The 67,798-nt window shown below is 59.9% G+C and overlaps 3 protein-coding genes and 1 pseudogene across 4 annotated transcripts in view; 3 read left to right on the forward strand and 1 right to left on the reverse strand.

Annotated features, from left to right (window-relative positions):
- Positions 1 to 20,305, forward strand: part of ACSF3 (acyl-CoA synthetase family member 3) — a 54,389-nt gene extending 34,084 nt beyond the window's left edge. Inside the window, exons 8-10 of one of the 2 annotated variants that reach the window (XM_078439136.2) lie at positions 5,510 to 5,644; positions 6,206 to 6,317; positions 20,073 to 20,305. In XM_078439136.2, the coding sequence (XP_078295262.2) occupies positions 5,510 to 5,644; positions 6,206 to 6,317; positions 20,073 to 20,178 (353 nt within the window). In that variant the 3' untranslated portion in view covers positions 20,179 to 20,305. Of the gene's footprint in view, positions 1 to 5,509; positions 5,645 to 6,205; positions 6,318 to 10,183; positions 10,579 to 20,072 lie in introns of those variants that run through there. The other variant, XM_078439135.2, reaches the window with a different exon arrangement.
- A 5,336-nt stretch (positions 20,306 to 25,641) lies between these two features.
- CDH15 (cadherin 15) lies at positions 25,642 to 44,796 on the forward strand. The gene is made up of 14 exons (XM_060649936.3): positions 25,642 to 26,175; positions 32,401 to 32,559; positions 32,756 to 32,911; positions 34,013 to 34,157; positions 38,027 to 38,187; positions 39,095 to 39,223; positions 39,707 to 39,892; positions 40,719 to 40,972; positions 41,561 to 41,703; positions 41,860 to 42,096; positions 42,368 to 42,607; positions 42,798 to 42,934; positions 43,173 to 43,340; positions 44,281 to 44,796. The coding sequence occupies exons 1-14, from the start codon at positions 26,020 to 26,022 to the stop codon at positions 44,479 to 44,481; spliced, it is 2,472 nt and encodes an 823-aa protein (XP_060505919.2). The 5' UTR covers positions 25,642 to 26,019; the 3' UTR covers positions 44,482 to 44,796.
- Positions 44,797 to 44,952: 156 nt separating this feature from the next.
- On the reverse strand, positions 44,953 to 49,528 carry SLC22A31 (solute carrier family 22 member 31). The gene is made up of 9 exons (XM_060649937.2): positions 49,151 to 49,528; positions 47,580 to 47,683; positions 47,306 to 47,460; positions 46,908 to 47,076; positions 46,557 to 46,702; positions 46,363 to 46,471; positions 46,022 to 46,236; positions 45,622 to 45,733; positions 44,953 to 45,306 (listed from the first exon to the last, which is right to left on the reverse strand). Exons 1-9 carry the CDS (start codon positions 49,526 to 49,528, stop codon positions 45,027 to 45,029), a joined length of 1,668 nt encoding a protein of 555 aa, XP_060505920.1. The 3' UTR covers positions 44,953 to 45,026.
- A 5,356-nt stretch (positions 49,529 to 54,884) lies between these two features.
- On the forward strand, positions 54,885 to 56,471 carry LOC132691300 (14-3-3 protein zeta/delta pseudogene; annotated as a pseudogene).
- Positions 56,472 to 67,798: the final 11,327 nt, after the last annotated feature.

Genomic DNA, 67,798 nt, shown 5'->3' on the forward strand with positions numbered 1-67,798 from the left:
GTGCAGACGTCCACTGGGGCGTTATTGGTAAGGCGGGAGGGCAGTGATGGAGGCTGCCGGTCGTGAGGCGCGCCCGACAGTGGGTGTTGAGAGGCCTTTAGAAACCGTGTTTTGGAGACCAATGATAGCGTGAACTGGTGACGCGTGCCGTGCGCGTGCCGGGTTCCTGTGCGCTGAGCACACCGCCGGCCCCCGTCACCCGTGTGAGGGGCTCCCTCTTTGCCTGGGTCTCTGGCCCCCGGCGCTCCCACAGCGAGCTGCTGCTCTCACGGACACGGCGGGTACACGCCATGCTCATACTCCCCGCTCCCCTGGTGAAGAAGGACCCAGAAGGGCGCTCGGGCCCCGAGTCTGCCCTGCTCACCTGCCGCCTCGCGGCTGTCCTGAGTTCTGGTTTGCTTCTCCAACCAGGGATCTTCCGTTTTGGCCAATAAGTCCTAGTCAGGACCTACACCCAGGGATGCCGTGCTGGGCATCGGCCACGCGTGTTCGTGGGTGTGGGTGCGCGGAAGGGAGGGCTGTCACCGACCTGGGAGGCGGGGTCACAGTGAAGGCTGTGCCAGGCGACGGGGCACAGACTGCTACTGGTCCGGCCCCCGTGCTGGCGTCTCCTTCCTGAGTATGTCGTGTCTTTTAGTTTTTGTCTTGCTTAAGAATCCTTTGTTTCCCAGGGCTCCCGGGGGTGCTGTCCTGTGTCATCTTGTGTCACTTGTCAGGCTCTGCTTTCATAAAGCTAAGTCTCAGACCCCCCGGGACAGGCTCCTGTGGGCAGTGATGCGGAGGGCGCCCCCCGTTGGATGTCGAGCTCCTGCCCCCTGCGGGCCACCGTGCTGCTCCTTCGGCCCCACACCCTGGGCGGCGGATGACTGTGAGTTCGCGGTTTATGTCAAAGTTGTACACGCGGCTTGAGGACCCCTGTGGCCCCGGCAGTCTGGGAGCCCGCCCCGGAGGCCCCGCCCTCAGTGCGTGGGGCACTCGGACCCGAGGCTCATGGTAACCGTGGTCCTTCTGTCCTTGCCTCCCTGAGCAAGGCGTCTACGCCACCCCGCCTCCTGGGGGAGACCCCGGTGCCGGCCGCCCCCACTGGGCCCCTCCTGCACCCGCGGCCGCCTCCTTCCCTTCCGCTCCGGAGCCCAGGAGCCCCCTGACGACGGGCACGCGGGTGCACACTCGGGGGGCACGTGTGTCTGACGTGCTCGTTCTGTCGGGCCGGTAGAGTTCGGGGTCGGAGCCTCTGCGTTTGCCACAGCCGCGCCCTTCTTCACGCTTCACGGCCTTTCCCCTCTTTGCGGTCCTGGAGAATCTTCTCCGTCCCAGACACCTGAAGTCGGACAAGCCGAGCGCCGAGGCCGCTCCGACTTTGACTCTGTCCTGATGCCGGTGCTCGGATCCCCACGGCCTGCGATTCTGGGAGTCGGTCGGCTGATTTTCTCCCCCTGGAGCCCGGCCGGCGCGCAGGGGCTGAGAGCAGGAAGGGCAGGCGGGAGGCCGAGCCCCGTGTTCACAGGCCTCCTTCCCCGACGCACCCGCCCCCCCGGCCTCCCCCGGCGCATCCGCCGAGCCTCCAGTGCCGACCAGCTTCCCGGGGCGCCTGTCCACACCCCGCAGGTCAGCTGTTCCCGACCGCTGGTTCCCAGCTTGCAGCCTCCAGCGTTTCCTACTGTCCCTACCCGGGGACACGCAGGAGGGTCCCAGATGCCTTCCAGCGACTGTTCATAGGGAAGCAGGGAATCACAAGCCCCGAGGATGGGCCCCGTGCCAGAGGGGACTCACAAGGAGGCCCCTTCGGACCGAGGTCCGGGCCGCTGTGAGAAGGCAGCGGCCTAGTGGGCGCAGAGGCAGGTCCCGGGGACCGAGTGGGCAGAGCTGGAAAATTCCATCCTAGAAGTGTCCCTTCGGCTTTGTGAAAGGCATCAAGGGACTTGGGATTTCTTCTGTGGGCCCCAGGAGGCCACCCCCTGCGGCTGGCAAGGCATCCCGAGGCGGCCAGCGGGCGCAAGGGTTCTGCTGAAGCAGCAGCAGTCGTGGGTGGGTGGCCGGAGTGAAAGTCAGCACTCAGTCCTGACCGTGCCCCAGGACCCGGTGTTCGTGTGCACACTCTGGATGCAGAACTGGACCCCCCCGAGGCCCCCCCGAGGCAGGCACGGGACTGGGCTGACTGCCCGTCAGCCGGCTCTAATGGAAGGATGAGGCTCTCGGCCCTGCTGCCTGGCCTCTCGCTGGCGGGCGAGGGGCTGCCTCCTTCCCCGACACAGAAGCCAGGTGCCTCGGGAAGGACATTGAACCCGCACTGTCCTCTCTCCCACTCAGCCTTCCGCATCAGCGGGTGGAAACCCCGTGTGCAGCCACGGCCTGCTGGGTATGGTGGTGGCCCTGGCTGGTCTGCACGCATACGGGCACCTCCCGGGGTGGGGAGGCCTGGGGGGCAGAGGCCTGTGGCAGAGGGAATCAACCCACCACGAGCTGCCTCCTAGCACTGGCTGGGGGCGACGCAGGGTCGCGGGGCCTGGTGGGGCCCGACACGCACAGGTACAGAGTGGAGGGCCGGGTTCTCCTGCCGCCCTGCACCCCCATGCACCCTTCCCCCCCACTTCCGCCCCCGGAGAGTGAGGCAGGTGTTTCCCGGCAAGGGTGGAGCGCTGACACCTGAGGGGACCTCACCAGGCACGTTGATTAGCACCCTGCTGAGCAATTTCCTGTGCTGGGTCTCAGTCCTGAGTTTAGTTCACAGATTCTTTCTTTAAGGACTTCTTGCTTCCTTGCGGGGCGGTTCAGAGGCTGCAGTGACTTGGCAGTGAGCCCGCCAGGGGAGGCCCGAAACTTCTCCATAGGCCAAACGGCAATTTCTTAAAACTTTTTCTTTGAAATAGGCACAGACTCACGGCAAGTGCAGATGGCGTGCAGGCCGGTCACCTTCACACCATTCCCCAGCGTCCTCGTCCCCCGCACAACACCAAAGCCCACCAGCCCTACACACACGTGTGCTCACTGCCCTCATCGCAAGAGTAGATGGGCGCCCCCCCTCCGCCCCCATCCCTGTGGTTTAGGGCGTGGCGCCGAAATAGGTCCTACAAGTGTACCCGGCATGGTTCCCGGGAAATCCGCGTCCTCCGGGCAGGCCTCCAGGCTCCACACCCAACCCGCCTGACGCGGACACTTGGGGAGCACGCGAGGGTGTCCCTGCAAGGAGGTGCGGCCCCATGGTGTGCGGCAGGCCTGAGCCGTCCCGTGTCGGCTGTCACCGCCCAAAAACAGAACCCGTGTCTCCGCCGACCAGGCTCACCCCCCATCTCCCCGGGGGCAGGGCTGGACACTGGCCAGGTGGCGTCCACGGCGCAGCGGGGTCGGCGCTGGAAGGAGTGGGCGTGCTGTCGAGGAGGCCGGGTGCGTGAACGCGTGGGGCGGGTGGGTGCTGTCCCGGTGCCACCTGGGTCTGGGAGGCGCTAGTGTTTCTCACCGCCGTGAATGGCAGGCCGGTGCACGGTGGGCGGGGGCTGTGGGATCGGCGGCTTCCGGCAGGGCTGCGTCGCTGACTGCGAGGTCTGGGGGGGGGCAGGAGGGGGGACGCAGGGACCAAGGTGGCCGCGGGGCCTGTGGGGTCTGCGGGGTCGGGGTTTGGAGACAGTGGCCTCCTGCCAGCCACCATCTCTGCTGGACTTAGCCTCTGTTTCAGCCAGCTCCCAGGGAAATGGAGCAGAACGCCTGAAGGGGGTGGTGAAGGCCCTTGCTTTCTGGGACGTCCAGCAGCCTTGTGGGCCAGGCCTCCCGCTTCTGAGTGTGTCACCGGGTTAGCCGGAGCCCCCACCCTTCCGCCCGAGGTCCCGCACTCAGAACCGAGGTGCCTGGGGCCTCAGGGTCTCCAGGCACAGTGGGGAGGGGTCCCTGGGAGAGCAGGGCGATCCCATCCTGGTCCCCTTCGCCCCCGAGACGGTGGTCCCCCACTTGGCCCCTCCCCTGTCCAGGGCAGCGAGCCAGAGCCCTGGGCCTCCTTTCCCTGCACTATGGCAGGGCAGGTGGCCTGCCGCACAGCCTCACCCGCCCCGGTGTGGGCACATGGGGCGTCTTCAGCAGGACCAGGGACAGGAGCCTGAGCCCAGGGCAGGGTCGCTCGAGCCGCTGGGCCTCTGGGCAAGTAGAGATGGCGGGGGCTGGCCCACGAAAACTGCTGGAGGACCCGAGTGCCAGTGTGGTGTCCCCTCCGGCAGCAGGAAGCAGTAACTGCTTGGACTAGGGCCATTTGGGGTATTTAAGGAACAGGTGGCCGGCGGTCAGAAAGCTCTCAGGAGACCACACAGCCATCCAGTGGGGAAGGGGTACAGCCAGGGCTGGGGCTGCACCCCAGGAATGGGGGGCACAGTGGGCCTCGCAGGACCCAAGACCGACTGCACCCGCCCCCGTGCTCCTCCACACTTGGGCCCCTTCCCTGCTGGCCAGCCAGCCCCCCAGTCGGCTGTCCTGGGGCCACGACGCCCTTTCCAATTGCACTTGCCAAGCCTTCGGCTTCTTCTGCTTCCTGTCGGCGGGGGAGAGCCCGTCACGCTCGTGGCCCTGTGCTCTTGAAGCCTGGCCTTCCCGCGCCATCGTGAGCAAGCCGGCCGCCCGGCTGCCCACAGGCTTCCGTCTGGTTTAGCAGACCGGATCACGCCCTACGCCGCGGCAGCTCGGGGCGGGGTGCGGAATGATGGATGGTGCCTTCCCGCACGGGCGGCGTGACTCCTAATGAAACACTTATGATTTATTCCAGCCAGGAACCCGGCACGGAGCGCGAGGTGTGCGGTCGTCTGCAGGGCGTACCAGCGCTGTCCTCAGAGGGCTGGGGGGGGGGGGGGGGGGCGTCCCCACGTGCACGTGCCCACACGTATTCACACACGTCGGCGCACAGACACACGCCCACCTCCTCCGCGCCCTCACGTCCTGGGCTGGCACTCGCTGTCCCCACGCCACCCGCCTGCTCGCGCTAGGATGCGGGCGAGCGTCATATTGCCCAGTGCTGCCCGAGAGAGGACCGCCGGGGGAAGCGGGATGGGGGACCACGAAGTCGGGGTGGGGGAGCAGGAGAACTTTCTGCTGTCAGAGACCCCGTGTGACTGTGCACAGCCCAGGGGACCCCACAGACGAAAGGCAGCTGCGGCGGGACCGGCCGCGCCGGGACCCGGCTGGGACCAGGACCCCGCGGTGGGATGGCCGAGGCAGCTGGGCCTCGCTGCCTCTGTTGTCACGGGCCTGAGAAGGGGCAGCAAGAGGCAGCCACCGTGCCTCTGAGCCCTGGTCTCTACGGGCGGGCGGTCTCCATCGGCCCTTCTGGGACACTGCTGTCTGCGTGGGGACCTCAGGCTGAGGTCACAGCCGTTGGAACTCAGGCTTTGCCGCCTTGTCCCGAGACCCCGCATCCACCGCCGTCCCACGGGGTCACCACTTGGGGGGTGCTGCTCCCAGACACGGGCACCCAGCCGCGCGTATGCACCTGTACACACGCGTGCCTGCTGGTGACCAGAGCCCCTTCCCTCAGGCGACACAGCCGTGTTCAAGGACGGCAGGTACTGGATCCGGGGTCGCACGTCCGTAGACATCATCAAGAGCGGTGGCTACAAGATCAGCGCCCTGGAGGTGGAGCGGCTCCTGCTGGCGCACCCCAGCATCACAGGTCCACGGCGCCCCCACGCCCCGCCCCCACGTCTGCTGGGGCCCGCCCACCTCCTCCCTCACCACCTCCTCCCTCGCCACCTCCTCCCTCGCACAGCCCCTGTGCTCAGGAGCACGGCCCCAGGGAGGGCTGGAGCAGAGGCGTGGGCATCCAGAGCTGTGCCCAGGGGCACCGGCGGTTGCGGGTCCAGGAAGCTCCTGACCTCAGGTCACAGGTTGTGAGGACCCTGAGGACGGCAGAGGCTCCCCAACGTGACCCACTCTGGACTTGTCGCTGTGCCCAGTCCTCTTAGCGGTGACTGTCTCCTGGGGCCGTGCAGGGAAGGCAGAGACATGGGAAAGCCCACCCCCACCCTGAGCTCCATCCAAGGGCCATTGGGGACCTGCCCCCCCCCATCCCCAGCAGGGTGACCCCATGCTGACCCCACGCCCCTTCCAGGTGGCTGCTAAGCGGGGCTTTTCCCGGGCCCTTGCTTCAGGGCCCCCATCCCGGGCATGTCCCGGGCCCGTGTTGGCCATCGTGGCATTTCCAAGGCCTCCCTCCCTGCTCTTCTGTCCACAGATGTGGCTGTGATTGGAGTTCCAGACATGACATGGGGCCAGCGGGTCACCGCAGTGGTGACCCTTCAGGAGGGACACTCACTGTCCCACAGGGAGCTCAAAGAATGGGCAAGGTAGGGGCAGGCAGGCAGCGGTCCTGCTGTCGGGGGAAGGGACAGGTGGGGGGTGGGCCGTCCCGAGGTCGGGGGAGGGGTGGAGGGGGTCTCCGGTCCTGCTGCTGTCCATCTAGGGGTCAGGGGGAGCCTGAAAGGTCAGGTGACGTGTTACGTTCCCCAGGCCGCCCCCCCCCCACACACACACATACACAAGGGGCCCCAGGAAAGGTCTGTAATGGCAGGTAGAGCAGAGGTAGCGAAACGAGGGTGCCGGGTGGGAGCCCCCGTCCTTCCAGCGGTGGGACAGGGTGCGTGCTGGGGGGCCTCTCCAGCCTTCCAGAGGAATCTGTGGGCAGGGCGCCCCCTTCTTCTCCCTTCCCCCTCCCCGGGCTCCCTTCTGTCCGCTGGACACAGGCATTTGCACGTGCTCTTTGGGAGTCGGGGCCAGAGCCCTCCCGTCCTGCGCCCCGACCTTAGCCGCAGGCCCGTCCCTCACCATGTGTCCCTTTCCCGGGAGCCTCTGTGCCATATGCCGTGACCCCGGGGCCTCTGTGCCTGCCAGCCTCACAGGCCCCCTTCCCTGTGTCTGCGGTGCCCCGTGATCCATCGGGCTGGGAACCGACGGGCAGGGACCAGGGTCTGGAGGCAGCTCAGAAAGGAAGCTGCCAGTAATGGCCCCAGATTCTGGGAAGTTTCTCCTGCCCGTACCCTCTCCCCTACAACCCCTTCTTCCCGACTTGCCTCCCTCTCCTCAGCACTAAGATCTTTTTAGCTCATCCAACGTGATTTCACAAACAGCAGGAGAGCCTTGTTTCGTGAGGGGCAGCACAGCTGGGCCAGGAGCTTCCCCTGGATTTTCGAAGTCACAGTTGGAAGAGTCGGTTTAACAAAGGAGAAGGTTCTAGTGGCTGTAGCTGCTTTGATTAGACAAATTACTTTGTGAAGGAGAAGAAAGCACACACCCTGAGCTGAGCTCTCTGCGGAGACTGTCAGGGCGCAGTCTTGGCCGCCCCCGTGTGGGGAGCCCCGCACCCCAGGGCTCGTGTCCACCCCGCAGGTGTGTGTGCACACGCCTGGCTCGGGGCCGGGGAGGGCGCGGGACAGGCTCTCCGTGCTCTGGGGGATGCACACGCCTGGTCGGGCTCTCTCTGCTCGGGGGGGCCCCCTGGGAGGCCAGGGCAGGCGGCCGACCTGCCGCCTCTAGGACCGTAGCACAGTGAGGCTGGTGTCCGGGCTTCTGTGTCCTCAAGCGGGGCAGTCACTGGGCGGTGGCACGGAGGCCACCCACCCCGCTGAGGGAGAAGAGGGATCTTCCTCCCGAATGGGCAGGTCTGACTCTAGACCTGGGTTCCAGCTCTGCTGGATGAGGCTCTTAGTGAAGGTCCTCTCTCTCCCTCTCTCTCTCTCTCTCTCTCTCTCTCTCTCTCTCTCTCTCTCTCTGTCATGCTCACTGCCGTTTGGGAGTCTTTCTAAAGGTTCTTGCAAATGACATTTTCCTCTATGCTCCCACGTTTTTCCTTTCTGAAGGTTCCGCCCTCACAGACTCCACTCCTCAGGGAGGGCTGACTTCCTCTCTGTGCTGTACCCGAGCCAGACCTGGGGGCTCAGGCAGCACGTCCCCTCGGAGGGGATGAGTGTGGCCTGGGACGGGGCGACAGGGCCACGTTTGCAGGGTCTGGGACGTGGACCACCCACTACCCCTCCACCCCCCAAATACCAGGTCGGGAAGGGGTGTGGATTTACACACCAGGGAAGAATCTGGGGTCTGTGCTCTTGAACTACGGTGTTGATGTCTGATGAGGCCACGGAGGAGTGGTGGGCATTGGCTTAGTGCCTGCTGGGCTTTCTCCCGGGAGAAGCGCCGTGACGTAGCGGGTTGGGAGGAGGGACACCTCCGTGTCCACGCGTCCATTTCCCCAGGAAGCCTGCTGTCAGCACACAACTCCGCAGGATCCCCTTCTGAGAGCACAGCTTGCCTTGCGGTGTTTCTAAAAGTTTCCTGCTTGGCCAGTTGCTGAGCTGAGACCCCCTGGCAGAGGCTGGGGCAGCACACCCCACCGTCCCCAGGGTCAGAGTCCTCGGTCCAGAAGGACTGCTGTCCTTGGAAATGGCGGGGTCCGCAGGATTTAAACCTTCCTGCATCCTTCATCACACCTTTAGGTCGCTTTCTGATTTTCATGGCTTTTGTTCCTTTTTTCAAAAGTGGCTGCTAAGTTAGGGTTTGTAACCCTGGGCTCTAACTTAACCACCATTTGCCCCCCGTGACGTCCTGCCCTTCCGTGCGAATGCCGCCCCCGATGCACACTCACCCACACTGCGTTCTTCACTCTGCTGACCCTCGAGCCGCTGACCCCCGCGCAGTCGAAACTCTGTGTGTTCTGACCCCGAAGACTTACCTGCTAACGGCCTGCCGTTGAGCGGATAGCCGTCGATCAATGGCACTTTGTAGGTCGTGTGTCTTACTGCGCTCTTACAGCCCGGAGGGATGCGGGGAAGAAATGTTAGGAAAATCACAAGGGAGAGAAGATATATGTACAGTCCTGTGCTGTATTTATCGAAAAATTCCACTGACAAGCGGATTCATGCAGCTCAAACTGGTAGTGTTCAAGGCTCAGCTGTATTTCTGTTCGAGCATCGGCTCTCAGGGCTCAGTCACAAGGAAGTGATGCGTGTTTCCGTCCTGTGCCCCCAGGCCCGCCTCTGCCCTCTCTCTCTGGGCCGTGGCACCAGCTTCGCACTGGCCTGCCGAAGGGGACGCAGGGGAGGGCCACCCACAGGCACTGGAGGCGCGGGGTTTGGGCGGCGGGGTGGGGGGCTGAGAGGGGCTGCGTCCCTGGATCGGACCTCCAGGTTCGCCCTGCCATGCTCCAGAGCCCCTCCGGCAGTCCTGGTGGCCTCGCAGCAAAGTCCAGCCCAGCTGCCTGTGTCCTCTGGGCCCTAGTGGGCAGCTGGCCGTGTGTCGAAGCTGCCGGGACCACCGGTGGGCCCCCCTCTCCCCTCACGAGCCAGCACCTGAACCCCGAGCCCCCCAGAGTAATGATGCGTTCAGCGTGGTGTTGGTGACGCTCACTGCCCATGGCCAGACGGACACGGCCCACGAAGACAAGTGCGTGTTCATGAGCACCCGGCCGCTAAGGCTGAGATTTGGGAGTTCTCTGCCACGGCCCCTCACGAGCTCACCACGACCTCCCCAGAGGCTGAGATGCCCCCACCGCTTGCAGACCAGAGGCCACATGTGCCTGCTGGCCCCGGGCGGACGTTGGGATGCCGTGTCCCTCTGGCCTGAAGCTTGTGGTCAACAGCCCCAGAGAGTGGAGCTCAGTGGCCCGGGAGGCCAGGAACTGCTGTGCTCTCCTGCCCCCACTGTCTGGTCGAATCCTGTGGTCTCCTCACGAAGGGGCAGGTGGCTCAGACAGGGCCTCAGGGGAGCCAGTGCCTACGGCCCGAGGAGCAGTCCCAGAGTAGAGCCCGGGGGTGGCAAGATCCTACCACATGGCCACTCACAGGAGAACAGGCCATCAAATGGGGCCCCTAGTGGGACTGCGGAGTGCAGGGAGGGCAGCACCAGCCCGCGAGGGGCCCCCAGCCCTGCCCGCCTGCCCGTTCCGTCCGTCTGGCTGCAGCCCTGCAGCCCCGCCCTGCCCTGGGAGGCCTGACCCCGAGGAGGGCTCGTCCTCTGCCCACAAGGGAGCCTGGAACCCAGGCGGAGGCAGCTCCCTCCATGTTGCTGTCCTGCAGCGGGGTGCCCTTCCAGAGCCGGCTCGGACGTGGCCGGGCTTCGGGGCCCCGTGGGACATCTGCCCACCTTGCGGGCTCCCTGTTGCGTTGGGAGGGGGCTGTCCGGGCCCCAGTGCCTGCCACTCAGACACTGCTCCTGTCTGCAGGGGCGTCCTGGCCCCGTACGCCGTGCCCTCTGAGCTGCTGCTGGTGGAGGAGATCCCACGGAACCAGATGGGGAAGATCAACAAGAGAGACCTCATCAGGCAGTTCTACCCGAGTGACCAGGGTGCCCCGAGGCCGGGCACCGGTGAGCCAGCGTCCCCTGTAAACTAGAACCCCCCCAGATCAGAGGGAACAGTGCTGGGGCTAGCAGAAATGAGATCACAGCGCTGATTTTCAGATCCGACGTGACCCCCTCTCGGCTCTGCTGCGTCCTCACAGCCACACCCGCACCGAGCGTAGCTCCCTGTGCTGCCGTCTGCTGGGCGGGTCCCCGCAGCGTCCAGGGGCATGCCCCAGGGCAGCGGGCCTCCAAGCAAAATTCAGTAAAGTCTGTGCAGAAAAGACAAGCATGTGCCGTGCTGTCTGCCCGGGGGCACGGGGGGGCACCGCGTGCCGGGTACAGAAGTCCTGCCTCTGTGTGCACAGCCGAGTGTCTCCCACAGTCTGGGCTGTCCATGTGGCCTCCCCAGGTGACCTGTGACCCCTCCAGGCCCTCCTGGCTGGACACCCGACTGCTCAGAGAAGCCACCCGGGAGAGTGGGCCTGGGTATCCTGGTGGGGACAGCCCCGCACCGTGAGCGCAGCGTCACCAAGGGGCGTCCCTCTGCACAGGGCCAAGCAGACCGCCACGGGGACTCAGGGCTCGGAGCAGAGCGCCTGGATGCCGTGCTGGCGGCCACATGTGGCCCCATGATCCCCCACAGGAGCTTTCTAGACCAGGGGCCGGGGGGCCTCTGTGATGGATGAGCCAGGGGATCCGAGTTTCTGGCTCTGTGGCCACGCGGCCCCTGTTGCTGTCGATCCTGCTGTTGGTGTGAGAGTCCGGCTGATGGGCTGACGGCTGCCCTGCCTTGACCCGCCTGTCTGTGCCACGCCCCCCCCGGGGCCCCACGGCGCCCTTTTGCGTCCGCCCCACAGCCCTGCACCTCTGCTCTTAGTGGTGCTGGCTCTGGCACGTGGGTGCCCCACCCACACTGCAAGCGGAAAATCCAGAAGCTTCTGGATAGTTTATCGGAGACCACAGCAGCTGCTGTGCCCAAGACTGCTGGAGTCTGGAGCTCTTTCTGAACGTTATGTGCCCGGAACACTTGCCTAAAAGACCAGCAAAATGGGGCTGGGGCGGGAGGGGCCACTTTGGCCCTGGGCAGGGGCCAGGTGCTCGCGATGCTGTGGAAGCCGGCCGACTCCTCCCCTACTCCCGTGCAGTGTGCGGCCTGGCTCCCCGAAAGCCTGACCCCAGGCGTGGTGTTTGCTCCAGGGTGACCAGCCCGTGCTCCTGCCTGAGCCCGGGACACGCACACCGGTCACTGCCTGCCAGGCAGGCTGGCCACCGGAAGGGCTCAGCTGGCTGCCTGCCATCCGACTCTTCTGGGGGGGTGGCCCTCGGCACCACACGGGACAGCTTGTGCTCAGGCTGACCCTGGTCTGGCCTTGGACTAGGGAGCCACCTGCCCCTGGGGGGAATCAGATCGAAGGTTGCAGGGTCTTTACTTAATCCCACTGATCTGACCCCTCTTAATCCTGAAAGCTTTGATTCCTGAAACCATTTACAAAATTATTTAGTTTATGCTATACTCTGTATCAAATACCTTGAAAGCCTAATAGTCACCTTCTACCAACAAGACCACAGAAGGATGTTGGCTTGTTTCGGGAACATGTGCCTCTGAGGACACGGAATGCCATGTCCTCCTTGTCCGTGTGACCGAGCATGACGAAGCTTCCCCCTTGGCTGGACAGCCCTACGCCGTCCTGCACTCCACTCCCAAAGAAGGGCCAGGAGCAGGTGCCTGAGGTTGGCCGTGGGCAGCTTGGTTAGCGGCCGCTGGTGCCCCTGGTCCCCCTCACCCCCAGAGGGACTCCTGCGGAGGCGTCGGCCGCCCTGGGGCTGAGGCCGTTGGAGGGCAGCGGGCAGGCCCCGGAGGGAAGGAGCACACACAGCTGGTGCAGACGGCACAGGTCCGCGCCCACGTGTACGGGCACCGGGGCCAGCAGAAGCCGGGCCCCGTGACGTGGGGGAAAGGCTGGAAACAGCCTCGTCTCTGCCTCAGTTTCCCTCTTTGTGACTTGAGGCTGGCATTTCCGTAGGGCTCTTCTGGCCAAGGACTGAGGGCTTTGCTTCCTTGGGAGCCCAGTCCGTGGAGGCTGGTGGCCCCAGCGTGGCCTCCCACCTGAGCTCCCTCGAGGGCTGGGCCAGCACAGGCCAGGCTGCCATGCGCCCCTGACCACGTCCGCCACGGACACGGCTGTCGCCACATGCCTAATCCCTTTACCGGCCACCGTCAACAGTGCAGAGTCCCCGACGGTCAGGGACTCTCCCAGGCCACGGCCACTGCTGTCCACGCTCAGATCTTTCCGTGTCTCCCCTCTGTGCCCTGGGGCCTCCCCCTGCCACCTTCACACGTGGCATCTGGCTTCTCCTGAAACCCTCCTCCCACGCCCCTCCGAGGGGCACGGCGGGAAGTGAGACCGGACGGACACCGGACGAGAGTAGAGATCCTCTGTGCGGCACCCTCGGGTCCAGGACGGAGGCCTCTCCCGTCGGGACAGGGGCGAGTCCCCACGAGGGCCCTGGGATCGGACTCTCCAGCTGAGGGCAGGGGCAGCGGGGCCCCCCCGCCAACACAGGTGAGCGTGGGGCACCCCCAGCAGCCCAGGGCAGGGGCCAGGTGCCCGAGGGAGGAAGTCGTGCGAGCGCTCTGAGCGCCCCGAGAGCCGGGTCCTGGGGCGCTAAGGCTGGGGTTCCCGTCTGGGAGGGTTGGAGACGGGCCCTGCTCGCTGTGTCGGGAGGACGGCGTAACCGTGTGGAGCGGGGCAGAGCCTGACGGATGGAGGCAGCCCCGTGTGGGAGACGCGTGCCTTCAGGGGCTCGGGCCACAGCCATGCCTGCGCACGCACGAGCCCTGTGGCCAGGGTCGGGAGGTCCTTTCCCAAGAGCCCCTGGAACGGCTGAAGCTCTGAAAGCCAGACTCCGTTTCTGTTTTCTCTGCCACGAGGTGGGGGGTGGGGTGCACCCTGAGTACGAGGGAGGGAAGGGCGGCGGCCCCACTCAGGTCCCCCCCGCGTGCAGCAAACCCGACCAGACCGGCCGCGCTCCCGTAGCCCGGCTGTGTCGGACAGACGCCCCGGGCGTTCCCAGCCTGTAGTCCAGACAAACGGGCGCCGTGTGGTGGGCGACGGCCCAGGGTCCCAGGAAGAGGGAGGCCGGGTGCAAACCACTCTCTGTCTGGGGGTGAGGTCAGACGACTAACCAAGCCCAACAGCGAGGCCGCCAACAGACGCGTAACCGTGCGCGTACGGTGGTCTGGGCGGGAGGCCGTCTGCAGGGAGGTGGGGCAGCCGGGAGCCCGGGACCTGGTCGGCAGCCTGGAACTGTGGCAGCAGGGCCATCCCCGGGGACCCAGAGTCAGACACTCTGCCGGCCGTGGATGCCTCTAGAAGCCGGGAGAGAGAGGAAACGGACCGTCCCCTGGAGCCTCCAGGAGGAAGCAGCCCTGCGACGTCTCAGCACATGAGCCCCAGCCTGAGAGGACGAGCGGCCCCCAGGAGCGTGGTGGCAGTCTCCCCTCAGCTGGCAGCCTCTGGTTCCTGTGGACTCAGCCCCTCCACGCCCACGCGGCTGTGACCGTGGCGGGTGCAGAATGTGGGAAGCGGGTCTGGGCACAGGAACAGAGGGGTTTGGGGAGGGTCTCCAGGCACGGTCACTCAGCCGGGACAGGAGGCCCCAGCTGTGTCCTTGCCAACAAACACCTCCCAGCAATCCTGCGTTCGCTTCTCTCTTCTGGGTCCCAGGTCGGGGGCGGATCTGTGGGGAAAGCACCGAGGTGGGCGGCCAGGGCACCCGCACGACAGCCCACGTGCCTCTCAGAGCCTGTTCCACGGGCAAGGCAGGGGCAAGCGCCCACGCCTGAGGCAGAAGGACTTGGTGGAAATCCCATTCCCGAAGGTCCCTCCCTGTGCCTGGTGCAGGCGGCAGGCTTGGCAAGGGGTTTTCTCCTTGGCCCTCGGCCCCTAACAGGTGGCTTTTCTGGGTCCTCTATCCAGGGGCCCAGCCCCAGGAGCGGGGGCACGGGAACAGGAGCTCAGGACGGCCGGGGGCCCGGGGGGCTCAGGCTGCATCTGAGAAGCGGGGCCCTTCCTGCAACGCAGCCGTGGCCCAGCACAGAGCAGGTACCAGGAGGGCAGCTCCCACCTGACCTGTTCTCCCCCGAGACCACGCGGCCCCTCTGAGGGGGGCTGGGGCAGGTGGCCGGCCAAGGCCCTCCCCGAAGGCCCCAACCCCCTGCGTCTGCTGGCAGGTGGAGTTTCCCCACCGCGTGTCAAGTGTAAGGGAGTGAGCACATGCCTGCAGGGCAGGGCGTCCTTGTGCACGTGTGTGCATGGTGGGGACTGCGTGTAGGGTCCGCGCATGTGCGTGCTTCTGCACGTAGTGGCCCTGGCCCCACCGCAGCCCCTCCCACACGGGCCGCGTCTCGTCATCGGCTTGCCAGTCACGTCGTCGCTAACAGTCTGCTCATAGATACACGGCCGTCCAATTACTCCTTAAGGGTTACAGGCCATTAAGCTGTCAGTCTGCTTCATTCCGGCCCATCGGCGCTGTCCCCACCAGCACACAATAACCATTAAAATGACACCAGGAACAAGCAGCCACGCCCACACGGCGTCTGTGACGTTCCCATTAGCGCCTGCCTCAATGAGGAAGGGCCGCTTCTGAGAAGACGATGTCACACTGCACCAGCCGGACGGGTGGCCCGCTGAGCAGACGTACACAGACACACTGATGGGTGTATACACACACACATAGGTACGCTCACAGACACACAAATGTTTACAAACAACACCGATCTGGGCTCTGAAGCCTCCTGCCAGGTGTCGGCTGCCCCTGGGCCCCCAGTGACCAGTGAGGGCCAGATCAGGGTCAGGGATAGCTCAGAGACATGCTGGGAGCCGGCAGCAGCTGGCATGGGGCTCCAGCCTGGGACCCTGTCGCGCCTAAGCAGCCTGCATGTGGACCCTGCTCCTCCCAGCCCCAGAATGGTGACATCTCTTCACAGTGGCTCAAGTACGTTTTTCAGAACCACTTTAAACACTGAGGACAGAAGAAAGAAGACCGGCCAGTGCCGTGTCCACCCGGCCTGTTGGGTCTTAGCCTCGGGCAGGACTTGCCTTAGATCCTTTTCGAGAAGTAACGACAGCAGTCCCAGCCTCCGTCCCACATTCAGGAGCTGAACACACGGTGCCGGGTGCTTGTGATATGTTCTCTCAGAGGGACACAAATCTGCCACTGAGTTCATGCTGTTCTGCTGCTGGCTGTGTTTGTGGACCTAAGCTCTGAGTTGCCATGCAGAGGCCCACCCATCTCACAGGTGGATTGCATGGTCGTAGGCACGGGCCTCTTCCCAAAAAGACCGTGTCGCGTAGACAGCCTCCAGCAGACAAGACGCCGTATCTCGCCTCCACGCAAAACAGACTTTAAATCTTTGCCACGGTGCTCGGTGTCGAATAGGATCCCTTTATTTTAATTTGTACTCCCCTAATTGCTGCTTAGGTGGAGTATTTTGAATATGTTTATTGTCCATTTGAATTTTTTATTCTGTGAATTGCCTGTTCGTGTTCTTTGCCCATTTTCGAGTTGGTTGTTGGTAATTTTCTTGATTATGCATTGGTTGCGTGGCTTGCCTTTTTTTAAAATTTTTTTTAACGTTTATTCATTTATGAGAGACAGCACAAGCAGGGGAGGGGCAGAGAGAGAGGGAGACACAGAACTGAAGCGGGCTCCAGGCTCCGAGCTGTTAGCACAGAGCCCGACGCGGGGCTCTAACTCACAAGCTGTGAGATCATGACCTGAGCCGAAGTCAGACACTTAACCGACTGAGCCACCCAGGCGCCCCTTGCCTTTTATTTTTTTAATGGTGTCTATTGATGTGCAGAATTTTTAAATTTTAATGTGTTCACATGCATTCAGGTTTTTTATGGTCTGAGTTTTTCTTGTCTAAAACTTCCTTTCCTACCCCAAGTTCTTAAATACACTTTCCCATGTGTTTTTCTAAAAGTTACAAAGCTTTACTTTTCTCGTGTAAACCCTTCATTCATTGCAAATTCATTTTCACACGTTGGGTGAAAGGCCCTGATTTTTCCCACGTGGAGTGACCAGTGTTTCCTTCTGTCCACTGAAGCACGTGGGCCTCCGCTCTCTGCCCAGCATCCGGGCACGTCCTGCTCCAGGCTGTGCCGCCCTCTGCCCTGTTTCCAAAGCCGAGGCGCCTGTTAGCACGCGGCACCTCTATTTCCTTCTTCAGAACCGTCTTGGCTGTTCTTGGCCCTCTGCTCTTACACCAGAATTTTAAGAGCAGCTTAAAGTTCCTTTTTAAAGAAACTTGCTGGGGGTGATGGGACTTATAAGTTAAGGCGGTGACATCTGACATCGTCACAAAAGTGCGCCCTCCAGCCCACAAACACGGCCCAGCTCTGTGTCGTGGGCTCCTTCCTGTGTTGTCGTTTTCCCAGTAATAATTGTGCCCGTCTTTCGAGAGGGTTGGTCACAGGTCCTTCTTGTTTTTGTTGAGATCCCAAGTGGGACTTTTCATCCCGTGTTTTAACTGCTCGCTGAAATGGTTTGTGTGTTGCATTTCCATCCTGCGGCCTTGCTCGCCTCTTGGCGGGCTCCTCCCGCGGGTCATCAACGCCTGCCCGTTAGCAGGTCACGTCTCCTCCTGTGACTCCCCACTCCTCCTCCTCTCATCGCGCCACTGAAATGCCCCGTGGAATACAGACCAGGAAAGGGGGTAGATGGCCCAGAGCCACCCTCCAGCTCTGCAGGTGAGTGCAGGCGGACGCCTGGCGCAGATCAGCACATTTATTGCTAAGATGCTCTGGGAACGCACGCTGAATTTCACCGAAATGTTTCCTTCTCTATTAAATTGGCCATCCTGTCTGTCTTTGACTGTTTTGTTTTTTTTTTTTTTTAAGTTTATTTACTTATTTTTGAGAGAGAGAGGAAGCAGGGTAGGAGCAGAGAGAGACGGGAGAGAGAATCCCAAGCAGGCTCCTCACGGTCAGTGCAGAGCCCGATGAGGGGCTAGAAACCACGAACCATAAGATCGTGACCTGGTCTGAAACCAAGAGTCGGACACTTAACCGACTGAGCCCCCCAGGCGCCCCCGTCTTTGTTACTCTGGACCCTGCTGATGGTATTGTGCACCGAAGCACAGTCGTGCCCCTGGAAGAAACCCTGCGGGGTCACAGCGTGCGGATGGGGTCAGGGGGCCTGAGCTGTACTGTGTTTAATGCGACTGTTGAGCTGGCCCTGTGGTTTCTGATCTACAATTCCAAAGTCCAAGAAGCTTTAAAAACCAAAGTTGCCCTTTTTTTTTTTTTTTTTTTTTTTTTTTTATGTTGGGGGTAAACCGATCTGGCAGATGCTGCACAGTTAAACGTTTGTGCCCCCTCCCAAATCCATACGCTGAAAGTGACCGGCCTGGGTGATGGTGTCAGGAGGTGGGGCTGTGGGAGGCGGTGAGGTCACGACGTGGGAGTCGAGCGCCCTGGCCGCTCTCGCCTCGTGGGGACGCGGCCGGAAGACACGGCCGTGAGCCAGGACGCCCTTGCGGGACTCGGAATGTGCTGGACCCTACACCGCAGCCCGGCCTCCCGAAGGCCGCCTGACCTTCCCCCGGTGGCTTCGGCTGGGCCGTCCCCTGCCTGGCCCATCAGGCTCGTTCTTGTGAATACAGCCCGGTGCTGAGGCACCACTGAAGCGTCCTCGTGCTTGGCTATGGGGCACTTCTGGTTCCAACCGTCATCATTTCGACTTTGACTTAATCTCTTAATCCGTGAGTTACCTGGGAGCACCTGTCAGCCCGCCGAGCTCCTCCTGCTCTCCCGCCATCCTGAGCGCACAGGCCTGTGGTCCCGGGTCTTAGAAACCCAGGCACCTTTTGTGCCCCCTACGTGGTCAGCTTTGCTCCAGAGCCAAGTGACTGGACACGTGACAGTGTGGTCACCTCAGGGTCAGCCTCCCCTCCGGGACGTGGCCTGTTCAAATCTGCACACGGCAGGCTGCTTTGTCTGTCCTTCCTATGTCTTAGCGCTAGGTTCTTTGGTCCTTTTATTCTTGATTATTATGTATTTTTGCTGAATTGTTAGTTAGCATTTCTATGCCTATTCGTGTTTTTTCCGTAAGTTTTATTTTTCTGAGAAATCTTGCTATTCCCCTGTTGGGGGCACAGACAGACCGTCTAACCCCGAGCCATTTCTTCATGGGCTCCGTTTGGTTTCAGTGTGTCTGCCGTGAGCAGAGAGCCCACATGTCTGACTCCAGGGGATGGCTTGTCTTTTAGTTACTGAATGTAGGCCATTTATTGTGACGATTTGATGTATTTAAATAGACTTCATCCCTCAAGCATTTTTTGGTTTTTTTTTTAATGTTTATTTATTTTTGAGAAAGAGAGCCCAAGCAGGGGAGGGGCAGAGAGAGAGGGAGACACAGAATCCGAAGCGGGCTCCAGGCTCCGAGCTGTCAGCCCAGGGCCCGACGCGGGGCTCGAACCCACAGACCGCAAGATCATGACCTGAACCGAGTCAAACACTGAACCGACTGAGCCCCCAGACGCCCCTCATCCTGCATCCTCTACTTTGTTCTCTTTGTGCATTTGGAAATTATAAATTAAATTTCTGGGGCACCTGGCTGGCTCGGTGGGTAGAGCATGCAACTCTTGATCTCAGGGTCGTGAGTTTGAGCCCTATGCTGGGCATGGAAATGACTGAAAAATAATAATGGTAAGGGCTCCTGGGTGGCCCAGTTGGTTAAGCATCTGACTTCGGCTCAGGTCATGATCTCGCTATTCGTGGGTTCAAGCCCTGCGTCGGGCTCTGGGCTGACAGCTCGGAGCCTGGAGCCCGCTTCGGATTCTGTGTCTCCCTCTCTCTCTGCCCCTCCCCTGCTCGTCCTCTATTTCTGTCTGTCTCAAAAATAAATAAACATTAAAAATTTTTTAATTAAAAAAATAATAAATATAAATTAAATTTCTGTTGAGTACCCTTGAATTTTTTTAAATGTGTACTATAACACTCACAGTTCTTTTTCCAAGTTTGTAGTTACGCAGTAGGCGGGCCCTGTGGCCAGGATGTAACCTTCCTCCCTGCCCCTCCCATCCTGATACACCTCTAGAGTTTCAGTCTTGTTTTGTTTTGAAAACAAAAATTAATAGGCTTGTTTTTACAGCGACTGGATAAATTTAGTGATGTTTTCTGAATTTCTTGGCTCAACGGATTTCTTGTCATAAATAACGCTCGCCGATGTTTTGGCAAGCATCTCCGAGTGGTCAACCTGCGTGGCCTCCGCACGTCCGAGCCTCCGTTTTGTCGCCACTCTTCAAAGACGAGCTGCCCGGGCCCAAGCCAGCCCTCTGTGTCTCTGCCTCCGGCACCTTTGACGTTCACGTCTTCCCAGTTCGTGAGCCTTTTTGTTCCGATGCCGTGGAGGCTGTCTTTGACCTGGACGCGGCAGTGCGTCTCCACGACGGGAACAGCCAGCAGACGGGGGGCCTCGCTCAGATGAGCAGCTCCGGTCCCTGTGTCCTCTCGGCTGCCTGAGCGCCGTCCACACGCAGACGCCCCTCTGCCGCCATCCACGTACGCTGGGGCGCTCGGCCCCACCCCGCTGACCCCACTTCTGTGCGGACGGCATCCAGGCCGGCCCCCCCGCACCCCAGGTGACATGCCCGGAGCTCAGCAGAGGCCTCGGTCTCTGGGCACGTGAGTGTGGTTTCATCTTGTTGGAGGGCTAGTGCCGCAGGCTCTCTAGAGAGTTCTGAATCTTGCTTTTCTCAACAGACACAGACCTTGGGCCACCATGACTGCGTCCCAGGCAGGCATGAAACCACCCGCCAGGGCAAGGCCAAGGGCAGGGTGGGCCCTGCCAGGCCCCGTGCTCGGGTGAAGACCGCCGGCGGGCCATCCACCCACATCGACACCATCACTCCAAAGGTGCGAGCGTCATCGGAGACTCAGGCAGGCACCTCCCAAAGCCACAACCCTGCGTCTGCGGAAGCCCCTTCCCGTACCCGCCTGGAGCCGTGGCCTGTCTGCCAGATGCAGTTACTTGTTAAACCTCGGATTCACTGGGTACAGGTACGGGCCTGCCCCATGGAGCCTCACCTGGGGGGGACGAGGTGCTGGGCCTTGGCTGGCCACATGCCTCCTTGGCTGAGGAGGGCAAGAGCCCCGCAGTGGGGCAGCAGTGGCGCCCCAAAATGGAAGCTGGGGACTCTCTCTAACCGAGGAAGGTGCCGGGAATAAGCCAGGTGCCCAGGTCGGGTCGGCCCCTGAGGGCCTGAGGCAGGGACAGGACCAGAGCAGGGTCCGGAGACGTCAGAGGACTTGAGAGAGCAGCTGACTGACAGGAGGTGCGTGCCAGCTCGGGGATGCCGAGTATAGGAGGTGCAGGAGGAAGAGTCTGGAACGTTCTGGGGTTTCCAGCTCAGCAGCCTGAATGGACAGTACAGGAGGGGGAACCGGGGGGCTGGAGAGAGGGCAAGGTGGGGCTCAGGCCTGAACATGCTAAGCATGAGCTGGCAGAGGGCGCTGGGCAAGCCTGGATGTCCACCAGAGACTTCTGGGTGAGAGCAGGTGAGGGTCGGAGGCTCCCGTACAGGTGCACGCAGGCCCCCGACATCCGGGGGAGGGCCGGGAGGGTCAGGACCAAGGAGAATGGCTGAAGCGTGCCGATTCTCCCCAAAGAGGCAAGGAGGCCATCCACGGGGGACTGTGTGGTGTGGCCCGGCCTCTCACCCAGCAGCCTGCAGTCCTGGATGGGGTGGGGGGGGGGGGCCTTCTGTGCCACACACCGGCTCTGCACCGACCTGACCCTTCTGCCCCGAGTCTGTCTGCAGGAGAAGGTCGGATGGGAAGGCTCTAATGCCCTGCATCTGTCTCGTGGGCCCTGTCCCTGGAGGCCCCCCAAGACCCTGCCCCTAGGCAGAGTGCCACCACCGGTGGCCCCAGAATGAAGGGCAGCGTTGCCAGACCACACCGATCCTGTTACAGCCACGGATTTCATCTGAATGATCGTTAATGTGATTTATACAGTTATTTGGATTCTCTGCTCGTGAATTTGTCACCAGGCCACTTGATATTGATGAGAGACAATGGAGGCAACGCTAGCTGAGTGGAGCGGGGCGGGGGTGGAGGGGGCCGTGCTGACTGGGCTCAGGGACCCCTGTCTGAAGCCCCCACCCCTGCATGGCTCTCCACCCCCCCCAGCCCTCCCCCACCCAGACTGAGAAGGTGCCAGTGTGCACGCGGCTTTGCTGGCCGTGTCCCTGGGCCTCGTGGACAGAAGGGTAAGGCACGTGAGGGACAGGTGTGCGGCCTGCAGCCCCTCGGGTGGCCCTCTGGCCTCCCCTCCCCCCAGCCTGGAAAGCACCAGCCACTAGGTGGCCTCATGTGCCTGGGTGTGTGGGACTCAGCAGGACTCAAGGACCCTGCAACCCACCCATGTGGTGACAGCCGCGAAACAGAGCACGGAGGCCACTCTGAAGAAAGGGAGCTTATCCTGAGGCTCCACGAGACCCCGAGTGGGTGTGTGCCTCCTGGTCCCTCTGCGCCCTGCTCCTTGTGCCAAAGTCAGGTGTTACTGCCAGGGCCCACGGGCACAGACCGCCAGCCAGGCCCGCTGGGAGCACAGACACTGGTGAAGGAGGCCCGGCCTGGTGCGCCTGCCCTGAGGGATGTGTCACACCGCCCTGGCCCCCCGACACCGTCTCACCACACGCCTCTGTCCTGCCCTCCCCCTTCCTGCCTTCCACACCTTCCCGCCCACATCGTCCCCTCCCCTGGGTCCTCAGCACCCTGAGACTGAACGAGCAGGATGGGGGGCCCGCACACCTGCCCTAGGGCCTTGGGGTACATGGGCCCCCCGGACTGTCTGGGTGAGAGTTTTTACTAGAGTGAGTTTTCCATCAAAACTGGCCTGGGGACAGCTCACAGATTCCTCTAAAATCTGACCATCTGTGCCCGGTGACCTCTGTTCTCTGGCTTGGCCCCCACTTAGCCCTGTGTGTGTGCCCGCATCACTATGGCCAGGCTGTTCCCCTAACCTCGGGTTCTTGAGCACTCCTGGGCTGACCTCGGGGCTCTCGCGGGGCGGCCTGACTCACCCGACAGCAGTGCCCGTGGCAGAGGCCGTTCGTCTGGAGTCCGTGCTGGCCGGGCTGCCCCAGCACTTTGCGGGGAGGAGTCCAGGCTGCCTGTAGGGCCAGCACCAGGGCCAAAGAAACCTCGGGCAGGCTGCGCATGGTCCGGCCGTGGTGGGCAAGGGGTCTGGGCTGGACGTGGGCAGGAATCTGTGCAGGTCCCAAAGCCAGCATTCCCTTTGTTCCTCCTGGGACAGCAAGAAGGCTGAGGAGTCCGTGCTGGGGTTCCTTCGCCCTGGGAAGGGGCAGCTGTGTCCAGGGTGGGGGCGAAGACACATCACCCCGCCCACCTGGCCCCTGAGCACAGAGCGGGGTGACCTCTGGGCCAGAAGCGGGAGGTCCAGCCCACTGTCCCGGCCACCCCTCCCAGGGCTTCCCTAGAGCCACACTGCCCCCTGCTGGTGCCAGCAGACATGGCAGGAGCCTTGAGGACACCAAGCCTCCCTAGCCACCGAATCCCTGGGACTGATTATCCCCTAAAGAACACAGGATACCACATCCAGTGAACCTGGGGCCACTGCGTGGCTGGAATCTCCATCACTGTATCAGAGGTGCAGGCACGTGGCCACTGGGCAGGACAGCCACTGGGGCTGGGGACATGGAGGTCAGGGACAGGCCTGGAGGGAGGCCAAGACCAGAGCCTCTGGGTCACCTGCAGCCCAAACCCTGCAACCAGCACCCAGGTCAGGCTGTGAGTGCCTGGCTGCCAAGCCCTCGGGGCCCATCAGCCCAGGACCCCACTGCCTCATCCAGGCCACCAGGTTAGTCAGGGCCTCGGGACGCCCCCCCCCCCCCACACTCTGCACCCATCATCCACTGAGGAACCCCTTACGCTGCTGCCCCCCCCCCCCCCATTAGGATTTGTTAGTGCTTTCTGACCTCTCTGGGAGGCAGCCCCAGCAGGACTGTCCTCAGCACTAAAGCCCAAGAGCCCAGACCCGGGAACCATGGAAGAAAGGAAAGGCAGTGGGCGTGCCCCCACCTAGCCTCTCTCCTCACCTCCAGACCAGGCTCCCAGAAGTTGGCCGGGCTCCTGGCCAGGCCCCCTGTATTGGTCTGTCACCTTGGCCTCCTCGGGACTTCCTGCTCTTGCCTCTAAAGTGAGGGGCCCAGAGACAGGGGCCACCTGGTGCCTGGGTCTCGGGGACCACCATTTGGGCTTTACTGTCCTTATAGGTGGCTGTCCCCCAGGCATCTCCATGTGGGTGACCACAGGCACCCAGAGAACATCCACAAGGAAACTCTCCCTGCCCAGGCTGACACCTGGGGTCAGGTCACCTCCTTCTCTCAGCACCTCCGGACCCGGCGATCCTCCGCTCCCCTCCCCTCTGTGTCCACCCCCGGGGTCCCCACCTCCATTGTCCACCCAGCAGCCTGAACCCCGCCCACTCGTGTGCCCTGCCCACCGGCCACCCCGAGGCCACGCCCCCCCCCCCCCCCCCCCCCCCCCCCCCCCCCCCCCGTCTGAGCCGCCCTTGCTCCTTGCAGGGGTTGGGGGTGGAGTGTGGGCTCCGGTGCCGCCTCAGGGCCGCAGGTTAGAGTCTGGGGAGGGGGTGACCCCGAGGGAGGCGGCAGAGCTGCAGGCTTGGAGAGTCCAGGGGGTCGGGTGCCCCCAGTCCTCGGGAAAATGATAGGGCTCTTCTGGAGGGGCGGTCCTGCTTTAGGAAGGAGAGGTGGTCCTGCGGTTGGGTGGCCCAGCCCTGGACAAGGCCCCCCATGCTTGTGCTTGGGCACAAGGGGAAACCGAGGGTGGCGGGGAGAACGACCTCCCCAAGGCCCTGCACTTGGACCCCCACGGGAAGGATTGCTCACCAACCTGGGACCACACCCGGTCGCAGTGGCCTTTCCCTGCGCTTGGGGCTAACCCATGACCGGACCCAGCTCACCCTCCCCTTGGAGAACCCCTACCCCCAGAGGTTGTTGGTGGGGGACAAATGGCCAAGAGCAAAGTGCCAGAAAGATGGGCAAACAAGCAGAGAGGAGGGGGTCTTACAAGGCTTTTTCCCCTCACCCCCTTTAGAGTGCCTGAGGTTAACCAGGGGACTCAGAGGCTCAGCCACCCATCCCCTTCTACCTCACCCCTGCACTAGTACCAGAAGGCAGGAGCCCCAGGCATTCAGAAGGCTGTCCCGCCCCTGTTCGGGGTCCCTAATCTCAGAGGCAGCATGGTGGCGATGCATCCACACGACTCCTGAAACTGAATGCTACGGGCACCAGTGACAGTCACAACAAAGTTTACTGCAACGAGAGGCAAGGCAAACCGATCGATCGGGACCGACTCTCTTGACCAGAGTGCAGCCTCGAACAGCCGGGGTACACAGTTTTTATAGCCGACCACATCGTCTTATCATCACCTGGGAACAGAACAAAGGAATAGTTCCCAGGTGGAAACAGTTCAAACAGGCCCTTGCCCCAGTCCAATCACTCGCTAATCCATCCCTCGATTGATAGGGTAAGGCTGTTCTCTCTTAACCTATAGTGTTAAAACAAAGCTGTTATTTCTTAAGGCTACAGGTTAGCCCTACCCTTACAGTGGCCCTTAGAGGCTGCTCCCCAGGCCCAGGGTCTCAGAGCCTGGAGATGGAAAGGCCCCCTCTCTGACTCCCCGCCTCGGAGCAGTGAGTGCCAGGGACACGTTGCCAGAGTCTCCTTCAGGCGGCCTGGCCTCCTTCCAAGCAGGCCAAGGGCACAGATGGTGCCACACCTGCTCCACGGCCCACGATCTGGACAGGAGCACGGAGGACCCGCCCCTGCCACAGAGAAGACCCAGGCTCCCTGGACATCCCCCACCCCCTCCTGCTCGGAGGGCAGTGTGTTAGCTCCTAGGGTCCTTCCTCTGTCCTGAGCTCTCCACCCTCCGTTACTGTGTGCTGGGCCTGTGAGCGACACACGCACACACACCAGGGGCGCAGGTCTTGAAGAGGAGAGCAGCCCCAGAACAGGAGGCCACGGGGGGGGGGGGGGGGGGGACCGGGGGAGGGAGGGAGGGCTGCGGCTGGGTGGGGAGGGCCAACCCACAGGCCTTCCTCTGTGCTAGCCCTGAGGATCCACAGAAACAATTCAGCCACAGGGGAGCCCCACCCCAGTGCGAGAGACTGTGACCTAAGATGGGCAGGTAGGTGCCAGTGCCCGATAGGGTGCTCAGGGGTTGCCATCAGACAAAGCCCTCAAGGCGGCAAGCAACACGCCTCCGGGATAGCCAGGGGAAGAGCACTAGGGGCAGCGGAAACAGCCAGTGCAAAGGCCCTGAGGCAAGAGTGTGTCTGGTGAATTCACGGAGCAGCAACGTAAAAATTAGTGGATGGACGAATCGATCCACTCTGGCTCCCAGCCCAGCCCCCACCCACCTCCGCCTTTTTTGCCGGCTTCCTCTTCTTACTACTGGACTCCCAGGGCTCTGCCGCCCTGGACAGCCGCCTCCGGACCGGTTCCGCCCCGCCCCGCCGCCCACACGTGCTGCCGCTCAGCCGCAGGCCCTGGCTCCGCCCCCGCACACGTGCTGTCACTCAGGCCCCGCCTCCCGCCGCGCACACGTGCTGCCGCTCAGCCCCAGGCCCCGCCCCCGGCCTCCTGCTCCGCCCCCGCACATGTGCTGTCACTCACTCGGGGCCCCCGCCCGCGCACTTGTGCTGTCACTCAGCCCGCGTTGTGTCCGAGCAGGAGGCTGCCGGCCGGACGCTCGGCCCCCGCTCCGCCGGCCCATGGACGCCGCACTCCTCGTCGCCCTCGGGCTGCTGGCCCAGGTAAGGCGTCTGGCCGCGCGGAGTCCCTTGCCCCCTGCCCTACGGCTTACAGTGGGACGCTCCCGGGGACCACTGGCTCTGGCCGCCTCTGGAGGACCCATGAGCTGAGGGTGCCCGGTGGGCAGCTCTGTCCAGGGCGTTCTGTGCCCCAGCGGGGTCCGGAGGCAAAGGGTAACCGTCTCCGACTGAACTGGACGGGGAGCCAAGCTGGGTGGCCGCCCGGAGACCACCTAGCAGGCCGGTCCTTCCCCTGGAGGTGCCCCCCTCAACCCTGCCCGACTTGTGGTGAGAGCCAGGGAGGGGGGGGCAGCAGGAGCACCCCAGTTGGACGAGCTGGTAGGCCGGTTCCCTGACGCTCCTGCTGGGTAGGCAGGTGACCCTGGTTGGTGACCCTGGTGAGTGGAGTCCGAGGCACCTCCACCCTGTGTCCCGCCGGCAGGGGCAGCTGCGGGCTCTGCCCTCCAGGAATCCACTCTCCCCTGGGAGTGCCCTGGGAGCCAGGCCCCTGGCACACAGCCCACACCCCCACATTCCCCCCCTGGCCCCAGTTCCCTGGTCTCTCCGAGCTGGGAGCGGGGCAGGATAGAAGGAGGCACAGACCACTGCCCCTCTCCCCACCATGGGCACCCCTGGGAGGGGGCCACATCTCCTCGAGTCCTGGGCCGAGTGGCCCTTTGGACGGGGCAGGCACTACTCCGAGCCTGGGAGTGGAGCCGTGGCCTGCCTTTGGGGAGCAGACTGAGTCAGGGTCACAGGCCAGAGGCCAGGGTCGGGCAGTGGTGGGGACATTGTGCATAATAGAGGACCTTATTTGCCTGATACTTGACAGGTAATGAGCTCGAGGGCTTGGCGAATGCCCATAGGTGCTTGCTGTTTGGGTCCCAGACACTGGTGAGGACAATCAAGTTTCCCAGCACCCACTCTGGGCTTCTTGAGTCCCCCTGACTCCCAAAGATCTCCCAGCTGTGGCTGGAAGCTGGTCAGATGCCCTCCAGTTGGACCCCCTCCCCCCCCCCACCCCCCACCCAGCAACTGAGCCTCAGGACACCCGGCACCCCTCGCTCTGGTCACCTGCACCCCTGCCTCTGGGCCCACCTGGGCCTGGGCTCCCCCAGCCCTCTACTGGGAGGTCGCACCGTGCACAGTCTTCTTGTGCGCCCTCCCACAGGACCGTATGCCCCCACACACTGGGGTCCACTCCAGAAGGCTCCACGCCTCTGATGCCCCCTCCCCACTTGCCGTAGGAGCAGTGGTCCACCCCCACCCTGCACCAGACCCAGTACTTTGGGCAGGCACATGACGGAGACCTGCTCTTTTGGGTTTGGGGTGGCTCTGCAGCAGGGGAGGTCCCCTCCCTGGGGCTCTTGCGGAATGACCCCTGCACACAGCTGGAGGCTTTGGGGATTTGGGGGGATCAGCCAATGGGGCTTGGACACAAGTTCTGTACTCGATGTGGCTCAGATTAGCGCATGAGGGGAGCTTTTCCTAGACTCCCCCCCCCCCCCAAAATACATCCGTGTCGGGGCCCTACCCACCCCTCCCCCATCCAGCTCAGCTTTCAGACTTTTGTCCTCTCCTGTCGAGCCACATGGCAGCTGATGGCTGCCTCCTGGACATCCCTTCCTCCACCTCTGTGAGCTCCCGAGACCCACCGGCTGGCCCCGGGTGAGGCAGGGCTGGCTCAGGAGGGGCCCCAACACAGGGCTCTGCATTGATCTGGTGCTGACTGTGCCTTTGGGACAAGGCACACCCCTCTCCCGCCTGTGTCCCCTAAAATCTCACCTAGGGGGCTTAGAGTGTGTACTTTCAGAGCTGGGCCCTTGGGCCCCTCCCCGGGCCCTCAGTGCCCCCATAGCTGGCCCTGCCCTTGGTGGGGCAGGGGTGGGGGGTGGCGGAGCCTGGATGATTTGGGGCAAGCTGGTGAGCCACACGGTTTCTGGAAGGAAGGTGAGGCCTTGGCTGTACTCCTGGGGACTTGGACATGTGAAGGCCCCCACAGGCAATGTGGGAAAGGCCGTGGAACAGGGCCGTGGAACAGGCCATGCCACGTTCTCTAGTCACGTTAATATGACAGTAGCTGGGGCGGCAGAGGGCAGCCGGCTCCTGGACCATTCTCTTCCCCGGGTGGACAGGGCAGCCCCGGAGCAGAGTGGCCCTCACGTGGCAGAACCTGTCCCTGCAAGGGGGATGCTGGGGGGTGGGGGTGGGGGGTGGGAAACAGCTGCTTCTCTCACCCCCTTACTTTGGCGCCTCAGGAGACGTGCAGGGGCCTCTCTGGGCCGGGGCAACAGCTGGGCCCATTCCTGGCATGCCTGCTGCCGGCCAGGCCGTCCAGGAACGGGGTGGTGCAGATTCCAGCCTGGGCAGAAGGGGCTCGGGCCCGGGAGGCTTGCGGGGGGTGCACACCGGGAGCTCTTCCCTCCGCCCGGGCAGACCCCCCCGCCCCGGGCCCCTGCCGCCCCGTTCCGCCAGGCTCCAGGCCTCCCACCCGCTTCCTAGATCATGAAACCTCGAGCCAAAGGCACCGTTGGAGGGGTCTCCACTCACACAAGTGTGGGATTAACCCCGGAACCTCTCACTCGAGCTCACGTCTGCAGCTACGTTTTGTAAGGTTCCCCCAATGACACCGGACGGGGTAGCAGGGCATGTTCCCTTCCCCTAATGCAGTCGCGACACGACGGTGGACAGGGTTCCAGGAAGCTGGGCCACGGGAGCAAAAGTCCAACCCGAGCTCAGGCCTGCTGCCTGCCGTCTGAATCTCAGCAGTGATTTTAGGGAGCCCCAGGGGCCCCTAGAGGCCAGCAGCTCCAGGACACGAAGCAGGCCGTCCTCACTTCCCGCCCAGCCTTCCCGGTCCACGGCTTCTCTACCCGGGGTGGGGGAGCACCCAGCTCTCTTCCCAGGCTCCGGGGAGACTACACCGTGGCTTAGAATTCTTTGTTCCGAACCCACCGTGGGCTGGTGGAGAGAAGCAGAGGGCCCTGTGGGCCACGCCAGGCAGAACGGATTCCTACGGGGGCGGTGGGGGGCTTTGTTACTCAGCCGCTGGGGCTGGGTGTTGGGCTGGGGGCGGGCCCCGGGGAGGGACAGTGGCCCTGGTGTCTCCAGGGCTTCCAGACTATTCTCTCGGTTCTTGGTTAAGGCAAAGGCCAGGGATGAGCACGGGGGTATCGTTGGGCCTCACTTGGGGGAACTGGGGTCGTCACACCCATTGGTTGTGGCTGGGCGTGGGAGCAGCACGGTGGACGGCAGAGGGGAGCCCGCGTCCACTCGGTGGTGCCTTCTCGCTCTGACCACATGCGGGGGTCTGTGTGAGCTGGCTTTGTCCGTGTGGCTTCGTCCTGGCCCCACATGTCCCATGGTCCCCGGGCAGCTCCCAGACCCTCCCCCAGCCGGCCACGTCTGTCTTCTGGGAAGGGGGAGGTGGGAGGACCCGGGCTGGCCGGCGGAAGTGGGCTGTGGCCCGGCCCAGCCGCCCCACCCACCGCAGCCTCTGATCTGGGCAGGGGGTCCCTGCCAAGGTTCTGTGGCTTCTGCTGACCTCCTGAACTTGGGCCGTGGAGCCCCAGGCTCTGCCACGACCGCACCAGCCCCGCACCGCACTGCTGGGCACGCTGCGGCGTAAGCCAAGGCCGCTGGCAGAGACGGGGGTGAGGGGCGGCCGGAGGCTCTGTGGTGGGCTGCACGGGGCAGAGTGTGTCCCCCAGCATTCCTCCAAGAGCCTGAGATCAGGGGCTAGCCCCCCCTGCGGACCGGCCCCCGCCTGCACCCCCAGTCCTGTCCACCTCCCCACGCTGAGGCCGGGTGGGGAAGGCGCTCCTGGGAGCGACGGAGCTCAGAAACTGGTTTCCCTGTGGGCCCCACCTCTGCTGCTCTCCGGCCGTGTGGGCTTGAGCCAGTGGCTCAGCCGCTCTGAGCCCTACTCTGGGTGACTGTGAAACCAGACCGCGCTCGTTCCTAGGGGGCGTGAGGGCTGAGGGAGGGCCGAGGGAGGGCAGAAAGGGCTGAGACAGGCGGACGCTGAGCCCCGTGCCGCCCTCGGGATGCTTAGGAAGCAGATGCTGTCCCCGCTAGCACGGTGACAGAGGCCAGCAGGGCTCCGCTTGGCGGGAACACGGTGCTGACCTGGAAGGGTTTGTGCTCCGTGGGTTTGGCGCAAAGCCCGAGCCGCCCCAGGCACTGCCGGTCTGTCGGGCTGGGGTAGCTTGGGGGCCTGGCCAGGAGCTTGGTCCTTTTTATAAACCATGTTCGCTGCCTCGCAGATTCCAGGCCCCTGCAGGTGACTCTGCCCCTGGGATTTCAGGGGAGGAGGAGGAGGGGGACGATTCCAGGCCTGGGGACCCGGCTTGGGGCCACAAGGAGAGCTCAGCTGTCATGTGAATGTTACTGCTGTTTTGCGAGCAAAGCGTGTGGAAAGCGTTGTGTGCTGGCCCTGGGCGGTGAAGGTGCCAGGGAGCAGAGCGGAGGGTTACGCGGGACAGCAGCTGGCATCTCCTTCCTGCCCCTGTCCCATCCCACCCAGAGCACCCCCCTCACTCGTCCCTGATGCCTCTCTTCTGAGGCCACGAGACCACCCCGTCCCATGCCCGCTCTCCACGGATGTGAGGCCCCAGACGGAGGCTGGGGGGTGAGCTCACGGTGTCGAGGAGGCACAGGGCAGCCAGGGAGTCACCCTGTCCACCTTAGCTAAAAGGGAGCGCCTCCTCCAGAAGGACCCAGGGCCCGGAGACCCTGGGTGGGGCCAGAGAGCTTCTAGGGTCATCCCTAGAGCACAGAGGGCTGGCGTCTGGGAGGGGGTGTCCACTCTGCATGCCCCCAGCCAGCCTGTCCTGCCTTGGGTTTGAGGGGGGGCAGGGCAGGGGGCAGCTGCCAGTGGGGGGGGGGGGGGGCGGGGCCCGAGCAGCCTCAGAGCGTGCCTTCTCCAACCCCCAAAGGCAGCTGGGTCCCAGCGCGTGACCGAGCCCCTCCCCCAGACCCCACCCCAGGTGCCGCCATCTCTCACCAAATCCAGCAGGACCCTGTGCCCCTGGACCAGAGCCCCTGTGCCCAGCCAGCCACAGTGCCCGGTCCCACACTCAGACCAGCCGGCACCCTGTTGAAGAGCCTGGTGCGGAGACCAGGGCCGGGAAATTCGGGATGTGTTTGTGCCGCCAGCCCGCCCCTGACTCATGGGACGGTGCCTTTTCTGGGCCTTGGTTTCCCCACCTGAACTGGGAAGGTGGGGCTACCTGTGGTCACTACGGGGAGCGGCCAGCGGGTCTCGAGAGACTTCTGACGGGTGCCCTCCTCCCACCATGCTCCCTGATGGCCCCAGTTCTGAGCCCAAAAGCTGGCCCAGGGAAGGGCCTGAGCTGTGTCATGCCCCCACCCGCCCCTGCGGAGGAGGGGGTGAGCACAGCTGCCACGTGCTCCCCATCTTCCCTTGGCAGCCCCCGGCCCCCCCCCCGAGTGTGTGGAGAAAGAGGAGGGAGCACCCCCAGGGCCCTGAGGATCCCAGGAGTAGTGGTGTGAACCCTACCACTGGCCCCGTGGTTGGGAGGAAAGCAGGGGGTCGGCACCCGGTGTTGTGGTCCCGTTTCAGCCCCTTGGGCCCTGCGAACCCCCCAGCAGCTAGGCCAGTCTGCACGGTGAGGTCGGGTAGGTTTGCAGGCCCTGCTGAAACCCTGGAAACGGGCTGAGCCTCCAATCCCACAGAGCAGCCTGGAGAAGCCCCTTCCGACCGCCTGTAGGGCCTCCGCGAGCACCCGCTTCCGGGAAGCATTTGCAGGAGAGGGGAAGGGTGGCCACACCCTGTTAGCCACAGTCTTCTCCCACGAAGCGTCCCTGGGAGCCTCCCCCTGGCAGCTGTGGCCAGCAGCTGCCTCGTTCGTCACTCTGGCTCCGTCTGCCCCCTGAGCACCCCATGCTCCCCAAGGCCCGGTGCCTGCGCCTCCCTTGCGCCACTCCGGGAGGAGGTGGGGGCCCGGCAGCCTCGCTTCGGCCGGCCGGTCAGGGAACATCCACCAGGCCTGGGGCAGCTCTGGCCGCAGGGGTTCCCAGGAGACGACAGGAGACACATGCAGGGCTTTGGGGGCTCCAGTCTTGGGGTGTGGCTATGGGGTCTCCCAGGACCATGAGCTCAGGGCTCTGATGGGGGCCAAGGTTATGGTGGGTTCGCTTTTCTGCGGCCGGGCTCACTGGGGTTGCGTGCTATGTAATTGACAGCTAATTGTGCCTTTGTTGCAGAGCCTGGGCCTGTCATTGGGGGTCCCTGGGCAGAGGAGGCCCAGTACCCTGTACCCCTGGCACCGGGCACCTGCCCCAGGCCGTGTACGAAGAGCCTGGGTTATCCCCCCCATCAGTGTATCCGAGAACCACAAGCGTCTTCCGTACCCCCTGGTGCAGGTGAGGGGGGCACAGACGGGGGAGGGGGGGGTAGCCCTGGGGGCAGAGCAGGGGCTGGGCTGTCCCTGGAGGGTCCCTGAGGGCAGCACATCTTTGGGGTCATAGGCCGAGCTGCTGGGGGAGGAGTCAAGGCCAGGAAGAGGGAGGGACCCTGCCTTTTGGGGCACCTCCCCCAGCCGGGCTCCTTTCTTGGCAGATCAAGTCCGACAAGCAGCCACTGGGCAGCGTCATCTACAGCATCCAGGGCCCCGGTGTGGACGAGGAGCCCCAGGGCGTGTTCTCCATTGACAAGTTCACGGGGAAGGTGTTCCTGAATGCCATGCTGGATCGGGAGAAGACAGACCGCTTCAGGGTGGGGCCCGCCGTGGGGAGCACTGGCAGGAAAGTGGGGTGGGGGGGCTCCTGCCACCACCAGGCTCCTGGTCTCAGGGTTGGGACTTGGGGGCACATGTCCTTAATTGGTAGGTGCAGACAGGGGTTTGGGACTATAGGACCTGCATTCCAAAGAAGATGTTCGGGATTCTGTTCCCATTTAACAGATGAGCATGAGCGAACTGAGGCCCCATGGAGGCGGGGCTCGGTCCTGCCCAGGGAAGCAGCACTGGGCAGCCCCCAGCAGAGCCGCTGTCAGCCTCCAGGAAAACACCACTGGACACTGGTGTAGTTTTGCCCCAGTTTTGCCTCAGCTGGGCCATGTGTGGTGGGGGTGGGGCGTTGTGCAGAAGCCCACGGGATGGCACATCCCAAGGCAGGTGTCCCTTGACTCTCCGGGGAAGGTGGCACGGGATCCCCCCACCCCAGAGGCATGGGATCCTGAGGCTTGAGAGAAGGGAGCAAGAGGCCACGGAGGGGGGAGGAACCTGACTCCCCACAGAGTCCGGTGTCCTGCCGAGCCTGGAGTCTCCAAAGTGTTTTAAGTTTGCTCTGGAGGAGGAGGCTTCTGACTTTGCTTTTGCCGTGCCCTGAACGTTGTTCGTTCAGACTTTGAGAACGAGCTCTTGGTTCCCTTACACAGAGAGTTATCAGACAGAGACCACGGTCCTACCTGGACACCATAGCATGCCCGCTCTCCAGAAGCAGGGAAGTGGCTTAATTTCCGTTTCACGGGATCACTAAGCTCCAAGAGGAGCCTGCACCGATTAGCAGAAGGGACGGAGTGGGAGCGCTAGTGAGACTGTGCCTTCAGTCGCACACAAAACATACCTGTGAGCTTCCCGGCAGCCAAGGCGAGAGAGGAAGTGAGGCGCTGCCCTCCCTTGCTGTGGGCAAGCAGGCTGGTGGCCGGGAGGTCTCGCTGTTGCACACTCGCCCCACCCCATGCCCTTTCTCCCCTGTGTAAACTGGTGTCCCCAGCGGGACACCGGGTCTGCACTTGCTGTCCCTTTGCACGGCCTGGTGGGGGCCACCAAAACCGGGGGAGCACAGCACCAGCCCCTGCTCTCTGCTTGGCTAGCTAAGGGCCTTTGCTCTGGACCTGGGAGGAGCCACCCTGGAGGAGCCCACGGACCTGGAGATCGTGGTTGTGGATCAGAACGACAACCGGCCCGTCTTCAGGCAGGAGGTGTTCAGCGGCCGGGTGCTGGAGGGAGCAGTGCCAGGTGAGGCTGGGGGGCTGCGGCGGGCGTGGGGGGCTCTGAGTCCGTCAGAAGGCCCGGGGGGACTTCAGCAAGTCTTTCAGTGGTCCTTCAGAGCGTCCAAAAACAAGCAAGCGGACTCTCCAGGGGTAGGGACTTTGCAGTCACTTCCCGTTTCAGTGTAAGTTTCACACCCCCGGCGTCTTCCAAAATGCAGTGAGGATTTACGGTGGCCGAGCTGGGACGGAGGCTGCTGCTGCACTGAGGTGAAATCCACACAAAACAGGACTGACCGGTTAAAAACGGACAATTCCGTGGATTTAGCACCCTCACCACGATGCTGTAAGCCTGGTTCCAGACACGTCCATCCTTGTTTCTCAGTCCTACATCTCGATCTCAAGGCACAACCTCCTGTCCGGACGGCCTCGCTCGCCTGACCTGTTGCAGGCAGGAGAGGCCTTCCCGCTCTGGTCCCAGGGGCTTGAGTCCAATCCCAGGCCAGCCTTCCGCCTGAGAGGCTGGGAAGGGCGGACTCGTGGGAGGTGCTCCCACACGTCTGTTTATTTCACGTCCTTCTTCGTGTTTCAAGACTCAGAATGACCTTTTTTTTTTTTTTTTTTACTTCTTTTTGCATACTTTCAGACTTGCAAAAAAGTTAAAAAGAATTGCAACAGAGTTGGGACGTTGATCATGTTTGCGCCTTTGTGGATTATCTGCTTGTTTCCACCATTAGGTTGGGACGATGGTCCCGCTCCACCTCCTAAGCTCGTTCCCCTCCGTCTGGAGCGGCTCCTTAGCCGTTAGGCGTTCCTGACCCTGATGGGGTTGTTTTTTTTTTTTTTTTCAAAAAAGTTTTATTGCACTAAAAATACACGTAAGTGTTACCATCCTAACAATTTTTAAGGGGACCGTTCAGTGGTGTTAAATACATTCCAAACGTGGGGCACCTGGGTGGCTCAGTCGGTTCAGCGTCAGACGTTGGCTCAGATCACAGTTCATGGGTTCAAGCCCCAGATCGGGCTCTGTGCTGACAGCTCAGAGCCTGGAACCTGCTTCGGATTCTGTGTCTCCCTCTCTCTGCTCCTCCCCTGCTAGTGCTCTGTCTCCCTCTCTCTCTCTCTCTCTCAAAAATAAACATTTAAAAAATACATTCATAATGTCGTGCTGCTGTCCCCACCACCAGTCCCCAGACCCTGGCTCCCACCTACTTTCCACCTCTGTAAATCTGTATACTCTAGGGACCTCGTATAAGTGGAACCTTCTAGTATTTGTCATCTGTGACGGCTCATCTCACGAGCACAGGCATCCAGCTTCATCCGTGTTCAGGATCTGCTTCCCTTTTAAAGCTGGACAGTAGTCCATTGTGTGGACAGACCACGCTTCAGTTGTCCGTCCCCCTGTAGATAGATACTTGGGTGGCTTCCGCGCCTTGGCTACCGTGAGTGATGTTATGGACGTGAGTTCACATTCCCGCTTTTGGTTCCTTGGGGGATAAACCCAGAAGTGGAGTTGAGGGACCACATGGCGATTCTGTGTTTCATTTGACTGACCTCCGTGCTGTTTCCACGGCGGCTACACCATTTCACACCCCACCAGCCACGCGTGGGGCCCCATTTCTCCGTGTCCTCGCCAACACTTGTCTTCCGGTTTTTCATGATGGCCGTCCCAGTGGGTGTGAACTGGCGTCTCGTGATGTGGGTTTGCGTTTCCCTGACGACTGCTGATGTCGAGCACCTTTTCATGTGTTTTGTGGCCATTTGTATATTTTATCTGGAGAAAGGCGGATTCAAGCCCTTTGCCCATTTTTGAATTGAGTTGCGTTTTGAGTTTTAGGGGTTGTCTGTATATCCCGGGTAGACCTTCACAGAGACACGATTTGCAAGTGTTTTCTCCCGTCCCGTGGACTGCTTTTTACCCCATTGCTAGTGTCTTTTGACGCAGAACATTTAAAAATGTTCACGAGTCCGGTTTGTCCGTCTTCCCTTCTGCTGCCTGTGCCTTTGGCGTCCCGTCCAGAAATCATAACCAAATCCAGTGTCGCGAGACTTTTGCCCTCCGTGTTCCTCCAAGTTTTACGGTTTCGGGCCTTACGTGTAGGTCTTTGATCTGCTTGGAGTGAGTTTTTGCCTGATGGTGTGAGGGGAGGGTCCAAGTGCGTGCTCTGGGCTGGGGACGCCCAGTTTTCCCAGCGCCGGGTGCCGGGAAGACCGACCTCTTCCCCCTTGCACGGTCTGGGCACCCTGGCCGGAAGTCGTTTGGCCGCCTGCGTCAGGGTTTGTTCCCGGACTTCCTGTCCCACTGGCCCGCGCGTCTGTCTGTGTGGCCACCCCACACTGCCGTGATCCCCGTACCTTTGGGGCGGTTTTGAAGGCAGGCGGTGGGGGTGCGCCCGCTGTGTTCTCGGCTGTTTGGGTTTCCTGGAGGTTCCGTACGAGTTTTAGGATGGTTTTCCTATTTACGCGAAGAAACTTGTCCTCAGGACGTTGATGGAGACGGTACCGAATCTGCAGATCACTGTGGGCAGTGCTGACATTGAACAGCGTTGACCTCGCAGTCCGTGAACGTGGGACGTGTTTCCGTTTACTTGGGTTTAATTTCTTTCCGAAGCGTTTGTAGTTTTCACCGTCCAAGCGTCACACCTCCTTAGTCCTAACACTGACGTTCTGAAGCACTTACTCAGTTATTTTGAAGAACATGGGTTGTCCGGATGGGGTTTGTGTGGTTGGATTCAGGATTTGCACTCTGGTAACACGGTTCTCCTCAGTGTGTCCTATCAGGAGTGTGTGTCCCGTTCCTGGAGATGTGGACTTCGATTTGCCTTGTTTAGGGGGTGTCTGCCGGGCTTCTCCACTGTGATTTTTTTTTTTTTTTAGTTTATTATTTTGAGAGAGAGAGTGCAGGGGAGGAGCAGAGAGAGAGGGAGAGAGAGAATCCCAAGCAGGTTCCGCACGGTCGGCACAGAGCCAGACGCAGGGCTCGATCCCCTGAACCATGAGATCGTGACCTGAGCTGAAACCGAGTCAGACACTTAACCGGCTGAGCCCCCCAGGCGCCCCTCCACTGTGACTTTTCCATTTTTCCCCCTGTAATTAACAGGCATCTTGTGAAAGATCCTCTGCGACTGTGCTCGTTCTCTGTTTCTCCTTAAACTTCCATTCCCCGGTGTGAGCATCTGCTCGTGGTCCTTGTCTGCTCCGTTCTCGCAGGGGCGGGGGCGGTGGTTTCCTACTTCCATCGTCCCTTCACCCTTTGTCAGCGGGCTTTCTGCCCTGCGGATGTGTGCCTGCGGATGCTGTTTTTGTTTCTACGACTCTGGACCTCCGGAGTCTGACTCGTTCGGTGGGTTACCATCCATTGTAGCCATTGCTCTGATGCCCACGTTGTCCGTGTTTGGCCGACAGGAGGCTCGTCAGATTGGCTGCTGTTCGGCCCCGGCAGCAGACAGAGCTGGGAGACGTGCTTCCGTGTGCAGACACGAGCGTGTGTGTTGCGCGTGTGTGCACGCGTGTTGCGTGTGTGCTGCTCACACCTGTGTTTGCACGTCTCTCTACTTCTGTTAGTTCGGCGTTCCCGCCGGCTCGGAGCTGGCCCGCTTTCCAGCTGGTTCCCCCCCCCCCCCCCCGTCTGACCCTGCTGGGGTTTCGTGCCTCAGCCCCTGCTGGATTGTCTCCGTGTCTGGGGGACACAAGCGTCAGCTCTCGATCGAACGTGTATGTCAGACGCTCTTGCTTCCTCCTCCAACCGGCGCAAGGCAGACGGCTTAAATGTTCAAGTTCGTACAGACCGAATGGGGGCCTGGACCTGGCACGGTGGGCCACGGACGGCGAGACGTGTCCTGGGGCCAGGGGTTGGCACCCACACGTGTCCTCCCTGCTCGTCCCTGTCCTCACCAGGCACCTACGTGACCAGGGCCGAAGCCACAGACGCTGATGACCCGGAAACGGACAACGCGGCCCTGCGGTACTCCATTCTGGAGCAGGACGGCCCCCAGCTCTTCAGCATCGATGAGCACACGGGGGACATACGCACCGTGCAAGTGGGTCTGGACCGCGAGGTGAGGCTACCGCCATGAAGGCTGGGGGCCAGGGCCGCCAGGGTTGCACCCTTGCCCGTCTTCTCGGCGCTCTGAGGCTCCTGGGGCGGCTCATTCCAAGCTGGGCCCTCCGGCCCAGCCTTGCCCACCCTACGTGCTCCCCCCGACACGGCAGAAGGGAGCCCCCGCTTGCTGTGGATACTCCCAGTGGCTCTGGACACAAACCCAGCTTGGGACACCCGCGTCTCGTGGCTGGTCGTGGGTTTAGGTCCGAGGAGAGCGGGAAGGGCCCTCCGTACGGTGCCTGGCCCTGACGAGTCCTGCCGAAAGCCGCCCCCGCCCCAGAGCCTGCCAAGCCTTCGGGCTTCCTGGCATGGGGTAGGCCATCCACCTGGCCCCACAGTGGCCAGTCGCGCTCTGGAGTAACAGCCACTCTCTGTCCTTGCACGCTCTTCCTCCAACGGGACCCCTGCTGCCGCTCACAGCCAGGCTGCCGCACAGCTTCGGCACCTCCAGGAAGCCCTCCTTGGTTTCCCCGTGGCTACACACACAGCTCTGTCTAGTCACTTGCTGCACCGGGTGGCCTTCGTCGGTTCCTCTTTCTGCCACTGGAAGCGGCCCCTCAGGGCAGGGACCCAGCTTGCTGGTTCAGCTCCAGCGTGCTGTGGTGTTCCGTGAATGCGCATCCAGCTCGACGCCTGGCCTCTTGCCCACGCATAGTCTGGGCTGGCAGTCGTGTTGTCAGACCCAGAGGGCCGGGCGGCACATTTTGCCCCAGAGCTTGGGAGCAAAAGGCCGGGTGTTGGGGCTTGTGATGCGCACAGGGCTCTCCCGTGAGGCTGAGCCCGGTGCTGTCTGCTCGACGCCGCCCCCCACCGGGCCCTACGGGGCCACCGGGGACCCTGACTGCGCATTGCTGTGCCCCCAGGTGGTCGCCGTGTACAATCTGACCCTGCAGGTGGCAGACATGTCTGGAGATGGGCTCACCGCCACGGCCTCAGCCATCATCACCCTTGAGGATGTCAATGACAACGCCCCTGGGTTCACCAGGGACGAGGTACTGCCCCCGACCACACCCACGCTGGGGACTGTCCTTCCCTCCTCAGGCTCCCGACAGAGAGACAAGGACTTGTCTGAGGACAAGCACAGAAACCCAGGTTAGACTGGTGCTTGTGCGCACGTAGACACAGAGAAGCTCGGGGAGACCCTGGGGGGAAGCGTCCCACCGAGACCCCTCGGTGGCCCTCGGGCAACAGGAAGGAGCCTTCCCTCCGCCCCCGCCGCGTGGGACGGAGCAGCCAGCCCCAGCCTCCGGGACAAGGCGGCACACAGGGCGCCTGGCGCGCAGCTGAGCCCGCAGACAGGGCCTCATGGGGACCCCTGGGGGGCCGTGATTCCCAAGGCCACAAGCCCGGGAGGCTCTGGGGGGGGGGGGGCGGGCAGCGGAGTCAGCAGGGAGGGAGCAGGGGTGGGCGTCCCCCCGCGGGGTCACCCCCCGGCCCCCGCAGCCCCGGCGGTAACGAGGGCCGGGCTTCCATAGTTCTTCATGGAGGCCACGGAGGCTGTCAGCGGAGTGGACGTGGGGCGGCTTCAGGTGGAGGACAGGGACCTGCCGGGCTCCCCAAACTGGGCAGCCAGGTTCACCATCCTGGAGGGCGACCCCAAGGGACAGTTCGCTATCCGCACAGACCCCAAGACCAACGAGGGCGTGCTGTCTGTGGTGAAGGTGAGTGGGGTGCACGCCTTCCCCAGCTGGGGTCTGGCTGCTGGACCCGAGCTCAGGGGGCCCCCGTTTGGGGCAGAGCAGAATGCTAAGGGACCCGGGAATGCTGGGGTTCTGGGCACAGGCCACGCCGACCCCGGGGCACGGGGGCCGGCCACAGCCCGGGTGATATTGATGGAGTGCTGCCTCTTGCGGTGTGGGGTGCCGTGTAGACCTGTGTCAGGCGGGTCTGAAGCCAGGAGACAGCAGCGGGAGACACACGCACACACGGGTGCAGAGCTGCTCAGATGCTGACGCACAGGAGCGTTACTGCAGGAAACGGGGGTTTGCAGGCCCAGCGGGCTGGGAACCCAGGACCCGAGTCTTTCCTCTAAAGGGAAACCTCAGCTTTGTTCTCGATGGCTGCGAGCTACGGACGAGCCCCGCTCGGGTCATCCGGGACGATATTTAAAGTCAGCAGGTGGCAGAGGTTAATTTAACCCCAGGTGCCAGCCCCCTCTGCGTGCCCGGACGAGCGTTGCTTGAGTCACCGGGGAGGACGCCTGACCAAGTGACGCACGAAGCTGGTCACACGCCGCCTAACAAACTCATTCTGAGTGACGACTAGCTGTCATTTTTACGTTATTCTTTGCCGCTTTTGGTCCTGAATAATTTTTATTTGTGCAGGGCTAATGAGGGACAGGGAGAGTAGGGGCTGTGACGAGAGACTGAAGGGGCCGCGGTCCCACTGTGGGGGCCTCGCCCTGCCCTGTAGCCGCCTCCGGGCACCTCGAACGTGAGGGGGGCCCGGAGTCCTGATCGACCGCCCCCCCGGTCCCCACCCCCCCAGCCCCTGGACTACGAGAGCTGTGAGCAGTACGACCTGAGAGTCGCGGTGCAGAACGAGGCCCCCCTGCAGGCGGCCGCCCCCAGGGCCGAGCGGGGCCAGGCCAGGGTCAGCGTGCGGGTGCAGGACGTCAACGAGGCGCCCGTGTTCCAGGAGAACCCGCTGCGGACCAGCCTGCCTGAGGGGGTGCCCCCGGGAACCCCCGTGGCCACCTTCTCTGCCCAAGACCCTGACACGCAGCGGCTGCAGAGGCTCAGGTGGGGGCCGCCGGGGTGAGGCAGAGGGGGCCGACGGCCTCCTTTGTCCGCTGCCCCGCCGGGGCCCGGAGCACGGTGGAGGGTTTCCGTCAGAGCCCTGGTCGGAGGGTAGAGGGCACGTCTGTCCGTGTACACCCCTGCACGTCCCTGGGGCCTCGAGCCCTGTGCATACGTGTGTGTCGGCGTGAACTCGTCCCAGCAGGCCGGGCTGGGCGCTAGCTGGCCCACCGACGCCACCCGGTCCGTTCCGGTGAGCCGGCGTGTGCAGGCCGGCCCTCCGTGTGTTGGATGTCCCCCCGGCCCTGGCCCTATGGATCTGTGTCTGTCTCCACGGTGCCCACGCGCTGAAGCCTGGCTGTGGCACTCACTGGCCGTGGGGCCCTGGCCCTGGGCCTCACCTGCCTTCCCTGAGCCTCGGTTTCCTCATCTGTCAATTGGGACAGAAACCACCAGCTCAGGGCAGTTGGGGGCCTAGCTTCAGAGGTGCGTGTGTGCACACGTGTGTGGGAAATGTGTGTTTCTGTATGACCACACCCCTAGGGGTCCTGTGTCCGCTCAGGGTCACTCTGTCCCCTCCTCGGCCAACAGCTACTCTAAGGACTATGACCCAGACGACTGGCTGCGGGTGGACAGAGCCACGGGTCAGATCCAGACCCAGCGAGTGCTCAGCCCGGCCTCTCCCTTCCTCAAGGATGGCTGGTACAGGGCCATCATCCTGGCCTACGACGATGGTGAGTGCCAAGCTGTGCCTGGGCTCCAGGGCTCCCGGGCCGGGCATCCTTGCTGCTGCCCGAGGGCCGAGAGCTGCGCGTGCCGCGGAGCCGATTCTCGGGTGGGCAGTCCGCCCCAGCAGGGCAAGGAGCCCACCCGGCCTCTCCCGCCTGCAGCCTCCCCACCCAGCACGGCCACCGGGACCCTGTCCATTGAGATCCTGGAGGTCAATGACCACGCCCCTGAGCTGTCCCCGCCATCTGGTAGCGTGTGCAGCAAGCCAGATCAGGGTTCTGGCCTTCTCCTGGGGGCCACGGATGCGGACCTGCCCCCCCACGGGGCTCCCTTCCACTTTCAGCTGAGTCCCCGTGTCCCAGAGCTGACCCGGAACTGGAGTGTCAGCCAGGTTAACGGTGAGTTTTTCCAAACACCGGCCAGCGGGTGCAGCCCTGAGACCTGGGGGGCGCTCAGCAACGTGGTCCTGCTGGTTCCCGCCGCATCCTCGGGCGGGGCAGGAACTATCACGCCCAGTGGGAGGATGGGGAAACTGAGGCCCCAGGTCTTGGGATCCTCACCCACCAGGCCGCTTCTCCCAGCATCAAGGGGCGCGGAGGGGCCCTGGAGGGGCAGGGGCAGGGCGCGTCAGGTTGGGAGGCCCGTGCTGACCTTGGGCGCCCTCTGCAGTGAGCCACGCGCGCCTGCGGCTCCGGCACCAGGTCCGGGAGGGTCTACACCGCCTCAGCCTGCTGCTCCGAGACTCTGGGCAGCCGCCCCAGCAGCGCGAGCAGCCCCTGAACGTGACGGTGTGTCGCTGCGGCCCGGATGGTGCCTGTCTGCCGGGGGCCGCTGCCCGGAGGGCAGGAGGCGTGGGCGTCAGCCTGGGCGCCCTGGTCATCGTGCTGGCCAGCATCATCCTGCTGCTCTGTGAGCGCCCGCGTCCCGACACCTGCTGCCCTGACTCCGCCTCGCAGGCCCCGCCCCACCTTAACCCTCCCTTCCTTCCCCCCCCCCCCCCCCACGCAGGCCCCATGCCACCAGATCCCACTCCCCACACATCCAGACCCGGCTGGATGACCGGGCACCCACCACCTCCTATCTGTCCTCTCCTGCCCAGTGCTCGCCCTGCCCGTCGCCCTCGTCACGCGGTCCCGGCGGCAGTCAGGGGACAAAGGGTTTCTGCACGGACTACAGGACGATCTCCGGGACAACATCCTGAACTATGACGAGCAGGGGGGCGGGGAGGAGGACCAGGTGAGGGGAGGGCGTTGGGGGAGGTGGTGGTTTAGAAATGCTAAGCAGTTGGAAGGGTCCCTGAGGGCCTAGGCCGTGGGTCCCCCTCCAGCACCCCTCACCCCACCTTCAGGAGGAGGGAGTGTCCCCACAAGTCCTCTTCCCTTCCCCCGCGCCCCCCTCATCCCACCAGGGTGCCTGGGACCAAAACCCCACCCTGTGATTGATCGGGGCTGAATTCTGCCTACTGTGTCCCCAGGATGCTTACGACATCAACCAGCTGCGCCACCCAACAGAGCTGGCGGCCTTGTGCTCTCCCCTGGGACGGCCGCCACTGCGCCGAGATGCCCCGTTCGGCCGAGTGCGCCCCCAGCCACCCCGCATGCTGCCCACCAGCCCCGCTGACATCGCTGACTTCATCAATGATGTAGGTGTCCCTGGAGGTGTGCAGACAGGGGCAAAGGCACGGGGACACGCACGTAGGGGCTCCCACCCACGCCTCTGTGAACCCTCCGGACGCGCACCATTTGTGGAGAGTGGGTCTGTCGCTGGGGACCCCAGCTGAGCTTCTGGGGAACCCCTGACAATCTGAGAAGGGGGTGAGGCTGGGGAGGTGCAGGGGACCACAGGCACAGGTCCCCGGGAAGAGGAAGCTGCCCCCCCACCCCTGCCCCTGATCGCGCTGAGCCTGGTTGAGCTGGGGGGGGGGGGGTGGGTTGGAGCTCGCTCTGCGGCACTTTGCACTGGACACCGATCGACAAAAGTTAGCGTGCCCCGAGGCTGAGGGTGCAGCTGTCAGTCGCATCCCGGAACCATAGTTATGTGGGCACAGCATCGGCGAGTTCTCGCAGTCAAGGCGGGGTAGGCTCAGAAGGCAGGCGGCCGGGTTGGATGGGCTGTGGGGGAGCAGAGGGTGCCGCCTGCCGGCCTGCCCGACGCCACACCCGCCCGCAAGCACAGGCCTTGATTCAGAGGAAGCCCCCTACAGATGCCTGGGCAGGGGTTAGGCCCAGGTGCAGGTCCCGGTTAGGAGGGCGTGTGACCCTTTGGGTGAGAGGACGGACGGAGGCGGACGGGACAGAACCCTTTGCAAAATCTTTGAAAGGCAGAAACGGGGGTCTCACCGATGGGATGTTAGGAAGCCTCACGTACCCCAGCCCTAAGGAAGGAGAGAGCCGCCCAGAGGGAGGTGGGGCGGCTCTCCCAACGGTGCCTGCACTCAGGGCTCTGCCCCTCCCCCTCCTCTTCCCGCGGGGCTGGGGGTGGGGCTCCCTCCTGGGGGTCTCGGGCTGAGCGGGCTGCAGCCTGAGCTGGGGGCGGGGCTTGGTGCCGGCAGGGATCCTGAGCTCTCCCGGGCCTCTCCGCAGGGCTTGGAGGTGGCAGACAGTGACCCCAGTGTCCCGCCCTATGACACAGCTCTCATCTACGACTACGAGGGAGATGGTTCTGTGGCAGGGACGCTGAGCTCCATCCTGTCCAGCCTGGGGGACGAGGACCAGGACTACAGCTGCCTGCGGGACTGGGGCCCCCGCTTCGCCCGGCTGGCTGACCTGTACGGGCCCCCGTGAGGGTCGGAAAAGAGCCAGGGAAGGGTGGGGGGCTTTCTGATGCGGACCCGCGTGCCTGCTCAGGGTACAACCACCAGACACGGAGGGCAGACGTCTTTCCCAGGACAGGCAGCCTGGCCTCCAGGCCCGGCTGACCTCTGTATAGGCAGCCAGGGGGCCCCCAGGCCCTTGGACAAGTCTGCTTCTCCCAGGGAGGACAGAGACCGGGGGACCCAGCGCCCGGAGAGCGGAAGCTAGACAAGCCTGGCTTCCATCAGCCTTCCCTGGGGTCAGAACCCCCACCTCGCCGGCCCCCAGCGGCCTCCCACTCATGCCCCCCCCCTCCTGAATTAAAAACCTGCCCTTCTCTCCAGTGCCGGTGGCGCGGTCCGGGCTGCCCCCCACGGGGGGGGGGGGGGGGAGAAGGGGGTTAGTGAGCCCACCGGGAGCCCCCTGCAACCCAGGGCGCGCGGCCCGAGAGAAGCAGCAATGAGGACGCCAAGTTCCACGGAAGCCTTTATCCTCCACGCGTGGTGGGGATGGCGGGGAGCCAGGGCACCGGCGAGTCAGCCCTCCCGCTCCGGCCGGGACCCCGCCCGGTGGGAGGGTGGGGGCGGTCGGCGGCGGGCCCGGGACACATGCAGGCAGTCGGCGTCCCGCAGCGACGCGGGCAGAGGGCGGCCTCGGCTCTCGGGCAGCAGGAGGACGCACAGCAGGGCGAGCACCGCGAAGGAGGCGAAGACCACGTGGTGCAGGAAGAAGCCGCCCCGGCCGTGCACTTCGGCCAGGGGCGCTGCGGCCTGGCCCAGGAAGCCGGCCCCCAGCACGAGGCCTAGCCCGGCCCCCCTGCGGGAGAGCGCGCGGTGGGGGGGCGGCCCGGGGGCAAAGCGGGGGTGGGGGGGGGGGCGGAGAAAAAACTCAAAAGTCTTTGTGGAAAAGCTTCCCCCTGGCCTGGAACAAGTTTCCTTCTTCTCATCAGAAAATCCAAAACCGCTCCCCCCCCTACCCCCCCCCGCAGTTCTGTCCTCGCTGCTCCCCAAGCCCCCGGCCCCCTTCCTCCACTCCCTTCTGTGACCAGCGGCCCCCGTGTGTCCCCCAAGAGGTGGTGTGAACCCCGGGCGCGACGGGGAGGGCGGGGTGTGGCTGGCAGCCCAAGCTCACCTGATCACCGTGGGCAACACCTCCGCCGCGAAGAGGCTGCTGAGGGCAGACACGGCGTGGGAGGCCAGGAGGCCCAGGACGGACAGGGACAGCATGGTCCAACCTGGCAGGTCTGGGGGCAGGAGGAGGCAGTTTCCACGCTGCCCGCAGGGCCTGGCGTCCCCAGCCTTTCCCCGTCTGGGATCATAGGATCCTTTTGGCCTTCTGACTCTTTGGGCCTCAGTTTCTCTGGGTACACGGTGGGAAGACAGATGGGGCAAAAACCAGAACTTCATCCCAATGCCCCGTATCCTGTGCTACCTTCTCGTGGCCCCAGGAGGGGGCGGATCCCGCTCCCCCACATCGGTCAGACCCTCTGCCAAACACGAGGACTCGGTAGTCTGCAGGGCCCCACACTCACACTGGGTCCCGGCAAGGAGCAGCAGGGATGCCAGCCCCAGGACCAGGGTCCCCAGCAACAGGACCGGGCGTCGCCCCCAGCGGTCCCCCGTCAGCAGCAGGAGCACAGCGGCCGCCGCCTCCAGGCCGGCGGTCAGGAAGTAGGGCCAATAGAAAGTGGGCTCGCTCGGGGCCAGGTTGCGGAGGAAGCCGGCTCTGATGCCCCCGCAGATCAGCCTGGGAGAGAGGGAGAACGCAGCTATGGCCCAGCCAGGGCGGGGGACTCCAGCGACCAAAGACCCACCCACCGGGGGGGTGGAAGGCGCAGACCCCATTAGCCCACCCGTGCCCTCCCCTCCTCACGAACTGAAGCCCAGGATGAGTCCGTTTCTCCAGACGACGCGGGTGTGCCGGAGCTCCAGGACGGAGTGGTACTGGGGCCGGGGGCTCTGTGCACCCAGCATGTCCAGCTCTGTGGCTCCGGGGACACGAGGGGGCACATGTGAGAGACGACCCTTCTCTGGCACCCGTCTCCCATCTCCCGGCTGGTGCATCACCTGGAAGCAGGGAGCTCTCCTCCTCTGAGCCGTCCTCTGGGTCCACGCCCCCAGGTTCTGCAAAGTGCCCCAGGATCTTCCGGGCCCGGGCGGGCTGTCCCGTGGCCAGCAGCCAGCAGGGAGACTCAGGGAACAGGGCCGGCGACCTGCAGGGGTGGGGTGAGAATGCCCACAGGTCCTCTCCGCAAGGAGGGCAGAGGCTCACGACGCCTCTCTGGATCCAGGGGGACAAGGCATGCCGCGGCGGCTTTCTGGATCCCTGTGCCACACCCACACGCCCCGCGTTGCACAAAGGTGGAGAGAAGTGACACACGGGGCCGCCACGCTGGCACTGAACCGTGACACGCTTACCCCCAGAAGAGCAGCAGAAGGCCCGTCGCCAGGGCGCTGAGCCCCTGCAGGAGGCGCCAGTCCTGCGCCAGAAGCGCCAGGCCAGGCAGCAGCAGCGTGCCCAGCACGGAGAAGAGGCCGGCTCCCACGGAGAACACCAGGCGACGAGGGGGGTCACACAGCTCCAGGCCTGAGCAGACGCAGATGGCCTGAGGACCTCTCCAGGGCTGCGGGGACCGGTCACTAACCTACAGCTCCAGCACCTGGACCTTCCCACCAGGGACAGACCTCAAAGAACAAAGAGTGCCCTGCCCCCTCCACAAGAAGGGCCCTCAGCCGGAGTGCCAGAGAGGCCTCCCCCGCCACCTGACTTTGCCCTGAGGGGGTGCTCCCCAGGGCCCCTACCCCGCGGTACTCACGAGCCACGTAGAGGGCAAGGGAAAACCCCGCCAAGGCCCCCCCGTGAAGCAGCCTCAAGGTCAGCAGGGCGGGAAAGCTGGCCGCCAGGGTCTCACTGGCCCCCAGGCCTGTGGCCAGCACCAGGGAGGCCACGAACACAGCCCGACGTCCAAACCTGGGGGGCAGCCAGGGAAACGTGGGTGCGGGTCAGGACAGCTAGGGCATCCGGCAGGAGGACCCTGAGGGCCCGGAAGGGGGGGCTGCTGGGAGAGAAGCGAAGGGGCAGCGCCTCACCGGTCACAGCCCGCACCCAGGAAGACACAGCCCAGCAGCCAGCCCAGCAGGTGGCTCATCTGCTCCAGGGGCACCTTCCAGCCATCCTCACACACCAGGTTCCACTATGGGGACACCAATCACCTGTTGGCTGGCCGGGCCACCCGTCCCATCGCGAGTTCCCAGAAGGCCAGGCTGCAAGGGGCGCTAGACTGCTCCAGTTCCTCTCTGGAGATAAGGGGGAACTGAGGCACAGAGAGGGTGGAGGACCCGCTCAAGGTCACACAGCATGATCTCCTGACTCTGGTAGTCTTCCCACAGAATCTGAACAATTCCTGGTCTGAGTCCCCAGAGGGCAATGACAGGGGTCCCCAGGACACCTACCTGGAACCCCAAGTCTGTTTTTTCTCTGGATGGGGACCCACTCCCCTTTCTGCAGCCACTGGTCTCCCACCAGGGGACCCTTGACAGAGCTGAGCCTCCTGCTGGCTGCTGTGCCAAGGCCTCCAGGCCATCGCCCTCACCTCCCCCGACGCTGCTCACTTCAAAAGTGATTTCGGGAACTGTGACTCAGGCCTGTGCTCACCTGCTTTTCCCGGACATGGCCTTTGACCTCAGTTTCGCGCTTCCCCACCTCTCCTTCCAGGTTTCTGCGCCTCCTCCCCAAACTTAACGTACTGTTTTGGATCATACTACATCACAGTTTTTCTCTTAAAAACCAAACGTTTGTGAAAGCTGACGGGGTGCCAATCGATCAGTACCCCCACAGAAGGGCAGGGGTGCCGTGGGGCAGAATGGACGGAAGACAGCAGCCCAGCCGGTTTCAGGGCCTCAGGCAAAGACGTGGCAACCCTGTCCCTGTTCCCACACTGGAGCTGATCCTCCCAGGGACAGAGGTAGGGATGCGGGGCAGAGGCTGCCAGGAGGGAGGCAGAGCTGGGCGGGTCCCAAGCCCCAGGGAGGAAGGAGCGGAAGAGGGGCCTGGGAGGGTGCAGCTGCCTCCTCCCCTTCTCTTTGCAACCCACCCCTGAGTCGCCCCCCCCCCCACCTTGTTTGCACCTCAGACGAAAGGTCTGCTTTTCGCCAACGTATCTCCACGTGCCTACCTTGATTCAAAGCCTCCTGTCTCGGGAACCCGCTTTCGACACCTACATGGCCCAAAGCCACAGCTTGCTCAAAACGCTGGTGGCACTTGAGTGCCACCTACTGCGGACCACCTGGCGCCGATCTGCTCAGACCTTCGGCTGAACGCCTCCTCCCCCAGGCTGCCCGCCCGCAATGGCCGTCCTCGGGCGGCAGGCTCCGCCGTTGGGCCCGGCGCCCCCGCAACCTGGGCATCTGCTGCGTCACCTGACGACCGACTAAGAGCCCAGCCTGACAAGCCCCAGCCGACCACGGGCAGAGGGCAAGGGAGAGGAGCAAGGGGGGACGGAGGGAGGTGAGGACGGAGGAAGGCAGACAGAAAAGGGGGGACGAGAGGCGTTAGAGTGAGAGCAAACAGGATGAGGCAGAGAAGGCTGAGGCGGAGACCCCGACCGTCGGGCGCGCGTGCTCCCGCGTCCGGTCCTCCGCCGATCTGATCGGGAGCGTACCTGGGTCACCGGGCTGCGCAGCAGGCCGGCGGCGGGCAGCGCGTAGTGCCAGCCGCGCGTGCAGGGCCGCGTGCCGTTGGGGCGGGCGTGGGGCTCGGGCTCAGGGTAGCGCAGGAGCAGGCAGGGGCTCGGGGCGCGCGCGGGTCCCAGGCGCGGCACGCTGGCGTCGAGCAACGCGGGCCCGCGCAGAGCGCGCAGCGCGGGGGGCAGCAGCTCGGGGTCCGGCCGGCAGTGGTGCGCCGGCGGCGTGGTGAGCAGCGGCTCCGAGCCCAGCGCCAGCCCCAGCGCCACGCACGGCAGCCACGAGGCGGCGGCCAGCAGGCGCCGGGCCCGGCCGAAGCCGCCCGCCGCGCGCAGCACCCGCGTCTCCGACTCCATCGGCGCCTCTGCGCTCGGGCGGGCGGGCGGGGCCTGCGCGGGAGCCGAGCCACCGAGGGCCGGACCCTGGGGCCAGGCCGGCAGGGGCGTGGCCTGGAGAGCGGGCTAGAGGAGAGCCGGGGTGCCCTCGCCCCTGCCGCGGGGGCTGCGAAGGCCTGGGGGTGGGACGTGGTCGGAGGACGCGGTCAGCCAGGCGTCCGGGCGCGGGCCCGTGGACCTGGGGCGTGAACACGGGGCGGGGACGTGGTCTGAGGTATCCTCGTGCAGGGGCGTGGTCGGGGGTGGGGTCGTTGGTGTCCTCGTGCGGGCTGTACACGTGCGGGGCGTACACGTGTGGGGCGTGGTCGGAAGGGCGTCCTCCCGCGGGGGCGTGGCTCGAAGGCGTGGCAGGGTAGGCGGGGCATGGTGGGGGGTGCGGGGGAGCGTCCTCGTGCAGGAGCGTGGTCAAGGGCGTTGATGGCCGGGCGTCCGCGTTCAGGGGCGTGATCGGCCACGTCCACGTGCGTGGAAGTAGTCGGGAGGCGTGACCGGAGGGGGTGATATCGCGCAGAGGCGTGGTAGGGGCGTGGTCGGGGCGTGGTCGGCGGGGCGTCTTCGCGCAGGGGCGTGGGGGGGGTGGTCTGGCGGGCAGGTGTCCTCGTGCGAGGGCGCGGCCGGGGCGGGGCTGGCGGTCCGGGCCACTCAGGTGCAAGCCACAGGTGAGGGGCGGGGTTGCGGTGATCCTGGGTGCTGCGGGTCAGGCAAGGCCCCGCTGGGAGTTGGAGGGTCCTGGCGGGTTTGTGCAGCAAGAGCCTGAGTCCGGGCGCGCGCGGGCATTTAGGAGTTTCGCTGGCATCGTGCGTGGGCGCGCCTGGGAACCCCGCCCCGTCGCCCTGGCGGAGTCTTCCTCCCCACAACCGAGGTAAGTCGCGTTTGCCTTCAGCGTTTTTGCTCTGGAGAGAAGTACAGTAGATCCTACAGATTACACCTGAGTTTCCGAACTAGTTTCTCTGACTCTGAGCTGGGACTCTGGACCTGACTTGTGTGTTGTAATGGCAAGTTTTTGCACATCAGAATGTCCTGGCTTAAAAACGTTCTTCCTGTGGGGGCATCTGGGTGGTTGGGACAGGTCATGATCCCAGGGTCATGGGGTCAAGCCTGTCTTCCGGCTCCACACTGGGCATGGAGCCTGCTTGGGGTTCTCTCCTTTTGCCCCTCCCCCTGCTTGCGCTCCTCTTTCTCGGTAAAAAAAAAAAAAAAAAAAAAAATGTTCCTACTGAGCTGAAGTTCACGTAATATAAAGCTATGTGTTGGGGGGGGTACCATTCTTTGTTGAGTTAAAAAAATTTTTTTTGATGTTTATTTCTTTTTGAGAGAGAGAGCACACACAGGGGAGGGGGCAGAGAGGGAGGGAGACACAGAATCTGAAGCAGGCTCCAGGCTCTGAGCTGTCAGTACAGGGCCCGATGTGGGGCTCGAACCCACAGACCCCAAGCTTCACGACCTGAGCGGAAGTTTGACACTTAACAGACAGAGCCATGCAGGCGCCCCTCTGTTGAGTTCTAAAATATTTCCCTAGTGGACCCATTGCATCCCCATCAAGCAGTGGCCCTCCCTGGCGCTGTGCGCCCCGCCCTGCACCAGACGGCTCCGCCCCTGAGGGGGGGGCTCCTCTCCTGTGCTCCAGGCGGCCCCGCCCCTACCACCCCTACGCTTGGTGGCCCCTCCCCTACGCGGGGCCCGCCCTACACCGTGCGGCCCTGCCCCCGCGCCTGGTGGCCTCGCCCCCACCTTGTGCGCCCCGCCCTGCACTGTGTGGCCTCGGCCCCGCGCCGGTGTCCGCGCCCCCAGCGCTGTGCTCGCCTCCCGGCAATGTGAGGCCCCGTCCCTGAACCTGGCGGCCCCACCCCTGCGCTGCGCTGTGAGGTCCCGCCCCCGCGTCCCGAGGCCCCACCCCCGCGCTGTGCGCCCCGCCCTGCACTCTGGGGCCCCGCCCCGCGCTGTGCGGTCAGGCCCCTGTACCCGACGCTCCGCCCTGCGCTTTGGGGCCGTCGGGGTTCCCTGCTTCTGCTCGGAGTCACGGATTCAGGACTCGCCTGCTCGCGGCCTGTGTGTCAGGACTTTCGTCCTCTGTGTGGCCAGCAACATTCACCTAGCTGTGGCGCCGATTGTTTGTGGTGCATCTGCGGGTGGCCCTTCAGGCTGTTTCCCCTTTCTGCCCGTCATGATCCGCGCTGTGAACCTTTGTGTACACGTCGTCGAGTCCCTGATTTCAGTTCTTTCGGGGACTGACCCAGGAGCGGGATTGCTGGATCGTGTGCTGAGGCCGTGTGTCACTTTGAGGAGCCACCAAACCTTTCTTGCACAGCAGCTGCCCGGTTCACGTTCGCACCACTAACATGGGAGCTCCGGAGTGCCCACATTCTTGTCAACACTGTCCTTGTCTGTCTGGGTTTAAAGACCCATGACAGAGCACTCCCCTCCCCCTGCTAGTGGATGTGACGCAGCTCACTGCGGTTTCGACTTGCGGTTCCCTGGCGGCTGGTGATGTGGGACATCCTTTCCTAGGCTTATCGGCCACATACGTGTCTTTGGAGAAATGATTGTTCGGACTGTTTGCATGTTTTTTGTTTAGGTTGCTTGCCTTTTTGTTCAGTTTTAAGTATTCCTTACATATTCTGGATACTGGGCCTTATCAGATACATAGTTTGCAAATATTTCCTCTCGTCCTGCAGGTTGTCTGTTCCCTTTCTCATATTGTCCTTTGATGCAAAAATATTTTAATGTTGGCGAGGTTCAATTTACTTTTTCCTTTATGGTCATCCTTTTGGTGTCATGTAAGAAACTTACTAAATTCAAGATTATGAATATTTGCACCTGTGTTTTTTTTTTTCCTAAGCATTTTACAATTTCAGTGCTTTGATTTAGGGCTTTCATCCGGTTTGAGTTACTTTTTGCATGTGGTGTTAGATAAGAGTGCATCTAAATTGCTCTGCATGTGGACAGATTGCCCAGCACCGTTTGTGGAAAGACTTGTTCTTTCCCCCACTGAACTGCGTCCGGTGTGGCCAGCTGTGTGGTCAACGTCTGGACTTTTCCGTTTTAGTCTCTTGGTCTGTTTGTCCGCATGCCTTACCACACCGTCTTGATAACTGTAGCTTTGTAGTATGTGAAGTGTGAGCCCTCCAACTCTGTTCCTCTTTTTCAGTACATTTTTTAAGATTTTATTTTGAAGTAACCTCTGCACCCAATGTGGGGCTTGAACCCACAATCCCAAGGTCAAGAGTCGCACACTCCACCGACTGAGCCGGCCGACGGGCACCCCCGAGATTGTTTTGACTATTTGGAATCACTGGCAGTTTCATATGAATTTTAGGATCACTTTTTCTAGTTCTGCCGAAAAGACCGTTGGGATATTGGTAGGGATCGCATGGAATCTGTATGACGCTTTGGAGATACTTGGAAATAGTACCATCTTAGCAGTATAAAGTCCCCCAATCCTTGAACACAACATGTCTTTCCTTCTGTTGAGATCATCTTTAATTTCTTTCAGAAATATGGGCGCCTGGGTGGCTCGGTCGGTTAAGCAGCCGACTTCGGCTCAGGTCACGATCTCAGGGTCCGTGGGTTTGAGCCCCGCGTCAGGCTCTGTGCTGACAGTTCAGAGCCTGGAGCCTGTTTCAGATTCTGTGTCTCCCTCTCTCTCTGACCCTCCCCTGTTCATGCTCTGTCTCTCTCTGTCTCAAAAATAAATAAACGTTAAAAAAAATTAAAAAAAAAAAAAGAAATGTTTTGTGGTTTTGGGTATACAAGTCTAATACTTCCTTGATTGAATTTATTCCTGAAGTATTTTATTCTTTTATTTAAGATTTTTTAAAGTTTATTTAAGCAATCTGGACACCCAGCCCGGGGCTTGAACTCATGACCCCAAGCTCAAGACCCACATGCTCCATCGACTGGGCCAGCCAGGCACCCCTAGTTTATTCTGTTTAATACTATTGTATGCGAAATTGCAAGTTTCCTTTTCAGATTGTTCATTGCTAATGTGTAAAAATACAAGTGATTTTTAGGATACTGATCTTGTATGTTTGCAACTTTGCCGAGTTCGTTTATAAGTGCTGATGTTATGTTTGTGGATTTTTAAAAGGGTTTTTACATATAAGATGCCATCTGCAATTAGAGATACTTTTATTTCTTTTTCTGCCTAATGGCTCTAGCTAGGACTTCTAGTGTAGTATTGAATAGAAGTGGAAATGGGCATCCTTGTGCCTGATCTTAGAGGGAGAGCTTCCTGTCTTTCACCACTGATTCTGACACTAGGTTTGGGTTTTCCAAAGTTCCCTTTGTCATTTTGAGATCTATTCTTTCCATTCCTAGTTTAGGTGTTTTTATCATGAAATGAGATGATGTTGAAATTTTCTCTTCCTTCTATTAGTGTGGTGTATTACATTGATTAATTTTTGTATGTTGAATCATCTTTGTATTCCTGGGATAAATCGTACGTCATCATGGTGTCTAATAATTTTAATATGCTGCAGGATTATATTTGCTAGTGTTTTCTTGAGGATATTTGCATCTATATTCTTAAGATACTGGTTTATACTTTTCTTCTTGTGGTATTTTTGGCTTTATTATCAGGGTTATGTTGGAATTATAGAATGAGTTAAGGGGTGTTCCCTACTATTGTTTGGGCGTTTGGGATGGATTGGTGTTAATCTTTAATATTTGGTAGAATTTACCCACCAAGCCATCTGGTCCAGGGCTTTCCTTTCTCAGCATGGTGTTGATTATCGACTCAATCTTAGTATAGGGTATGTCTAGATTTTCTATTTATTCTTGGTTTCAGTAACCTCTGCATTTCTAGGAATTTGTCCATGTCACGGGATTTCTATTATGCTCGCATTTAATTGTTCAGTATTCTCTCATCCTCTTTTATTTCCGTAAAATCCAGTTGTTTTCTTGTTCACTTCTGATTTTAGTAATTTGCGTCTTGTTTTTTCTTAGCCCGTATAAAGAATTGTCCATTTTGGGGGCGCCTGGGTGGCTCAGTCAGTTAAGTGTCCCACCCTTGATTTCAGCTGGGGTCATGATCTCACAGTTCATGAGTTCGGGCCCTGCGTCGGGCTCTACACTGACAGCATGGAGCCTGCTTGGGACGGTCTCCTCTCTGCCCCTCCTCCGTATGCACATGTGTGCGCGCTCTCTCTCTCAAAATAAATAAACTTAAGAAAAAAAAAAGAAATGCCCATTTGGTTGATCTTTCCAAAGAACCAGCTTTTGTTGATTCTGTTTCCACTGTCGTTTCATTTGTCTCTTCTGTTAACCTTAAAAATAAAACTGCCAATTATTTTACCAGCAAGAATGTCTTTATTCTGGAATGGCAGAGAATGGTACTCCGAGACCAGCAAGCCAGATCAAAGCCTTATAGCAGAAGGCAGGAGAGAGGGTGGGGCTGTTGTAAACTAAAAGTCCATTGGAGTAAACTGGAAGCTGGAGGTATAGAGGCTTCGCATTGGCTGGGCTGTGGCCGTCTCCCATTGGCTGGGCTCTAGCCGTCTCCCATTGGCTGGGCTGTGGCCGTCTCCCATTGGCTGGGCTCTAGCCGTCTCCCATTGGCTCTGGGGCAGGAGGAAGCCTTCCTTTCCCCTGCTGGGGTAGTAAAGTGGTAGCCGCAAGCGGGATGCTTGCCTTCTGTTGGGTCTGCATTTGAAAGCAGTGCTGGGTGTGAGGCGCCCCCTGCCGGCCGACTCCACTGTAGACAAAGTTTCCTTTTATTCCCACACTCACATCTATTGGCTTTGGGTTTAGTTTGCTCTTTTCCTGTTCCTTAAAGTGTAAAGTTAGGTTATCGATTTGTCTTTTGTGCAGCAGGCACTTATAGCTACAGAGCCCCCCCACACTGCATTTGCTGTATCCTGTAACCTCTTTCTACAGTCTTCAAGTATTTTAAAAATTTCTCTTGTGATTTTTTTTTTTTTTTGTCTCCTTGGTTATTTAAGAGTGTGCTCCTTAACACCCACGTGTTTGGCATTTTCCACTTTGCTTCCTGTTCCTGATTTCTAGCTGCATTCCATTGTGGTCAGAGAAGGTTGGTATTATTTCAGTCTTTTTAAACTTAGGGGGTCTTGGAGGAAGAGTGAGCCTGGGAAGGTGGCGGGGGATCCGGGGGGAAGGCGAGCGTTTGACGTCATCGTGCGTGTGGTGCCCCTACTGCAGGGGCTGGTGATTGGAGGAAACCCCTTGGCTGCGGAGCGGCTGTACCCGGTGAGCAGCGAGATCCAGGAACAGAGTCTCAGCCTCGCCGCTGCCGCCCAGAGACTGCTGAGCCCCCGTCGGTCCGTCCGCCGCCACCCACTCCGGACACAGAACATCCAGTCAGGGATAAAAATGAGCTGGTGCAGAAGGCCAAGCTGGCCGAGCAGGCTGAGCGATATGGTGACACGGCAGCCTGCCTGAAGTCTGTAACTGAGCAAGGAGCTGAATTATCCAATGAGGAGAGGAATCCTCTCTCAGTTGCTTATAAAAATGTTGTAGGAGCCCGTAGGTCATCTTGGAGGGTCGTCTCAAGTATTGAGCAAAAGACGGAAGGTGCTGAGAAAAAACACAGATGGCTCGAGAATACAGAGAGAAAATTGAGACCGAGCCAAGAGATATCTGCAATGATGTACTGTCTCTTTTGGAAAAGTTTTTGATCCCCAGTGCTTCACAAGCAGAGAGCAAAGTCTTCTATTTGAAAATGAAAGGAGACTACTGCCGTTACTTGGCTGAGGCTGCTGCTGGTGATGACGAGAAAGGGATGATGGATCAGTCACAACAAGCATGCGAAGAAGCTTTTGAGATCAGCAAAGAGGAAATGCAGCCGACACAGCCTATCAGATTGGGTCTGGCCCTTAACTTCTCTGTGTTCTATTCTGAGATTCTGAACTCCCCGGAGAAAGCCTGCTCTCTTGCAAAGACAGTTTAAAAAAAAAATTTTTTTTTAACGTTTATTTATTTTTGAGACAGAGAGAGAACATGAACAGGGGAGGGGCAGAGAGAGAGGGAGACACAGAATCTGAAACGGGCTGCAGGTTCTGAGCGGTCAGCACAGAGCCCGACGCGGGGCTCGAACTCACCGACCGTGAGATCATGACCTGAGCCGAAGTCGGACGCTTAACCGACAAAGCCACCCAGGCGCCCCGCAGAGACAGTTTTTGATGAAGCCATTGCTGAGCTCAATACATTAAGTGAAGAGTCCTACAAAGAGAGCACGCTAATAATGCAATTACTGAGAGACAGCCTGACATCGTGGACATCGGATACCCAAGGAGACGAAGCTGAAGCAGGAGAAGGAGGGGAAAATTAATCGGCCTTCCAGCTTTTGTCTGCCTCATTCTAAAATTTACACAGTAGATCATTTGTCATCCATGGTGTCCCACAAATAGTTTTTTCTTTACGATTTATGACAGGTTTACGTTACTTCTATTTGAATTTCTGTATTTCCCATGTGGTTTTTATGTTTAATATTAGGGGAGTAGAGCCAGTTAACATTTAGGGAGTTCTCTGTTTTCATCTTGAGGTGGCCAATATGGGGATGTGGAATTTTTATACTAGTATAAGCCTTTGGCATAGTACTTTGGGTACATCGTGGCTTCACAAGGGCCAGTGTTAAAACTGCATCCATGTCTAAGCAAAGAAAACTGCTGACATATTGGTTTGTCCTGGTGGGGAACGAAAGGGGTAATTGGTTGCAGACACAGGTGTATGTTTTGTGGGTACTTTAAGGTTGGGAGCACTTACGGGGCTGTAGTGGAAATGGGCGTCCCGTAGATATTACATGTCGGACCATGTGCATCTGGCGTACTCATTCTCAAATGTGCACACCTTTGACTACAGTTACAGAAGTGAGCCTTCAGTTGTGACCCAGTTTACTCTGGATGAGGGCAGAAACGGTTCACATTCCCTTATTTGTAAAGTTACCTGCTGTTTGCTTTCATTATTTTTGCTACACTCATCGTATTTGTATTTAAATGTTTTAGGCAACCTAAGAACGAATGTGCAAGTTAAGATGCAGTGAAAATGAATTGCTTGACATCCATTACTTTATGTGTATCAAACACAGCAGCAAAACAAAAATCCCACGTATTTAACTTTTTTTTTGTTTGTTTGTTTTTGTTTTTGCTTTTGTGATTTTTTTTTTGATACTTGCCTAACATGCATGTGCTGTAAAAATAGTCAACAGGGAAATAACTTGAGATGATGGCTAGCTTTGTTTAATGTCTTATGAAATTTTCACGAACAATCCAAGCATAATTGTTAAGAACACGTGTATTAAGTTCACATAAGTGGAATAAAAGTTTTATGAATGGACTTTTCAACTACTTTCTCTACAGCTTTTCATGTAAATTAGTCTTTTGGTTCTGAAACTTCTCTAAAGGAGATTGTAGATTTTTGGAAATTTATTCCTTATTCCCTGTTGGCAGCTAATGGGCTTTTACCAAGTTTAAGTACAAAGTTTATGATAACAACAAAATACTACTACTATAACTACCACTGTTCCCAACCACCATGTCCCATATTTCTCCTTGTGGTTTTGTTTTTTTTCCCCAGACGGGCGATTGATCGGGAAAAAAGTACCATGTTCCATTTAAAATTTTCGTATATGGCATTTTCTAACTTAGGAAGCCACAATGTTCTTGTTCTTGGCCCGTCATGACATTGGGTAGCATTAACTAAGTTTTGTGCTTCCAAATCACTTTTGTTTTTAAGGATTTCTTGATCTTGTGATAGCCTGCCTTCAACTTTGATCTTCATTCTTTCTATTTGTCAGGTGTACGGGATTACCTTTTTAGCCTTCTGTCTTGTCACCAACCATTCCTACTTTGGTGGCCGGGTACTTGGACAAAAGGCCGCATGATTTTTCTGGCTCCACTCAATGTCTAAGGACACCTGGCTTCCTTTGCTTGCCTCCCACAAACTATTTCCCTCATCCTATTTACCGCAGCAAATCTCTCCTTAGTTGATGAGATTGTGTTTATCTCCTCGTAAACCCTATCTTTCCTGAACGGTCTGTCATTGTCTGCCTTTAAAATCCTTCCTCTTCCTCTCTTTAAATAACGATGGGGCTAAGTTATACCCAAAGCTGACCCTACGGACTATTTCCTTAGTACCTTGCAGAAAACACCAAACAAAAATACCATTTTAAAAGAGGTGTATTTTTTTTTCTTTTAGAATGTGAGCTCCTCGAGAGCAGGGACAATGTTTTCTGTACGTTCTGTTGTGCCTAGTACACTGTAAATGCTCAATAAATATTGATGATGGGAAAATATTAAAAAAAATAATAGACTTAGGGGGGCTTGTCGTGTGGCCTGACAAGTGATCTGTCCTTGAGAATGTTCCATGTGCACTTGAGAAGAGAGTTTATTCTGCTATTGTTGGGTGAGACGTTCTACAGATGTCTGCTTAGCCTCTGGGTTCGAGTCTTCTATCCCTAATTTCTGTCTGGCTGCTCAACCTGTTAGGGGACTGGGGACCTAAAACTTCCAGTTATTGTTGTAGAACTGTCTGTTTCTCTGTTTATATGTTTACGGTTGTTATATCTCCTTGACGGACTTTCCTTTTTAAGATTAACTGTAATATCTTTCTTTGACTCGTGTGACAACTTTTTAAAAATTTTTTTTAATGTTTATTTATTTTTGAGAGAGAGAGAGAGAGACAGAGTGTGAGCCAAGAAGGGGCAGAGAGAGAGAGGGAGACCCGGAGCCCGAAAGCAGGCTCCAGGCTCCGAGCTGTCGGCACAGAGCCCGACGCGGGGCTGGAACCCACAAACCGTGAGATCGTGACCTGAGCCCAAGTCTGGTGCTGAACCGACGGAGCTCCCCAGGCGCCCCTCTTGTGACAACTTTTAAGTTACATTCCACTTTGTCTGATGTTCGTATAAGCACCCTAGTTTCTTACGGATTTACTTCTGCCGCTTGTTTTCGGTCTTAGGTGTGTTTGGCTAGTTCTCAGCTCCTCCATCACAGCCTGTCTTTGTATTTTGTTGATTTGAAAACTATACCATTTTAATTCCCTTCTTTCTTTTTCTATGTGTGTTTTTGTTATCCGTTAGTGGTGACCTTAGGGATTACAGTTAACGTGACAACCTGGTCTGAACTCAGAACACACCAGTATGAATAATACCAATTAGTTTCGAAAGTCTACAAACACTTGTCCTATACATCTCTTTGCCTCCTTTGTGTTGTTGTCGTCGCAACTCACATCTGTAGCTTGTGTGCCTGTTAACATCGACTTGTAATGACTTGGTGCATTTGCCTATTAAATGCTATAGGAAACGAGTTAAAACCACACAGAACGTGGTAATGCTGGTTTTTATACTTAGCTGCGCGAGTCCCTTCACCCCGTGCTCGGTGCTGAATCGCACCCCTCCCAAATTCACGTGTTGAAGCCCTAACTGCCAGTGTATTGGGGAGCGTCTGGTATTTGGAAGTGAAACCTGTGGGAAGTGATTAGGTCTGTGGGTAGAGCCCTCGGGATGCGACTGCTGGCCCTGTAAGAAGACACAGGGGAGAGGTGCTTTTCTCTGCACCGTGTGAAGACAGGCGAGGAAGAGGGCCCTCTCCAGACCCGCCGGCCTCTGGAGCTCAGACCTCCCAGCCTCCAGAACCGAGAGAGATACGTGTGGTTTGAGCCCCTTAGAGCGTGGTATTTTGTTACGGCGTCCGGGCCGACTGAGGCGGCGGTGCCCCTCGTTTTCACTCACGACTTGGAGTTCCTGTCCAGCGTCTTTCCGTTTCACCCTGAAGGACCCCTGATAGCACTTCTGTGGAGCAGGTCTGGTGATGAACTATTGCAGCTCTGATTTTTCTGGAAATGTCTTCATTCTTTCTTCACTCTCGAAGGTCCCTCTTGCCAGATACAGAATTCTCGATCGACAGTTCTTTTCTGACTTGAAAAATGTCCTCCCACTGCTCCCCGGCCTCCATGGTGTCTGAACAGGAGTCGGCTGTCGCTCTTCCCGAGGGTCTCTTGTACGTGATGCCTCGCTTCTCTCCCACTGCTCTCCGGTGTGTCTTTGGCCATCTGACTCCCGTGTTTGTTGGGCTGGCTTTGAGTTTATCTGGCTTGGAGTTGACCGAGCTTCTTGGACTTGTATGTTCCTCTTTTTACTCAAATTTGGGAGTTTGGGGCCCTTTCTTTAATATTTTTCTGCTCCTTTCTCCCTTCAGGAATTTCTATAACGCATGTCTTGCTGTGTTTTGTGGTCCCAAGAGTCCCTCAGGCTCTGTTCATTTTTCCTCATCCTTTTTTCCTTCTGCCTCTCAGTCTGAATAATTTCTTCTGTCTCCAAGTTTGTGGATTCTTTTTCTGGTCTGCTCAAATCCATTGACCCCCTTCTAGTGAATTTTTCATCTCAGTTATTGTACTTTGTAGTTTCAGAATTTGTTTGGTTCCTTTCTATAATATTTATTAATGTTGCCATTTAACCACACATCGTTTTCCTGATTTAGTTTAGTCCTTTATCCGTGGTTTCCTCCGGTTGACTGTCTGGTGCCGTGTCGGCCCGTCCACAGCCGGTGTTGTGGTAGGACCGGTCCTCGTGGTCCGCACCATGATTGCAAGATGTCTTTCGGCAATAGCCGTCAGGAAACTTTGAAAAAACTAAAAGTTTATCACTTACAGGACTTGGAAAGGACACAGAACAGCCGGGGGCCCGCACAGCAGGGTTGTGGACAGAGCACATGCTCGGGCCTGCGGTTCCGCTTTTCTTGGGGTTGACGGCAGGGTTTTGTGGGCTCGCTGTTGGCGAATTTCAAACATAAAAGCTAGAATTAAAGTGCAGGAAGAGAAAAACATAAGTGGCTCAAATGGTCAGTTTTCACAATCAACCAAGATCTTTATTTATTTACTTATTTACTTACTTTAAAGTCAGACAGATCTTGATTTTTTTTTTAATGTTTTATTTATTTTTGGGAGAGAGACAAGAGTGCGAGCGGGGGAGGAGCAGAGAGAGGGAGACACAGAATCCGAAGCAGGATCCAGGGTCCGAGCCGTCACGGAGCCTGACGCGAGGATCGAACTTGCGAGCCGCGAGATGGGATCATGACCTGAGCTGAAGTCGGACGTTTCACGGACTGAGCCACCCGGGTGCCCCCCAAATCAGCCAAGATCTTGACCACAAGGGAACCTCCGTCAGGGGAAGCCGCATGGTTTCTTATCTAGGGGCGGGGCTGGTAACGTGTTCCAGGTAGCTGGCTTCGCAGTGGACCCCTCGGGATCAAAGCCTCAGCCTGGTACTTGGATTACAAAAAAACAAAGGAAAAAACCAACCGTCACGGCCTACACTACACTTTTTAAACGCATTGAATACTGGGGCGCCCGGGGGGGCTCAGTCGTGAAGCATCCGACCTGGGCTCAGGTCGAGGTTTGTGGGTTGGAGCCCCGCCTCGGGCTCTGTGCCGAGGGCTCGGAGCCCGGAGCTGCTTCGGTTCCGTGTCTCCCTCTCTGTCTGCCCCTCCTCCGCTTGTGCCCTGTCTCTCTCTCCTGTCTCGAAAATAAATAACCGTAAAAAAAAATTAAATAAAAGCATAGTTAATACAGTTTGCCTGATACCTATGATGATGCCGATGTCTGTGCTTCCTCGGGGATAGTTTCTGCCAAAAGACGTTCCCCTTATGAATGCGACGAAGTTTCCGGTTTCTTTCCGTTTTATAATTTTTCCTCGAGGAGCGGCTCTTTGGGAACCATGCTGTGGTCACTCTGTGGGTCATTTTTGCGCGTTTTTTAGAGGTTGCCGTATCTCGAGGGCTGGATTCGTTCATTCGTGACTTTGCCGGGTGGTCCCTGCCAAGTGTGTGCTCCTCGTGGCGGGGGAGCCGCTGAGATTCCTCCTCGCTGTGCAGTCAGCCAGCGACCTGACGATTCCCTTAAACGTGTGGCTCCCAAAACGGGCGGGGGGGGGGGGGGGAGGGGGACCACCACCACCAGAAAACGGATACTATTTCTTTACATCTCCAGAAAGCCACTTCAGCCCACGGAGTGTTAAATCGTGACCACCGTCCCTTTTTCTGGCCCTTTAGTCACAAAAACAGCCGTTAGCAACCAGCACCCCTGTCTTTGGGGATCAGGGCCTCCCTGCACACGCCCGTCTAGCGCCCCCTCCGGGAGCGCGGGCCCCCACGGCAGGGGTGCGAGGTGGCGGGTGCTCGCGTGCAGAGGCTGAGCTGTACCGAAATTGCCTGGACCCTTCATCGAGCCTTGCTGCGGATTGATCATCCGGCCCCCAGAGTTCCCCAAGGGCTCCTCCAGATGGTTTCCCCGGCTCAGCAAGGGGGGGGGGGGGAGGGCTCCCAGAGCTTCCAGTGTCTTCTCAGGTCTTCCCTACACTCCCCTACACCCCGTGAGCCAAATTCAGGGGCTTATTTCTTTGAGCGTTCCCGGTTCTTATACATTAAGTTCGATCCCAGAGTTCCGAGAGGCTGATCGTGTTTCTGGCAGCTTCACTGCCGCGATGGAGCCGTGGGGTTTTGGAACTTTGACGTCACCATTTGTTTGCGCTGCAATTTCCTTTGAGAAACCCGTTTGCCAAGTGGGCGCAGCACGCTGTGTCCGCGCCACGAGTTCGCCGGGACGGCGTTTCTTCCCCGCGCTCGCCAGCACGCACTTGGGCCGGGGCGCGAGCACACTCGTCGTCTCAGCCGTTCGGTGAACGGCGAAGCGGCGGGGCGCCCGGGCTCTCAGTCGAGACTCCAGCCCGGCTCAGGTCACGACCTCCCGGCTCATGAGTTGGAGCCCTTCACTGGGCTCTGCGCGGACAGCTGCAGAACCCGCTTCGGACCCTCTGTCCCCACACCGTCCGCCCCTCCCCAGTTTGCGCGCACGCTCCCCTGGAAGAAATAAACGAGCCAACGAACGGGAAGCGGTGGCTCGCGTTCGCTCTCGTCCCCTTGCGCGGCGGTGTGTGTGCCGGGAAGTGGGCTGGGGGCTTGTAGCTTGATCTCCTGTCCGGTAGCAGTTGTCAAAAGGTTGCATCGATTTTTCAGTAGAAATACAGACCGTTACGCTTCTTGCCTCATAAGCTGGTGACCTTTTATTTTGCTTGCCTTATTCTCAGGGCTGGATTGACCTGTGCGATGCCGAACACAAGGGGCGAGAAAGAGAATCCTTGTCTTAGCCCTGATCTTAAGACAAAACGTTCCGTCTCTCACCATTAAATATGATGTCAGCTGTAGCTTTGCCATAGAGGCTCTTTTTTGGGGCGTGTAAATTCCTTTTTCACTCAAGTTTTCTGGGAGTTTTATGGGTGTTGGGGGGGCGCCCCGCTGGCTCAGTCAGAGAGTGTGGGACTCTTGATCTCGGGGTTGTGGGTGTGGACATTACTTAAATACACGTAAAAAACACGCAGACGGTGGATTTTGTAAAAAGCTTTTTCTGAATCTACGTGGATTGTCGTTTTTTTTAAACTTGGTTAATAGGGTTATCACTTTGTTTTTTACGCTGTTAACGTGGTGAACGACACGGGTTAACTTAGGATGTCAAACCAACCTTGTACCCCTGGAATAAAGCCTACTTTGTAATGATACGTTATCCTTTTAGTGGATTGTTAAATTTGGTTTATGAAAATTTTGTTTAGAATTTTTGTCTTCCTGTTCATCGGGGATACCGGTCTACGGTTGTCTTTGCCTCTTCCTGGGGTATTTGGATATGTAGCATATCCAAATAGGATAACACTGGCCTCGTGGAGTGGGTTGGAAAATATTCTTTCCTTTTCAATTTTTTTGGAAGATTTTCTATAGAGTTTGTATTATATCTTTCTTAAGTGTTTGGTGGAATTCGACAGTGAAACCATCAGGAAGCAGAAGGTTTTTTTAATGGAAATATTTAAAACTACACATCCAGTGTCTAACAGACGGAGAACTATTCAGATTGTATATCGTTTTCATTTAAGTGTAGTTAACACGCAGTGAGGGGCGCCCAGGGGGCTCAGTCGGTTGAGCGGCCGACTTCGGCTCAGGTCACGATCTCACGGTCCGTGAGTTCAAGCCCCGCGTCAGGCTCTGTGCTGAAAGGTGGGAGCCTGGAGCCTCCTTCAGATTCTGTGTCTCCCTCTCTCTCTGCCCCTCCCCTGCTCGTGCTCTCCGTCTCAACAATAAATAAAAACACTAAAAAAAAAGAAAACCACCATGCAGTATTGTTGGCATCAGGTGTGCAATCTAGTGATTCACCAGTTCCTGCCTTGCTCGCTCGCACCCATCATGATACTTGCCCCTCCAGCCTGCATCTGACGCCTCCCCCTGCAACTCCCGTCTGGCAGCTACCAGTGTGTTCTCTGTAAGAGTGTGTTTCTTGTCTTTTGTCGTTTGTTCATTTGTTTCTTTTTAAAATTAAAAAAATTTTTTTTAATTTATTTTTGAGAGAAACTGTGCACGAGTAGGGAGGGAGGGAGGGAGAGAGAGAGAGAGAGAGAGAGAGAGAGAGAGACCCAAGCAGGCTCCATGCTGTGAACACAGAGCTGGATGCAGGGCTCGAACCCACAAACCGCGAGATCACGACCTGAGCTGAAGTCGGAGGCTCAACTGACTGAGCCACCCAGGGGCCCCAGGATATTCTGAGTTTTTAAACTTTATTCCTTTGAATTTGAAAAATGGATCTGTAAACCCCACATCACGCCTCCCGTGTTAGTGTGGTTTATCTTTTCCGTCTTTTTACTTTCAACCTGCTTGTGTTCTACTTAAAGTGGATTTATTTATTTTTTTAATGTTTGTTTATTTTTGAGAGAGAGAGACAGAGACAGAGAGAGACGGAGACAGAGCATGAGTAGGGGAAGGGCAGAGAGAGAGGGAGACACAGAATCGGAAGCAGGCTCCAGGCTCCGAGCTGCCAGCACAGAGCCCGACGTGGGATTCGAACCTACAAGCCGTGAGATCATGACCTGAGCCGAAGTCGGACACCTTACCGACTGAGCCCCCCAGGCGCCCCATAAAGTGGATTCTTGTAGGCAGCATAGAGTTGAGTCTTGATTTTCCATCCCGTTTAACAGTTTCTGCTCTGGTTGGGATGTTGGGAACTTTCACACTTGATGCGATTGTGTCCGTCCCCACGCTGTCCGTCCCGTCTCTTTGTTCGTTTTCCCTCTGTTTCTGCTTTGGGCTCGTTTTTATGAATTCACTTTATTTCTCTTGTTGTCATGTTAGCTATACTTCCGTTGCTCTGTGCTCTGCTTTGGGGGTTTTAACATACGGCTAAAAGCAGGTAATGTTAGGATGTTAAAAAGCCTGCCCTCTAGTGACAGGGTGTCACTTCACATGCACGCACCTTACAGGGGCGCACGGCCGTTTCTGCGGTGCTGCTGTCCCTGTTCTTGTAGGTCTCGTGTCGTGTGTGCTGTCGTGCCCATGATGCATGTTTCCTTTCTAAACGGGCAGTTCTGTTTTAAGCGAAGGTGTGAGATCGGTGTTCTGTGGTTAACCGTGCAGTTCACGTTCTGGAAATCGTTTTTCTACGAAGATGCAGAATTCCGTCTCACACCGTTTCCTTCTGTCTGCAGGACCTCTTGTAATGGATCTCGTGGCCTGCGTTTCCTTGAGATTATTTTCGCTTCCTGTAACATAAATCTTTTCATTTTACGTATGTTTTTCTTCTTTTGTAGGCTGTGTTAAAATACACATACCCTAAAATTCACCATCCTAAACCCTTTTAAGGGGACAGTGTAGTGGTACTGAGTACAGTCAGAATGTTGTCCCCACCACCCGTCCCCGGAGCCCTTTCGCCTCGTAACACGGGACTCCGTACCCGCTCAACGGCGAAGCCCGTTGTCTTTGGCGAAAGGCGGATTCGAGCCCTTGGCCCATTTTTGCATCGAGTTGCGTTTTTGTTGTTGAGTTCTAGGGGTTCCCTATATACCCCGGGTGGTCCTTCACAGAGGCACGATTTGCAAGGGTTTTCTCCCGTCCCGCGGATTGCCTTTTTACCCCGCTGGCAGTGTCCTTTGCGGCACGACATTTACAAATGCTCCTGAAGGTCAGTGCCGCGCGGGCCGTCGGGAGCCGTGGCTGCCCTGAGACAAAGTGTCAGTTTCTTATTCGACTTCTGCTGCTTGGCGGTGGTGACCTGGTGGCGGCGGCTCATAGCACAGCTGTCGCGAGGGACGCGGGACATCAGCCCGAGAACTCCACTTCCCGGCCACGGTGTGTGTCTCGCCGAAGTTACCGAGTTGTGGCTAAGTGTGGGAAGTCTAGCTAAAGAAAGTGGTGGTCTGGGGAGACTCGAGGCATCTCCGGGAGAAGAGGTCTCGGGCGGCCCCGAGGAACCGGTGGAGGTCGGCGCAGGACGGTCTCCCAGCTCCGAGCTGCTGGACGCCGCAGGCGCCTGGCCCCGGCGGAAGGACGCGTACGCGCCGCTGAACGCGCCGTGTTAGGGTCAAACCGCACACTCGGCGGGTCAGGGCGGACCCCGGTTTTCATGCCGCTTGGCGGGGGGGGGGGGGGGGGGGGGGGGTCACCCTCGGCCAGTGGAAACCAGCTCAGGCCGCGCAAGTTGTGGTGGAAGGGAATCCGTCGTCGGGGTTTGGCGCCCTGGCTCCTGCCGCGTCGTGCCCGGGATTCGCAGGGGTGGGTTTTGACAAAGTTTTACAGGGTTCAGGCCCCTCCCTTCGGGTGCGAAACATGCACGCGTCTCCGTTAGGGGTCGTTGCGACATCAGTTGACGTCTGCCTGTCGGATGGAGCTGAGATTAGAGGGGAAGGGCTTCTCCGCGGTGGCACTGGTTTCTCGTCCCCTTCGCAAGGGCTGGAGCCGCTAGGCTTCTGCGCGGTGCGGCCCAGGGACGGCGCCGGGAAGGGCTCTCCTGCAGCGGCCGCCGGTGTCCCTTCCCCCGTCGCTTCGGTGACGCCATTCGGGCCGCAGGGGACAGCCGCCTTTGCTCCGGGTGCTGTCCTTGGATGCGCACGTGTGTCTCTGTCTCTGATCACCCGGACAAGACGCTACGTGCGTCCGACGGGGCGAAGGAGAGAGCAGGTGTGTGCGAGTTCGGCCTCAAGAGACTCGCACCAAGACTCGACCGTTCGCCTTGAACCCGAGCCTCAAGTCAGCCCGGGAAGGGCGCTGAAACAAAAACGGGGTGGTAGCTGCGACGAGAATTAAGGAGAAAGCTCTCTGAACGAGTTGCTACAGAGGCTTGACCTGTTCTGTTTCGGCATCAGAGAATCTTACTGTATGTAACGTGCGTTAAGAAAAGTACGGACAGGATGTGACGGTCCCAAACCCTCACGTGAGGATCCAGTTTTCAGGTCACGTGGTTTGGGGCAAGGTTAAG

This window comes from Panthera onca, chromosome E2, assembly GCF_046562875.1.
Source record: "Panthera onca isolate mPanOnc1 chromosome E2, mPanOnc1 haplotype 2, whole genome shotgun sequence".
NCBI classification, from domain to species: Eukaryota; Metazoa; Chordata; class Mammalia; order Carnivora; family Felidae; genus Panthera; species Panthera onca.

What these genes read in the sequence shown, in the direction of transcription:
- CDH15 (XM_060649936.3), top strand. Translation starts at nt 26,020, where the DNA reads ATGTGCTGTCACTCACTCGGGGCCCCCGCCCGCGCACTTGTGCTGTCA. An exon ending in AAGTGGGTCTGGACCGCGAG is followed by an intron (nt 38,188 to 39,094) that starts GTGAGGCTACCG and finishes CTGTGCCCCCAG; the next exon opens with GTGGTCGCCGTGTACAATCT. An exon ending in GCGTGCTGTCTGTGGTGAAG is followed by an intron (nt 39,893 to 40,718) that starts GTGAGTGGGGTG and finishes CCACCCCCCCAG; the next exon opens with CCCCTGGACTACGAGAGCTG.
- SLC22A31 (XM_060649937.2), bottom strand. Translation starts at nt 49,528, where the DNA reads ATGGAGTCGGAGACGCGGGTGCTGCGCGCGGCGGGCGGCTTCGGCCGG. An exon ending in CTGGGTGCGGGCTGTGACCG is followed by an intron (nt 47,461 to 47,579) that starts GTGAGGCGCTGC and finishes GCTGCCCCCCAG; the next exon opens with GTTTGGACGTCGGGCTGTGT. An exon ending in CTTCTGCTGCTCTTCTGGGG is followed by an intron (nt 46,703 to 46,907) that starts GTAAGCGTGTCA and finishes CCACCCCTGCAG; the next exon opens with GTCGCCGGCCCTGTTCCCTG.